We start from the raw sequence: 72,089 nt of genomic DNA on the forward strand, positions 1-72,089 counted from the left end.
TCGTTTTTTCTCCAAACAAGACGGTACACCTAGATACAAGTATGTAGTTCATTGTAGAGATATTCCTCATACTTTATAAAAAAATAATTCCAAATCATCTTCCAAATGTACCGAAGACGTTTTCAAAATGCTGGATTTTTTATCAACAATATATTTGTCCAGTGTGGTAAATCCGTTTTTTCATCAAACGGTCGACATTCCAATGAAAACAATTTGTGCTCCGCAGACTTTTTGTATCGCGCTAGACTTCTTACAATTAGGCTTCTGGAATAGGGTTATGTTGCTACAAGATTGAATTCAAAACTACAGAAGTTTTATGGTCGTCATCATGTACTCGTGGATCGTTACCATGAACTCATCCACACCATGAAAACAGATTTGTTCGACGTGTCATAGTTTTCCTTTCCTGCTTTGTCTGCCCCGGATTTGACTTTTTATGAGCAACTCAGCAGATGTTTCTGGAAAACCAGAGCACGTTTATCCTACCGATGCACCTGATCAGGTTAAATCTTTTATACAAAAATATGTTTCTCTTTTTTATAGTAGTGCGGTCCTATACTTGGGTTTTGTATTAGTGCATTGACAAAAAACACAGGTTTTCCGATACATCGTCTGGTTGTTCCTGGTCTGCAGCGAAACATAATTATTTTTAAACTATTACAAGATGTCACTTTCATAGGTATATTATGTTGCTTGTTTTTTTTTTAGTATTGAAATGTATTTTATTGCGTTTTATACCAAAAAAAAAAAAATCAGTTGCTCATAACATATGTGGTACATTAGTTTGTAAAAAAAAGTTGCAAAAGCTAATTAAACACAAAAGGGAGGGAAAATTATCGCAATATTATTTTTGCGTTGAATTGCTTTGTTTCGATTCGTTTTTTGTTTCTGTTTTTTGTTTTTTTGTTCGTTGTTTTGATTTGATTACCGGTATGAAAGGTTAAGATTCCACAGGGAAGACGAAACTATTCTTATTTGTTAAATCATGGAGAGCGGGTTATCATTAATGTGTGTTAAAATGTCAAGAATGAATTATATAATGACATTAACATTTCAGTTGTCCATGTGAAGAGCATCATCGAAAATTCATTTCCAAGTTGAATTGAAATTGCCTCCAGCATTGAAATGCCCTAGTCGTTGACTCGAATCATTAACAGTATTATAACTGTTCTTGGCCCAGTCAATTGACCATGATATTGTCCTCTATTTAAGGAACACTTGCACTTTTATTGTCTACCCTGTCATTAGATTTGATCAAGAACCAAGCCCGGCAAGACACTCTGGTTACGCTTTTATCAAAATGACTTTTGGATAGGTACGTTCTACGGTAAGTGGAATACATTTTAATTGTAGATAGAAGAAATAAAACACACATAAAAAAACACACAAAAATACTACTTGTATTTATATTACACATTTCATTATGCTGTACGTGTGATAAATATCTTAAGCTTCAAAACCAAATGCATAAGACCTGGATTAAAACAAGTTCTGTATAAAAAGTACTCTAAACCAAAATATATAAGTAGGAAACAAAACCCAGCACCAAACATTTTTACCAAGTGAAGCCTTACTGTTTTTAGAATGTCATGGGAGTCGTTTCATTCAAATGAAGGTATTACATGTAGAGGAATCTAAACTTAGTAATCAGCAATTACAAAACTTTAAAAGAATGAGGCAGTGGGTAATTTATGGTATTTAAATAACAACCATTTTGAAAGTTTAATCAGATTATTTGTATCATAAGGATCAAGAAAAAAAGACAAGATTTTTCATATCATATTGGTAATTTGTTATAATTTCATTGAAATACACTGACATTTTAATGGCAGATTACTCTGCTAAAGACATCATTGTTATTATTTCTGAACAAATCCAGCGATGCAGAAATCAAAGAAGAAAATAACGTGTTAATGCATCCTACATTACTTTATATGATGGTTGATTTTTTGACAGTTACAGTGTTAATCAGTGGCAGTTTCAGAAGGGGTGCCAAATTACCTCTAAAGTGGGAGGCAGTTCATTAAATACCATTCTTTATATATAATCAACCATTTTTCGTACAAGTAGAAGTATCCTTCCGATCCGAATTGAATCTGCTTATTTTCATATTTAACATTCAATATAAGACATACTCTATTGAAAAAAATATTGTTATCGAAGCCGTATCTGATATTACCGTTATAGTCATTGTTCATACTTTTACCACAAAGTGTTGTTTTTTTATACGTGACTACTGGTTTTAACCTTTTTAAACTTTGGTAATAGTAATGTGCATGTTTAGAATCAAGTATTATTGCTTTCATATAAGTATCTTTTGTATTCAAATTTGCATGATCTCTTTGTGGATAGTTTAGGTTATGCAAATAGTGTATATTATACCCTGCAACTACAAAAACGTGTTTAACGATGAAAATAATAACATGATAAAATGATAGTAAAGACTATCATCATAATCGTTATCAGAAAAAAATATAATAAAATAAATACAGGTATTTGTCATTTAACGAACCATACGGGATGATAAACACAAACGCGCATTGTCAAAACACTGGACATCGTGTTTGTTTCCTGTTTTGGCGTTCTGGCCAAGTTTGTCTGGAATTGGACGTTTCTGAATTATACTACTGCAGACGCTTTTGGTATTTTTTTTGTTTTAATTTTTGCCGATATATGGCTACAAAAGCATTAAACGATGAGAACGCAACACAAATACTGAATGATGAATGGTTTCAATTTTTAAAGGACTTTCAATACCATAAAGAGAGAACATTGCTGCAGGAAATACCTTAATAAAATCCTTGATGTTTGATGGATATAACGTATAAGCACTCTTAACTTTTAAAGATTGATTTGTATTGGTTTCATTTTGTTTCTTTGTTTTCTTAATGTACTGTTTTATTTTTTTATTATTATTTTCTGTGTGGCCCGATCCATTTGCAATATTAAAAGCCTTATCGTAAGATTTCTTGGGATATTGCTAAAGTCAGTGGTAGGCATCTGTACTTTTGTATTTTGAGTTTGTGAGAGGTTAGCCATAATTACATGTTCGTAATGAAAGTTTTCCCACCAATAACATACCTTTCCGATGTTACCTTCATCAAAACTTTCACATTGATTGACAATTTCTATTTTTATGAATATACTACTTTTATAAAATGTCAAAACTAGAGCTTGATGTCATGACTATTTATATTAATAAGTATAGCGGAAAAAATACTTCAATCAATTTATAGTTTGGAGTGTTACAATATCATTAGGGCTTCGTTTTTAATACCAGTTCATTAACTGAAAGGGCGTCAGCGGAAATTTCTGTTGATCACCCAGTTATGCTTAATTTGAATTTGCAATCAATAAATTTTATACTTTATCAAGACGGGCTACGTGTTTTTGATTTGTTGATATTACATCATTATCAGTAGAAAACGTAGTCATGTATGATGTGTGTCCAGTATATTTATCGTGACCGACATTAGCTGCCTACCAATGTAAACGGTAAGCGAGTTAAGGAGAGGTAGACCTGGGATAAGGGACATAATTCTGAAGATTAATGATATGTTTACATCATATTCAATTTCAACAAAGCCTATCACGCTTTCATTTCAAATAGAATGAAGTCAATCCAATCAATCCTTGATGCTTGGGTGAGATTTCTGTAAGATGTTTACAGAAGCGTTGCAATTATTTAAAAGTTATGTCCCTTACCATAGGTCTACCTGCTTAAACACTTATAGTCAAGGCAAACAAACGTTAGGTTTGAAGATCAGAATAGAAATACTCATCAGTTAGTTAAAGATTTCGGCCGGTCGATATATAATAATGGTATGACGTCACAGTCAAAATGACGTTTTCTTATCGTTTAAAATTTCTGATAGATGCAATATAAACAAAAGTAATGGTCACAAGCACAAACAAAGCCTGACTTGCTGGATTTATCAGTTTGAAACTTAATTTGATTCAGAATCTGAACGAAAAGACAAAGACATTTTCTGCAGGTCGTATTTTGTTGTTTTATTTCATGTATAAAAATGCAACGAGACGATATTCTATCATGTTATTACTGGTTGAAATAAAGGTGCTACAACTATGTAATGTCCTTCGTTGGTAAAATAATCTGAAAAAAAAACAAAAATCAAAATGCACTGTGGAAGATTTTATCAAGGAAACTGAGATTCTAGTGAAAATGAAAAGAATGTAACCCAGGGAAAAAGCCCATACAAGGAAAACAGATACACACAACAAAGAAAATAATATAGCCAAAATAATACGTACAAAACAAAAAAGCAAATGAGTCCACTGGAAGCACGAACCAGGTGCATCAGTAGAGCTATCGTCCTCTGCTTTTCTAGAAACACCAGCTGAGTTGCTCATAAAAAGTCAAATCCGGCGTGGAACATTTTTAATTTTGAATTGATAATAACATTACTTTTGCCAGTAAAGCATCAGTTCGTTAAATCATTTTTTACATGTTTTCTTTTAGTTTTATATCATTGTTCTATATTGAATCGTAGAAGAACTGTATGGTGCTGGAAAGTTTTTATTTCGGTTATGATTTTTTTCTTTTGCAGTAAATTAAGTATGGTTCTGCCTAAAAAAACAGGCATATCGTATACATCATATCTGAAGATAATCAATGAAGTCCTAAAAACAATTCTTTGTACGTTCATTTCCTCGGATCTGCTATATATCGTGAAATTTTATTTTTGTTTTATAGTGTAACAATTCTGGCGCAAAACTTCTCGACGGATTTCCAATATTTTTTTAGGTTAAACATATGTGCGATTCAATAACCATAAGCTTCTGTCTGGTGTTAAGGCAGAGGTGTACTTAACAGTCGTCTGCATTTGTCTGTAGACTCGACATTATATCAGCGCTAGTGAGGAAAATTGTTTTGGCGCACATAATTTCTCTTTGTACTCTTCTTTTGATTTTTTATACCCAACTTAATGCAAATCATGTTTGATTTCTACATGAGGACACAGCTAATATCACCAATACGCACAGATGACGGGATGATTACCCTACACCAATGTACTTTTGGGTTTTATCTCACTTTCTACTTTTTTTTCTGAAAGTGACGTCACAAAGGTCATCTTGAACGTCTAGTTCAAAATCATCACTCAAGTTTGCCCAGTATGATAATTAATGATTAAAGTTGTATGTGTATTATATTTATTACTGAAATTAACGGCATAGTCCACATATAATTGAATGTATATGGTCATACATTTGTCTACTTTACCGTTTTTTTAAACATACAACTAGACATTAGATGTTATTATGTGTATGTTGTTTTCTATAAGCGGTGTTTGTCATATCATTGTTACTATGGTATAGGTATAACGCATACTTTAAAATATAAATCTCACAATCGACCCGTGCAGGTCCGGATGTCAAAAATAGGCCTGCAGCAGCGCTAAGTTTGTCGTAAAAGGCGACTAAATAGTGCTCAGAACTTTAGCTGCCCACAGAGCAACTGGGTTGTGTGATCCATGTGGTGGAATGGGATACCCCTGGTGTGTTACATGCTAGGGCTGTCAGGCTATAATACGGAAAACCGGACAGCAAACCATAGTATTGTACCGTGTTGGGAAAGATGCCACGTACCTCGCACGTTAACGAAAAACCCTATTGTGGTATTCTCCAGGAGTAGGAACCATAGGGCTCCGCCACAAGAGGCTAAATTGCCAGACCCTACCCACCTCTCCCCATTTCCAGTGGCAATCAAAATTTGTCGACCCCATTATTTTAATGTCCCATCCCATTTTTCATTGCATCATCATTTCCTGTTCATTTTATCATCCACTTCATGTTCACCGCCTGAATATAGCTGAAATATTGCTGCTCAGGCGTTAAACCCCAACAAACAAACAAACAGACAAATAATCTCACAACCGCAAACAGCTCCAGCAATTTCCTTTTTTTTTCACGTTTCATAGTATGAAAAATTTAAGAAGCATGTCAGTTCTCCAAGGGAGGATGTATACATAACCTTTGACGTAAAGAAATGCCAGTCAAACGTTTTAGACGCAAATGACTGTCTATTTCGAAAAGATAATGAATATATTTCCGATTTTAGAAAAGCTATGTTACGATTTGAATAATACGATCACAACCATTTTTTACAAGATTTATGTTATTGAACAGCCAGAGGAGCTATGCAGCGGAGAAAGATGCGACTGTACCTTTTCCGCACTTTTACAAACATATTTTCATTTCTTTTTATTATTTAAATAAAGAAATTGAAAAGACATTGGCTATAAATAAAGATAAATTTACTGTTACTGGGACGTGACCATTAACTGAACATTTGTATTTGTTTGGCTATAGAAAATGTTTCTCTATAATTATGTTTTTTTTATTCTTCCGGGACATGATTTTATTTTGCTGGTTCACTGGGAAACCTTCATGGGAAATTAAGATACATATTATACTATGTGAATGTATTAAAGAGGAACTTTTGTAGAATTGAAAAAAAAACATGCTGAAATAAAGGTGTTTACGCCTTTTATCGTTTAAAAACAGTACAGCGTGACGATTGTAGACTTACTTCCAAGTAAGTGTTGTACAGGAAAAAGAACGGAGTTTACACGTTGTTTAAATTTATTCAAACAATGATTATTTAAAAATTCCTCAGAAATACAACAAACAAATATTTTGTTTACAAACGCATTTCAGTAAGATAAAAATGGTGGTCTTTTTTAATCAGACAGATAACCCTGAAGAAACTGCAATTAGTTGTGTACTATAAAGTAGATAAACAATCCATTTTACTTTTATATTGTAGTGTAGTGTATTCATTTACATATGTATTCCACTGTTACGTATTTATGCACAAGCGGGTATGAGTCAACAAAACAATTGTTGTAAGCCGATATATTTCATGAAAGTTTGCCATGACAATGGTTTCTTATAAAGCCTAAAGACACAGTTAACTGGCAATCAGTGTTAAACAAGTAAACGCTATAATGAGGACATTTATCAGATCTGAATCTACCGTATATAGCATTAAATGCGTGGATTATCTCATCATATCCACCGTTGATGTCGTTGCTCTAATCCTCACAGACATAAATAGTATGGTTTTCACCGGATTTTGAAAGATCTAATTAAAGATAAACAACATATATATTGCAATGATATAAGTACTGCATAGGCATGCATATGACAAAACCTGTTAGAATAAAGGATAAACATATTGTCAAAAGGATATTCGAGAAATGAAGATCCAGGAACCGCGGTCATTCAATAGTTATTTTTTTCCTTCTTTTCTTCTTCATTTTTTGTTCAATATGGGTCACATTTTAGGGTTTCGAGAGCATTGGGTGTTACTATTTATTTGTTTGCGAGTCAGCTGAACGTCCATTCGTAAAATTTGTTTCAAATATCAATGAAATAAAAGTTTTAAATTACAAACAATGTGTATGCAGTCCATGTTATGAGTTTTGTCATTGTAGATTTTTGATGACAAGACACAGACACGAACCTTTACACAGTAAAGTTTAGAAACCTAACAATTACCAAATTAAATTTTTTGAGGTCACATATCTTTATAAAAGAACACAGCACATTCTCTTGCGTAGTGAAGACTCCTTTCTCGTCACATTTTGAACGGACATAATATAATAAAGCCCGGTAAAGTTTGTTACTTATACCAGCAACCCCTCAAAAAGCACTACTTTTTTATAATGTCACAAAATAAATATAGTTGTATATACCGACCAAGAGCTGCCATCACAGATCACTAACCTTTTCGAGTAATGTTTCCACCCTTGTACTTACTTCCCCATTGTTGAGGTTTCATTGTACAGGATACAAAAGCAATCAGTAGACCTATATTCTACTGGCACACATGATTTATCATTATAACATCTTCTAATACATACAATATCATTAACTGTTTTTGTCTTTTTTTATTTCATTAGCTAAAACAAGAGTGTTACGGACACGGATGTTTTCTTTGAATATTATCAAAAAAAGCAAGCGTCTGGTCTACAATTAGAATTCATGGTATGGTAATAATTCCAAATCCCCGCCTCATAATTCTGATAAAACGTCTGAAGAAAATGCTTTTTTTTAATGGTAACACTGTTTTTGGTAATGTGATGTTTTATTTTGATAATTTCTTACTTATTTTATGTCAGAAGTAACACGCCTTTTGATTGGATAAAACATCATCTGATAGATCAGATTTTATGATAATACTGTGATGTCATCAATTTTTTCATAATTTACTCGTTAAATTTCGATACTAAAATTAAATTGTAAAGAATGACTGTTATATGTGTTCGGCCTATTTGAAATAACCTTAATTCCCGTGGTGCAAACTTGCAACTTGTTTCGTAAATGAGAGAAACCTCTTTTACTTGGAATTAGTTTATGACACATAATAAGTATGAACACAAAATTATGTAAACAGAATAACTTAAGTATACTTTTTGTCTGGTTAGGTCTTTATATCAAGAGTAATCAAGGGAACCAAGGCTATAGCGGTAATCAAAAGAATGTAATCCAAGGACAAAGACCAGACATAAAAACAGACATACACAGCAAAGAACATACAGTAACTAAAATCATACATACAAAGTAACAAAAGCAAATGAGCAACTCGGACTCCACTAAAAACTGGGAGCATGGATCAGATGCACCGGTAGGGTAAGCGGACTCTGCTTTTCTAGAAACACCCGCCGAGTTGCTCGTCAACAATTGAAAAGCACTTATTTTCAAAAACTTATATAAAGTATTAATAGATGCTGATTAGCTTAAATGTGTCAATAATTATCAGCTTTAAATATAAATAGTTTTTATGATAATTTGATTGCATCATTAAGTACCAAAATTTCTGACGTTAATTCGTCGAGTGTTCTACTATATATCTGTACATGTAACAATAAATAAACCGAAATGACCATTCAATTAAGTCAATGATATACCTGAATACGTCCTTATAGCATGTTTACTAAACGTTGTTCTCAAGTATTTGAAAAGAAATGTTACACATATTTTCAAATGATCTCCCCGCCTTTAAACTTATAGCATTGTCTTCTTCCTGACATAGAATATCAACTGTATTGTGTAAATTTGTATTTCCATGAACCGATTCATCATAAGTACTTATTTTATAGTACATAATAAACATTAAAAGTAAATGTGTGCCTCCATAGAAATACAATGCGTGATTAAGTATTACTTTAAGGCAAACATCCAAGTACTCTGAGATTATTTTTCCATATTATGTAAACATACGTATGTTTAAACGAAATTTATGTTTGACAAAAAAATAATTAAAAAAAAACATAATAATAATGATGTGTTTTTAGTTCAGATTGCTCACATTTTGTACTTAAGGTCATTTTCAAGCTTTGATATTCTCTTCCAGTGATAATATATACACCCAGAAGGGGTACAAATTTTATTGCCCACAAGCATTCCTAGGATGCAATTGAACCCTGAAATAAATTGTATGATAAACACAAGGACTTTGATTTCCCAATTGTCTACTTCTATTTCTTTCTGTAAGTTGTCATCCCAAAGGTTCTATCGGTGTCACCTTAATATGTTTGACAGAAACGTGGTTTGTCCGTTTCAACTTTGACAACCCTTCTCAGTCGGTAATGAATATGATATTTTTTCTTCAACTGAACTTCACCCAAAACGACCAGCATTACGGCTGTTTTGCAAGAAGCAGAAATTAACTAAATGCCATATGTCCTGAGTGAGCACAATATTTTAAATTATGGAAGCCATTTTTTTTTTTTTTTTTGGGGGGGGGGGTGCAAAATTTTAGTGTTATGTGTTTCGTTCTGTTCTTGTACATATGTTTAATACTCCCTGTTTTGAGCTGTAACATTTTACGTGTAAAAAGCGCTGGTTAGTGGTGTGAAAGGTAATAAGAAAATTACCAAACTGATAAAAACTAGGCATTACTCAGAAGGAAAGTTCGTATAACAAACGGCGATATCACCGTAACAACCCTGAATTTGGAAACCCCCGCGTTGGTCCTGACTTCGTACAGGCATTTCCGATACCAACGGTGGGTTATACAAAATTTTATAGCGCACCACGCTGTATCAAATTATTGTACATTTAAGATTTTGAGCACGGATTCTGTATGGAAAATATTCCGATGTTTCGATATTCACTAGTCTTGTCTTTCAAAAGAATATTCGTTTCTGTGTTTTACAGCAGGACTGCAGGTCTATACTAAAATGTCAGCCTTCCCTTCCATGTCAAGTGGTCAAAGTAAAACAAAAACTAATAATGAGAGAACAAACAATGAAAATCAATGAGAACATTTTAATTTTCCTCTCCACATTATTACATAAAAGAATAACTTATTGATGACATTTTTATGATCTTTAAGAGAATTTTCTACTTTGGATTAATGGTTACATTCTTGAGCATTAGTCATCGTTCACCATACCCGTTCTTTTTTATTGCAAACAAATTAAAGAAATATACCAAATTTGCTTGTTTAATTTAACTTTATGATTGTTTCCGCTAGAATCTTGGTTCCTTTGATTACTCTCTCAGGCTTTGCTTATTGGGGACGGAGCTTTTTGTGCTAAAAAAAACATTTGCCATTTTTGAAAATGCATCACTACGTTGTTATGTGGCTGCAGTTTGGACTCTTATAGCATATACTGTACCTCTACATTTAAAGCTAAAAAGAAAACGTCCAAACTGCATACACAATTTTCAAGATACGTCTCGACATTCATATTTCAAAGCATTTACATATAAATGACGCCACTAACGCAATTGAGAAAGATCAAACATAAGAACTGTGTTCATGTACATATATAATCGATTGTCAGGTATTTATAAATTTTTTTGCACGGGTCACCGTAGAAATCGTTAGAAACCAATACATTGCATGAGTTCATGCCATGGCAAATATTTTTTATGATCGGAAATGGGGAAATCGACAGGCACTCTGTCGAAAACAAGTCTACACTTGGATGAGGACAAATGTCAGTTCTGGTCCTACCGTACGTTGCATTAACCACGCTGATTCTCCCGCCATATCTACATATGATATCTTTGTTATTGTCCTCGCAGATGTGAACCGTGTTGTTTTTGTTTAATTCTAAAATTATAAAGTAATATGAGTTAGTCACAGCCTACAACCGATCATTGCACTTCTACGTTTTCTTACGTTTGTATACTCATTGAAAAAAAAGACAACGGCTGAAAAGGATGGAAAAAGAATATATAATTTCATTTCATTTTTTGTCCCTGTTTTTGAATGGCACATTTTAATTTTATGTCAACTAAAAGGCCCTTTTCATTCTGAATTCGATTCCCTGACACATTCCTGCGGGCATGTTTGATACCTATTCCGGTTTGACTGAAAGTCTATCGTAAGCCTTGCATCCGATACTCGGCATAAATTGCGGGGATATATTTAGAATGAAAAGACAATAACTAATGTTGAACTGTATGTTTAATTTATATTTCGATAACTAAAACGATCTTTTGTAAACTCCTTGAGATAAAAGATGTCACTTATTTGCCTAAATAACTTAAATATGGTCTCAAGATTAAAAAAAAAAGTGTTTTAAAATTTGTATCAATAAAGAGCTTTAATATGTTTGCGATGTCGAGATTGTCGCTGAGCTTAATTTCGGAGTTCATTACGTATCGTTTTCCTTCTGCAGTTTTCCGAGGTGTATTTGTTATTCTATTCGCTACCTTAAGGAGGTAGACCTAGGGTAAGGGACAGAACTCTTACAAATCATTGGACTGTTTGTGTAAAACATTTTACATCAATCTCTTCTAAGCATTAAAAGAACTTGGATTGAGTTTATTTTATTTCAAATGAAAGCTTGATAGGCTTTGTCTTTGAATATGATGCAAACATATCACTGATTTCAAGAGTTATGTCCTCTACCCTATGTCTACCTCTTTAAGATAGTCTACATTTCTTGTTTTCACGATTTACCTTTCAGATATCAAGTAGGAATTATACGTCTCTAGTTGTCCTTAGATTTTAATGCTTTGGTGCATTTTTGTTGATATATATAACGGTATATACGAAGGTAAACCAATCTTACCATTCCAATTGTATTCAAGAAAGATAAACCCCTCTGTTGATATTCCAGCGTCAAGGTACCATGTTGCTGTCAGAATGCAAGCCTTTCTTTTCTCGTCAAAATGCGCTGAATGACATTCAATGAGTTCATTACATAACGCGACACAGTGAATCGTAGAAACTGCTGTAACAGACAAAAGACGTAAATTTGTAGTTATTTCATTTTTTCCACGTTTCCACATCCGTTTTGAATATGTAGTCGCTCTCATACCTTTAATGCAAATACAGTAAAAAATGAAAATGAAAATTGCAATAATCCTTCTGAGTTGCATTATATATTAGCTGTACTATTGCCAAACGTGTTGTATAAGAGTCCGATTCTACTCTGAGAGAAACCCTCTAGCAACAATAACCCTTCACGGATCGAATGCTACATGTAGACGTTTTCATCACAGTAAGAACTGTCTTAACTTAAACATTGAAAGTCCGAAACGTTACAAAAGCTGACATTCGTTAAATTATTTTTGTATCTCTAATAATGTTTGGAGAAGTTTCACTGTATGAACCTAGATTAACCGAAAACCTGTTAAAACCGAAAAAAATATTTAATTTCAAGACTGTTCGGTTTAACTAGGTTTCACAATAATCCCTTTGAATTCATAATAGATGATGTAACAGAACAGGGTGTTTGTGTCAGTAGAAATGCATTGTGATTATAATAAAATATATATAGGCTTCATGGTAGAAAATTAAAATAACCTATCTTGGGACGATTTTTAATTAATATTTTACTCCTTGAAATTTACAATATATAAAACTGTTCCTTTTTAACTTTAAGAACTACTGGGTCAATACCGCTGCGGGTGGACCTGAGGTTCCAGAGGGTATTCACAAACCAAGTAGTCTGACTTGTCTGACCCCGAATTGTATCATATTTTATCTACCCTATTTATGAACTCTTGCAGTTTCCAAATTTACAATTACATAAAACATTCCTTCCATTGCATATGGTAAAGCATCTCGGTTATTGATTTGGCTTCCTCTTTCGATAGTTTTGGTTTTGAGTACTTCTTGTATACAACTAATATTTTGATTATGATCTTCTTACATATTTGATTTTAATGCTGCTGATGAGATGTTACTCCTTGAAACACGTGTACAACATGTCGAAATTTACAATTTATAAAACTGGTATTTTTTTGTATTTAACACAACCTTTTGATATTTATTAAATTTTCCATTTTAATGGCCATGGCACGTTATATAGTTGCTTTTAAATTGCTTCAATAGTTTCTAATTAACAATTAATATTCGCAATAAAAAATATTATGAGGATATTTTCTTTTAGAAATGATATTAAAAAACTGTTGTGAGCCTTTGTAAAACGTCTAATTTATTCTTCCGAAACACATTGCTTCCGTTAATTCGAAGCTAACAAGCTTTCATTTGAAACAAAATAAACTCAGTCCAAGTTACTTTGATGCTTGCATGAGATTGATGTTAAATGCTGAATACAAACATTCCAATCATTTGTAAGAGTTGTGTCCCTTACCTCAGGTCTACCTCCTTAAACAAGACATCGCTAAAGGACTCTTACTCTTATTTGCAAACAAACAGTATATATATATCATCTGTCCGATGAAGAGTTGATGTCTTAAACGAGTTTAAAACAAATACGCAAAGTAAAAAGCGCATTCAGAACCTTTGTACGAACGGAGAACGAAAACGAAAGCGAATACATAACGTACCCCAACATTCTGGAAACTTTCGCTAACGATCTAAAAGCATTGAAAACAGGTAGTTAACGAATGGAACACACGCTTGTCGGAGCAAAACAAATTTTATTAAAATACAATGTATATTGGAAATAAATGCATAAAAAATGTACGTTATTTTGAAAAGTGAGTTACAGAAAGACCTGATTTTCTAATGGAAATATAAATAAGGTAAGGGAAGTTGTAGAATCTTCAATGTATGTAAATCGAAATTTATGTGATTATCTACTATATGGGATAGTCTTACTGGTTGGCTGTCGTTCAGTTTTGATATTTAATAGTCATATGACCTTGTCTGATAACAAGAGTCCTACTAAATGTTGAATGATAGACAGGGCCTCATGGTACATATTTGTTTTTAATTGAAAGCTTGTTCCGTTAAATTATCAACTTGCACAAAAATTCAGAACAGTTTGTAACCTACTCAACCGCAATTCAACGAATAAAATGAATACTAGACGAAAGTCGAAATAAATAAGTGGAGTGTCATCCTTTGATGTTCCCTCTGCGTTTAACAAAATTGCAGTTCTTTGTCAAATAAGTTATATTGTGAGAGCACCCTTATAACCGTAAATACTATTTACTTTTTTCCATACATTGCGGCTTTGGTACAGACAGCCAATATCTACTTGTGCAAATTATGACGACCATTTTCGTAGTTTTTTTCCAGTCTATTAGATAACAACCTGATTTACAGAATGTGAACTTATCCTTAATATAAACCTTAATACTGCCTTAATATAAACCTTAATACTGCCTTAATATAAACCTTAATACTGCCCTTTTTCTGTAAGTAACTGTTCCATCTTGTTAAAACATGTGCAAAGCATTTTATAGAAGTGAATTTCAACATTTAAAAAAATCAAAAATTTTCAATAATGGGAATGTTAATGTGCAACCTATTCCACTTGGTGGTAAATATTCTAAGCCATCACTACAAGATGAGCAAAACCACTAAAGAGAATAAGTACACCATGCAAATGCAATTTAAAAGTTTTTATACTGCATTTGTTCTATACGAGCAACCAAAAGGCATAGACCGAATATATCTCGTTGATATACGATCACTGATATTAAATAGCACATTGGCTCCGCCTACTTTCACACGGTTCTCTTGATTTCTCCTTCACAGCCACCCTTACATAAACTTTACATAAATTACCTGCATTGTAGTGTTACTATCGGATGCCAACAGAGGGGATGAAATGTAATAAACACGCCGAATAAAAATTAAACTTGATTTAAACAATGATAAGCATTACATTTTAAGGGAAATGATGGATATTGACTAGAAACTTCAAAGAATGTACGGGTTTTACCTCGATCCTTAGCCTCGTCCGTTTACTGTTTTATTTCAAACTAATACACTGCATTGCCAATATATTTCGTATTATACTTTGAGTATGTTTTTAAATAGAGAATTGCCGACTAAAACTGGGTCGGACGTCGCCCAGTATAAAAAGATCCAAACCTGACAGCAGATCGGACACTGTTGTCTTGTAAGAATGTGGTGTCCCAAGATGGGAATCTTATTACACTCACATCTGGTATGGAAAGTGCCCGGCCAATACAACTAAAAGTACCCAATTACACGTTCAGTCTGCAAAACATATATTCCAGTACAAAAATTCTGACTATTTCAAAATTATCAAACCATGTTCCATCACTTTAAATGATATATTTGACTACAACGATGACTAACCGCATTGTACCATATCAAAATGTGGAATTAAAAATTGCAAAACATGCAACATTCTTATAACCGACTATTACTTCTCCAGTTCCCTTACAAACAAAACCTTCCATACAAGAACTTACTATGACTTAAGTAGCAAATCAACAAACTTAATATATGGATTAGAATGCAACTTACGTGGTTTAGTATATGTCGGAGAAACGCAGAAACGATTAACCAAAAGAATGTACGGTCATAGTTGGGGAATTAACACCACCAAATTCCCGACAGTTTATCAACATTTTAATCAACAAGATTATTCAATCCTCTCTATGAAAGTTCGTATTTTAGGAAAAAAATTACCATCCCACGAACAGTTCCGTTCTAAGTAAAAACTATCGTAGCGACAGAGAGGAGTACTCGTTGCCATCATTTTGGATATTGGTTTCCACAGACTCTTTAAACCAGTTTGTGCGAAAAGTCAAGATGATCATTTCTTCCACTACCGTTTGTCAACAAAGGTATAGATGCAATTAATTTGGCTAACATCCTCCATCACAAAAACGTCACCAACAAACTTCCCCAATATTTCAAAGACAAATCCATACCAATTATTTCATATTCCTATACTTCACACATTGCATCCAAAATTTTCAATTATAAAAGGCTATTGCAGAAACTCGAGATTGGAGACTTCAAGGCTACACCACCTGACTGTTCTCGCAAAAGCTCTCCATTCAAATTTGGTCCTTCTGGTCACGTGGTTACGGGAGATTTAACCATAATCGAAAACGAATCTCTGCCTAATATCCTTTCTAAAGGTCCCAAGTGCCGTGAACCATGCTCCATAAATTGGAATGATTACTTTAAAGTTCTTGAGGATGCCGTCCAGGACTATGCCAAAAAAATGGATAAAACGAGAACAAAAAGACATTGATTCTCTGTTAGAGTGGTTAAAGGCCGTGAGTTCTTTAATTTTGAAACGAATGAAAGTTTTAAGTAGGTCAATGAGTGCCAAAGCTACATCAGTTTTCAAAGACCCCGATGTAGCAAAAACATTGTCTTCTATACATGACAAAAGTTTCAAGATGGCGGAGTAGCCTCACACGATAAACCGAGAGAGAGAGAGAGAGAGGTGAAAATGATATAGTAACGTTCATACTCCACAATATGTGAGTATAATGACACCATCATATTTCAATCTAACATTCATTCGTGATTCGCAAAACACTAAAAGCCTCTTGCAAAATTGATAGTTTACTATTTGAATCGACATGTGATCAGTGGTTATATATAGATACAAAATTATAGACATTTAAACATTGCGTACTATATTTTGAACTCTCACCAAGTACAATGGGAAAATCTGGCAACAACAAAAATCGGAACGATCGAAACGGAAGCGGGCAATCTTCTAGAGGCCAAGGTCCATCCGGGCAGGGTTCGATCCCTAGTTTTCATCGTTCCCGTTTCATGTCCCTCAAACGACAAAGAATTGACGACTCTTCATCTGATATCAGTGATTTCATTAATAATGTATCGAAAGATGAAAATTGACTTAAAACGTTCAATTCAGAACTATTAAAACATCAAGCAATCGAAGATGCATTCATCACTACATTTAAATCCGAAATCAAGCAGCAGTTCGAACAAATGGAACAATATTCCAGACGCACCGGTCTGAAATTTAGCGGGATCCCCGAACCGTCAAACGTCAATGAATTGGAAAATACCGACAAAAAAGTACTTAACATTATAAACACTGACAATCTAAAACACTCAGAAGAGAAGTTATCTATCGAACAAATTGGTCGTTCGCATCGTCTTGGTCAGCGTAAACCCGGAGTTCCGGGAAACATCATTGTCAGGTTTTCCACTTTTCGATATCGAGCGTTAACATATGGTAATAAGCGTTTCATGAAAGAGAGAAATGATCTACCAGAAACGACCTCAAAGATCTATGTTAATGAAGCGAGTTAACCTGTTCAAAAACTCGCAAGCTTTATAACGACAAGTTGATCAAGAACTGTTGGATTTCGGACGGCAGGATTTTTGTGCGCAATAAGGATGATACACAAACTGTGTTAATCAGCACAGAATCTGACCTTCTGCAGTTCATCAACATACAAATTCAATACTTCAATGGGAACCTGTCCACCATAAATCCCAGATCCCTATCATTAGACCTTGCAGGGGCCCTAACTGCTGGTGCTCCAATCTTCACACCAGGCAGCTTTACATAAACACCAGCTGCAACCAGAGACGAAGACCAAGACCACAAAGCCCGCTCATAGGCTAGGACTAACTTGATGACTAACTTCTCATCCTACTACACAAGTTAATGAATAACAATAAAAATCAGTGAGAATCTATTTTCTTCCTACGTAAAAGTCATTGTACATATGTTGTTCCGCTTTCCCCTAAGTTGTTTTCTATATGTCCATTCTAGTCAGCATGATATGATTTATCTACAACCAAAATCAAAATTACCCCATTTTCACTCACCTCTTTTATTATATGACCATTTTTTATATAAGAGTGATGGTTGTCATTTTTCTACCAGTCAGTTTTTTAACCCTTATTTCACCTTTGTAAATATACATTTCTCTGAAGGAGCAAGCAGATTGTGTTTATTGTTGATCAAATGTGCCATGTACTACTTTCTAATTTTTTTTTATATGTCTGTACTGTACTTGGGACAATAATGAGAAACTATATATATGATAATGGATATTAATAATATTTTGAGTTATTTACTCCATAGAACATACACAGAAAAATATTAGAATTGCTATATATACTTACTTTATGTGGCATCTGTTATTTTACTTCTTGGTAATGACATCCATGAACACCCTGGACCTGAGAATTCTAGAATCCAGGCTTGTAATCTATATATTGTTAATTTAAATGTTAACACTGTCAGATATAAAACCGACCTCATTCATGCTGAACTAGGTGATCATGATATTATATGCATTGCTGATTCTAAGCTAGATAACCCTATTAAAAGTGAGGATATATGTATATAGAATTATCTCAATCCTGAACCTTTTCGAAGGGATAGAAATTATGATAGGGGTGGAGGTATTATATTTTATGTGAAGAACGCTCTGCTAGTTAATCGTCGTTCTGACTTAGAAATACAAGAAATTGAAATTGAACCTGTATGTGTTGAATGTTATTCTGGTAATAGAAAATTTTTACTTATGTGTTTTTACAGACTTCCAAACGCAAGGTCCTTATTTTGGGATCATCTTGAAAACATTTTTTTTTCAAATTGTATCGATTCTTAGTTTGATAAAGTAATTATTGTTGGAGATGTTAATGTGGATCTAATCACCATTTGTAATCATAATCATAAATCATCAAGAGTTTGTTAACGACTTATTGATAAATGATATCAATTTTATTAACGATGATATTATTGGGGAGATAAATCATACTTTGAATACTTTCATCCCACAAAAGACGATTCGTATCCGACCAAAAATAACGTTTGACAAACGTTATTTCAGAACCCACGAGAACTACTCCCACTTCTTCTAATCTCATCGATCCTATATTCTTTAATAACTTAGCCATAGTCAAAGATAGTTATGTCTTGACAAACTTTTGTAGTGACCATTGTCCAGCTCTTATATAATTAAATTTCACTACTCCACGTGAAAAATCTTACACTAAAATTGTATAGGCTTATGACAGTGGTGATTATGAATCCATTAATCAGCATTTGCAAGATATTGATTGGGAGGGTAGATTTGAAGGGATAAATGATATCAATTTTATTAACGATGATATTATTGGGGAGATAAATCATACTTTGAATACTTTCATCCCACAAAAGACGATTCGTATCCGACCAAAAATAAGCCCTGGATCAATAATGATATCAAATGTAAAATGAGAAAAAGGAATCGTCTTCATAAAAAAAGGCTAAAAGTAGAAGTCTTGCAAGTGACTGGAAAAACTTCAGGAAACTGAGAAATGAAGTTATAGATATGGTAAGAGATGCCAAAAAGATGTATATCATTAATTTACAAAATTCTCTTGTTAACAAATCAGTTCCTCCCGGTAAATGGTGGCGCATTGCCAAGAGTGTTACAAAATTTAAGAATGTAAATAGTGTCAAGACTCCTATTAATTCAAATGGCGATATTTTCTATCATTCGGTAGATAAAGCATGTGCTATTAATGATTATTTTGCATCTGTATCTACCCTGGAGACAAAACCCGATTTACCAAATGTTCCACCACTTTCGCTCTGTGAACTCTCGCATATAGTAGTGACCGAACGGAAAGTGATAGACCAGTTCGATATACTTAATGTAACTTAGCCAGGTGGCCAGGTGGCCCAGATAACCTACCACCTAAACTATTAAAAACCATTTTCCGGCTATTGGTAAAACCCCTTACTATACTATTTAACAAGAGTCTATATTACGGCGTTCTGCCTAGTGGTTGGAATGTTACTGCAATTTACAAAGGTAAAGGTGGTGGTGGGAGTGCTAGTAACTACAGACCCATATCTGTTACCAACTGTTTTGGTAAGATGTTGGAGAAAAAAGTTTTTAAGCACCTTCATCTTCAACACGTTCGATCGAATCTGGCATTTTGGTTTTCAATATAAACTGCAAAAATATGGCATAAAAATGACTTGTTGGGTTGGTTCCGAAGTTATTTACCCCATAGAAAGCAACGCGTATGCATGGATGGATACCATTCAACTTGGAAATCTATCAATGCTGGTGTACCGCAGGGATCCATTTTAGGACCTTACCTATTTTTATTGTTTGTCAATGATATTATAGATGTTGTCTCTAATAAAATAAATCCATTTGCAGATGACTCTTCGTTATACTGTATCGTTGATAATCAAGAAATAGCTGCCGAATCACTTCACTCTGACCTTCATAGTTTATATACATGGTCTACGGATTGGGGAGTTACGTTTAATTCGAATAAGACAAAGTCCATGTTATTTACTAGGAGACTATACGATGATATTCCGACATTATACCTGAATGGTGACGCCTTAGAAAATACACAGGTTCATAAACACCTTGGTTAGAATCATAATTCGAAGGATATATGGAGAGACAATATTAACGATATCTACTCGAAAGCCTGTGCTCGGTTGAACGTCATGAGGATGCTCAAACACAGCGTTGATCGCTATTCTCTAGAGAAGCTTTATATCGGGTTCGTGAGACCCATTTTGGAATATGGTAATCTCGTATGGGATAATTGCATTAACCAAGAATCGGATCTAATTGAATCTGTGCAGTGCGAGGCTGCTAGGATAGTGACTGGCTTGCAAAGAGGCACATCTAGATTAAAACTTTATAATGAACTGGGATGGGATTCACTCAAGGAAAGGCGCAGAAAACAAAAACTTATATTTGTGTATAAAGCCTTGAGTGGACTTCTTCCCAGTTACATATCTGAAAATGTTATATCATGCATACATATTGAGGAAAACTACCCTATCAGAAACCCACGATTCTTCAATATTCCTAGATCCAATACTCAGTCATACAAGAACAAATCTTTCCCGAGTGCTCTGGCTCTATGGAATGATTTGGACCATGAGTTTCAAAACGTGCAGTCACTTTAATCATTTAAGAAAAAACTTAATACAAATATAAAGAAACCTCCCAGTCACTATTCGGTGGACCCTCGTAAACTGAACACTATTTTATGTCAACTTCGCAATGAGGTTAGCAATCTAAACCATCATCTTTTTAGTTCACACTTGTCTGAGAGCTCGGAGTGTGCATGCGGTGAAAATATTGAGAATGCTTATCACTATTTTTATGTATGTCCCCTTTATACCAGAGAGCGCGCGATATTACTAGATGATCTCAGGAACTATCCTGATCGATTCCCCATTCTTGATTTCCTTTTATGTGGATCGGATTGTCTCCGGAGGAGAACACACACATCGCATCTACTGTTTAACAATATACATCAGACACAAAACAATTTGATTAATAGACTTCAGTCTTATAATCAAATGTCCAATAATGTATAACCTATAATAATGCTAAAGGTTCGCTTTTTTGTATTTATAATATGCATGGTATAATTGTTCCACATTCTACTGGCTGCTGCTCCTCCAACATTTACGTTCTGCTTTAATGTAACTTAGAATAATCATATATTTCTTCAAAACTTTTTTATTTTTTTATTTTTATTCATTTGTCCAGAAAAAATAAAATCCTGTTCAATTTTAGCAATAATATCTAAAACTAAGTATACGCCTGGTGGAATACATAATATATGCTGTTTTATACAATTACGCTTATATTCGTTTATACTGTAATTGAACATGACGGTCGACCAATGGTTCATTGAATGTATAATACATTGTAACATTATTAATTTTACATATTCCATTATGAAATATGTGTGACTTGAAATTATGTTAGAAAATGTCCTTTTAGTGCATTGTTGGTCGATCGTGCTGTTTAAACAATTATTATTAATATTTGATATTATACACTTTATGGTCCATCTTATTTCGGGAGAGGATGTATTTAGGCATAGCCTGATATCCAATCCCTTTGATGTAGTTTAAGTCAATAAAATATTTGAAATTGAAATTGAAAAATTGTTGTACCAGCAGACAAAGCTCAAAACAACGTTGTTTTTGTCTGCAAAATGTTTTACATCAAATGCTTACTATCAGAGGTAGACATAGAAAATAATAGCAGTGATAAGACCTATACTGCTACCACACTCTCCAAAGAAGAGATTGTGGAAAACCATAAATCTGTGCTATCCTCTATTGGTCTCTCTACCAAGGACGATGATTGTGATTTACCGTCTATGTACTGGATTCCGAAACTCCACAAGAATCCATACAAACAACGTTTCATAGCTGGATCTGCAAAATGTACCACCGAACCTCTTTCAAAACTTTTAACTTCTATACTCACAAAAAAAAGATGGTACATCTAGATACAAATATATTGTTCTTGGTAGAGATTCCTCATACTTTGTAAGAAATAATTCCAAATCATCTTCCAAATATACAGAGGAAGATGTTTACAAAATGATGGAATTTTTAATCGACAACATATTTGTCCAGTGTTATGGAATTGTTTCTCAACAAACGGTCGAGATTCCAATGGGAACAAATTGTGCTCCTTTACTTGCTGACCTTTTCCTTCATTTTTATGAGGCTAACTTAATAGCTGATTTGATCCGAAAGAAAGATTATAGTTTGCCTAGATCCTTCAATCTGTTTCCGCTATATCGATGATGTATTATCTTTAAACAATCCTAATTTCGGGGATTTGATACATTCCATCTTCCCCAAAGAACTTGAGAAAATGGATACTACAGATACTGTAAGGTGAGCCTTATATCTTGAACTACACTTAGAAATCGATGGTAAAGGAACCCTTTACAACAAACGTGATGATTTTTCATTCAGAATTGTCAACTTTCCTTTCATCTGTGGCAGCATCCCTTCAGCACCTGCGTATGGAGTGTTCATATCACAACTCATACGTTATGCCAGAGCTAGCCGAAACTACGCAGACTTTTTGTATCGCGCTAGAACTCTAAAAAATAGGCTTCTGGAACAGGGTTATGTTGCTACAATATTAAAGTCATCACTACAGAAGTTTTATGGTCGTCATCATGAACTCGTGGATCGTTAAGGTGTATCCATCAGCACCATGAAAACTGATTTATTCAACGGTTCATAGTTTTCCTTTCCTCGTTTGTTTACCCCGGACTTGACATTTATGAGCAACTCGGCGGGTGGGTGTTTCTAGAAAAGCAGAGGACGCTTACACTACCGGTGCACCTGCTCCATGCTTCCAGTTTTTAGTGGAGTCCGAGTTGCTCATTTACTTTTGTTACTTTGTATGTATGATTTTATTTACTTTATGTTCTTTATTGTGTATGTCTGTTTTCCATGTCTCGTCTTTGTCCCTGGATTGCATTCTTTTGATTCTTGTCGATAATGCTTGAAACAAAACTGACCTGGTATAAGAAATTTCCGGGTCAGTTTGCCATTAACATGTTCCAATTACCCACATAGGGATTCGAATTTTGGGGAGGCCAATGAAATCACGTTTTATTATGACGTTGCAACAACCAGCAAATGTGTACTTGCAACCGTAATTGTAAACAATATTTTGTATACAAATACGAAAGAAGTACATAACATGTGTAACAATAACATAAATCTCTTTAACATCTATACTGAAATGGTGTAATGAATTGATAGGGTATACTTCTCTAAAGCCACTATTAAGATTTGCTGAAATCATGTAACATGCTGTACATGTAAAGCCTCTGTTCTCGCGCTGAGGAAAAATAATGTGGAAAAACCATGATGCCATTGCGATTCGTGTAGCTGTTTTTTATCTTGTCTTGTAAACTAATGACTGTGAAGTACTATTTTAAAATGAAACAAAGCACATGAACGGTAACCAGATAACTGACAATGTTTATCGGTCTTTGAACTCCAAGCAATCCAGAAAAGTGATCTTATTTGCAGGAGAACTGGCAAAATCGTAACTCACCATTGTAGAATTTATATAATCCTTAAAATTCATGATAATAATGAACAACAGGTGTAACCAAATTGATTTTGTGGTATGACAAACCTCCCCCAGTTACATCGTTTCATAAACTGACGCACGTGCTAAAATTTGATTGGACCGTATCACAATTCATGACGATCAATAGTCGTCTGATAAAATAGTCCTCATTTAAATAATGCTTTTAGATGATATCTTTAACATATTTCAAATAACAAGCTTCATTTTCTTTTATAGCAAATTACTGATAAAAGAAATGTAAAGCATTTTGTTTTAGATATTGACGTCATCACAGGTAATATCAGGGTGATCCCGCTCGCTATATGAACCGTGATAAAGTCACTATCAAAAACAAAATGTCGTTTATTTCTATATGACCCTTTTTGGGGTCATACACAGTAATTTTAGTTTTCTTCATATCAAGTATGATGTCTCTAAGATTGCTGAATTCCTCTCATGTGTCTCTCTATTCAAATGATTGTTTGCATATGCATGCAGCCTTAATAGTTTGTAGTGCATCATGCCAAAGCCCTCTATCTACTGTATTCATCACCAGAACATCCTGATTGTAGCTTCGGGCTGACCATCATTCCATGGGATGTAGGAAATAAGGTTGCCGTTATCAAATCTCCATTCATCTAAGTTTATAATTGACCTGAATCCCTGTATGTACAACTTCCCCATGAAACCTTTAGTATCTACAATTACAAATAGTTGGTTTGTTCAAAAAATATTTTTAGAGAAAAACTGCAAAAATGTCCAATAACTGAATAAAATATCAACTTCCACAAAGTACAGCTTAGCCTAGGTCAAAATGAAGATTGAAACCAAACATTGATCAAAGAAAGAAAGGTATAATACGACAAAATCTGGATTAAAATAATTCTTGTATTTCAGTAAAAAAATGATTACTTTAAAACATGCTTTTGTCATGATCAGATAAGTCACAACTAAATCTCAAGTCAAATTTTCTTCATCACAAATTCTAAATTCGGCCGTACAAAATTATAGAAAAAAACTATAGTGTCATGTAGATTGCTACTAAGACATGAATAAGCACCAAATCGGAAGTATACATATCATTAGGTTAGAAAGAGTAATCAAGGGAACCAAGATTTTAGCAGAAATCATAAGAATGTAGTCCAGGGACAAATATTAGACATAGAACACAGACACACACAACGAAGAACATGAAATAACCAAAATAATACATATAAAGTAACAAAAGTAAATGAACATTATGACTCCACAGATTGTATATCATGTTATTTACTTACGATATGTATAGTTGTAAACTACGGTTTGTCTCTGTGGACTATCTATTTTTACCAAAGATAATCCTTTTTCTCTACATGATTCAACGGCTGTTTAGTAATTCACATACTCTTGATACAGTTTTATTCACAACAATGTGCTAGTGTCAAAATGGAACCCATCAGCGATAGAACAATCATCTTGAACTGAAAATCGAACCAAAGAAAAATTATAATGTTACCCATCTACGACGAGACATTCATATTATACGGAAAATCCAACCGACCATAAAGGAATGACTGTTATATTGTTTCGGTCTCTGAAGAAATAACCTCAATCAAGTGGTGCACGCTAAATTACTTGCGTAGCAAATTTTTCCGAGTGTGCACATTGCCGTTGGCCATTGAGGTTGTTCAAAGAGACCAAAAAAAGTATAATATTCATTCCTCATAATCAAATTTTAGTATCAAATTTCGACGAGTAAATCATTTAAACAGTTTGATGACTGTTACATCACATTACAAAAAATGTCTATGAGATGATGGACATGTTTTTATCCAATTAGAAAGTGTGTTACTTCTGAAATGAAAGAGTTATAATATTTTGCAACATACAAGATCTTCATATCCAATTAATAAAAACTATCATGTTGACTCAAAATCAAGATGACAAAAGTTTTCAGTTTTAAGTTTCATCCATCGGCATTAATATAGTCATATTGAACAAAATATCAAAACGACCCAGAATAAAAACAAATATACATGAGCAAATGGACAGTCACATGCAAATAAAAATAAAATGGTTAGAAGTGATAGTTTTCGTCTTCGGTGTCACTTCGGTCAATCGGTCAACTGAAAGGAAATGCGAAAATAAACTAACAACGGGAAATGTTATACAGACATATGCAAATGAAAATTTAAAACAAACAAAAAACCTAAAACAAACAAAAAACAAAAAAAAAAACAAAAAAACAAAAACAAACAAAAAACAAACAAGAATTCAAGTTTTATTCATCTTCCGCATCAATGCCATATCAGTCTGGAAGTCAACATGACCAAGAGTAACAGTTATATACATCGTCAACATGACCGTTATATGCAACTGAAAATTAAGATGACCAAGATTAAGAGTTAAATAGTACGTATACATAACGGTCATACAAAACTGAAATAGTTATAATCAACTAACAAAACCTGCTCATTCTGTTAGACATCTACATATGATCCGCTGTAATGTATCTCTAAAATACTCTAAAATAGTATTTCCAATCTTCTTCTTGTGTACCTAATGGGTCAGTGACGTTATACAAAATGCATGAAGCGTCCGTCGACCTGTATCCTGCGGACACACAAAACGTCACATCCAGACATCTCCTTGTACAGTCAATGCTTGTCCTTACCTTTTTGTATAAGCTTGCTAATACAAAATGGTTCCGGAGATCATAGTTTTCCTGAAATCGTTTTAAACCTGAGGATGTTTGCATTTCCTTCAACATGAGCATAATCAAAACCAGAACACATATCCCCATTTTGTCTTTCAATCTTTCCACCCTTTTTGCACTGTTTTTGTCAATCCCTCGACTGATCCCTCAGCGGAATTTTATAACTTATTTCCTTTGTTTTATTTCAGGTTACCTTTCATCTAGCGAAATATAGTCATGCAATCTTTTACATCAGTGTATACTAATTTGTGTTCAAACTAACTTGATCATGCATTACGGATTTGAAGTATGAGTCATTGCAAGAATTATGCAAATTTTGTAATATGTTATACACCAATCAAACGGCTACACATTTTTATTTTTGTTATTAAGATGTCATGTCGGTCTATATAATAATTCATATATATATAACATAGAGCGAAGACGGTGATAGAGCAGTTTGTTGCCCAAAGACTTAGCCAAGGGTGACAATGAATTTCCAAGGGGTAATGAACTCTCTGTCACCCTGTATGATATATGGTATTTATCTTATAATATTGAATTTACGATTGTCATTCCTTTTTTTTATTAAAATCATAACAATCAGTTTTTCTTGTTTGTCTTTCGTCGCTATTTTTTCATTGATTTTGTTTTCTTTCAAATTTGCATTTATTACCACACCCCTTTTTTGACCTCCATTTAGTGTCTCAGTGATGATTATTTTCCTGCTCACAAACAGAAACTGTCAATAAGAGAGCTTTCGTGTAGATTGTTCCGACCGTTACTGTAGGTCTTTAAAAGGCAGTATTGCACAAAAAACAAAAACCAAAACAAACAAACAAACAAAAGCAAAATAAAACATTTTCTTAAATCACTTTCGTTCTCAATCAATTTTCATCTTACAATACAGTTAGAGATTCTTAGTACATTTAGCATTATACAATGTAATTACGAAAACATACGTCTTCTGAATTCCATTGTATCAGTTATTGATATGGATGTTGTGCATATAAAATTTAACTGACACCAACTATCCATCGAAACCAGTTACGCTCTTCACGAAAGTTTATCCTTTATACCATTCCTCCTTCTGTTTAAAAGTATAATCGATTACAAAAACTTTTTTTCCTGCCAAGGAACGAATGAGTGACAAAAAACTCTCATTTCTCCCTTTATATTTGAACCCGTTGTGTATACTTTATTTTGGGTTATGAACGATAAAAATACTTGTAATACTGGCAATTAGAAGTTACTCGTTGAAACAGGTGTACAGCATACCGAAATCTGTAAATTATATACCATTGGTAATTTTGTACTTTATCAGAAACACATATTGTGAATAGTCTCTGTCGGACTGATGTGGAATATCTTACAAACTTAATATGCATGTATCTTCTTTGAAAACATCGTGACGATCTCTTTGTAAACAGCACAGTTTGCATTGTGTTTTTTTTTAACTTCTTCAATATGACATTATCTTACGTCATATAAGATCATTATGTATGTTACTCCCAAAGGTATTGACCCATCGTCTTTTCTACTGTATTCAATAAATAACTGTATTTTATTATTTTTTTTGGTTACAGAATTCTCCAAACATGGTTATATGCAAGACGTGAACAGACTAAGTATCCTGTTTAACCTTATTCAAATAAGCATTCAAGGCTTTTTTTATATGCAACGCTGGAGATCCTGATACATTCTATGTATTCTGTGTAAACGACAAACGTGATAATAGTATAAACGATGTATTGACTGACTGTAAAAAACTATTGAATCAGTAAAATTTGTTCAATATTGATTTCAAAAGAAATATTACGGCTATAAAATTCTGTCGGGTATAGGTAATAGCTCTGTGTCAATTTGTATCGTGTTTTTTTTTTTTTTTTTTTTTTTGCATTACTGCTGAAAATTGTTTTTTTGTCAAGATGTTATCTCCACTTAGAAAGTAAATATTCACATAAAAGACGTTAGCAGTAACCATCTAATCGCTTACTTTAACAATATATAATCTGGAATTCCTTTTTCGAATGTGGATTTTCTCAGGGGCAGAAACCGTATGGTAACAATATTAACTGTTTGTAAAAAAGGGTTTTCAAACTGCATTATACATTCTATTAGTCTTTAACTACCCTGACAACTCGCATAGTTCTTGCGGGATATAGCGCACAGTTGGACTTTTAATTATTTTTTTTACAGGCAGTGTTTCTTTTAATTTATATCATTTCAAACTGCCTTGGTTGGATTTGCTTCCCCTTTTCCATCCCCCTTTTTTGAGTATATTTAATCCTTCTTAAAATTAAAATAAAATCGTTCAATTCTAAAGACAATTGTGTAATTAAAAAGGAAGCAAATGAACAAATTTATGTATAAGTAATTAGATTGCAACGTTCTATAAACCGGTAAACAAATTTTGACAGTTTTAGGTTCACTATTTTCACAGTAACAACTATAACGCGAAAAGCAAACTGTCGTGAATTATCTCGTCGAAGAACATTGAATAACCCGATTAATGAACGATGCAAACTAAAAGAATCTCGAAAGTTGATGATAACAGATGTCCTGAAAAAGACAATTATTTCCAAGTTGACAGAATAATAGTCAATTTTGTTCAATTTGTAAACCCTAGCAATCATTTTTTGTTGAAAATGTTATTAAATATTCGAGAATTGCATAACACCAATCGAATTGATAAAGTATTTTATAAACTGCTATTATAGCTACATACATTTTTTTTTCTCTTTTTTTTTTTTTTTGAAAAACAAAAATTACTTCGAAGGGATTCATTTTGAAAAAAAAATCTCGTATGACAATTCAATCTCTTTAAATGCATGGATAATTTAATAAAGATTAATTTACTGCTACAAACCAACGTTTTTTTTTGTAGTAATATTAATTAATTTAAATGAATGTTACCCTTGAGTAAGGAAGACCACCTCAAATGATGATACATGTACGTATACATAAGTATAAAGTATACACTTTGTCGCAACTGTGAAAGCAGTGTTTGTCCATTTGTAATGCATTATTACAAAATTTATAAACATTGTAGCGTCTTTCGAATTCAGATAAGAGTTTTATGGCACCACAGATATAATATACGTATAAAAATACTGACGTTCAGTAGGTTACAATAGACCAATTATTTGTTTACATTCTACCGGCAACTTTTTTACCCTAATATAGTAGTGAGTATTGAATACAAGGTGGTACCTGATTGGTTCGATATGGCTTGAAATTCATTTTCAGCTCCACGCTTACCCATTTATGATTGATTTTATTTTATTAAAAATTAATTAAATGTTATAGGGTTGAAATGATTTCTCATAAATGAAATGTGGGTGCTTCATTTTTTTTTCATGTGTATTTTGTTTGTACTGAATTTTGAAGCGACGATAACAACCTAAATTTAGGTCATTTTCTTCCGCATGATCATATACCTTTTCTTAGTGCAAATAAAAGTCATAGTTTTCTAGTTCCAGGAACCGCAAACCATTTTCACCTAATTTTTGTGGTTTCCGTGAAATCAATTTTCAAACTACATAGATACCCTTTAAAAAATGCATTACAAATAATTGCACTCATGTATCCTAAAGAAATTGTGTACTTCCACTTTCATTTAATTGGTACATGAATATTTGCGCATTTGTAACTTAAAGTTTAATCTTGGGACTTTCCATCTAATTTTACCAGTCGATACATTGTCACGTGGTGTGTTTAGTATAGTCTGAAACGAAAGTAGATGTAATATTATATTGAACTTCCGGAAATTCGTTTAAAGGTTAAGAGTAAATAGAAGATAAGGTACGTATTTGTTCTTCCCTACATAACAGAAAAGCTAGAAATTGGCATATCTATGTTCAATCATTAGGGTAATCGATCCTTTAAACATTTGTTCGTAAGTGATATTAATGGACTAGTTTTCGGACAGGTAAGATCTAAATATGGTATATTAAATTTCTGGATCAGATAGGGATTATTCTAACAATGATGTCAATTCGGACAATTTTCGCTTTCCTGACGTTTTGTTTGGTTTGCACCCTGGAGAACCACTACACTAAATCAAATAAAATAAAGTAACACTAACAGAAATAGTAATTTAAACTTGTAAATATAACAAAAATACGAAAATTCATCATGATAATGATGTCGGTGAAGATGATGATGATGATGATGATGATGATGATGATTGTTTCTATGAATTTGATATGTTTTCATCTATTTCTCGTTGTATTTAGACAAAGCAAACTGTTCGACGTTTTGACGACCAAACTATATTAAAAGATGCCATTTGCTTAACATAATAATAATTTTCTAGTGTATGTTCTGAGGCAGCAACTATTTGATTCTAGGCAAAGTATGGTGAATATGTCAAGGCTCGCGTCTTTTAAACATTATACATACAAAGTCGGAATAATTACAAGCACGGAACGATGTTATGAATCACTGTAGCTCTATATTCCACAGAGAACTTCAGTACCTCTCAATCAAATGCTTCCTACTACTAGGCCTAACTTTCAATTTCAGTTTCCAACCTCAAACTTTAGATATGACATAGACTATCGAAATACGGGAATCCTTGCAACATCATTTGGAATTAAGATTCACCACAGCTTGATTAAAAATGTAATAAAATCACAAAAATATAGGTTTTCGATGAATTATTATATAATGATAATTACATGTTCTGTGTACATCATTATAAAAAAAATGTCTCATAAATGGATTTCTACCTATCCATAATTATCGACTGCTTTTTATTGCTGCATATCGCATAAGATAACCAATGCAGTGTTTGTCCTCATGGACACTTTGATGCAGGTGTTAAAAACTAAGAAAAGTAAATTAAATGTATATTTCATTTTTGATACTTATCGTCGTGTAAACTCTAACCGGTTGCATATTTTGGAAATGAAGTGGGCTACATTGACAAAGTGATCAGCGCTTAATTGAGTCTTAGTATCAGGCGACCATTTGGACATCACTATACTTATCTATCGAATTGAAAAGTATTGACCGTATATATATTTAAATGAAAAAATCGGAAAATGAGCTGCCCAATAAACTACTTTCCTTCCTGAGATGTACATATTAAAGACTGTATATTTTAGCCTGTCTTAGTTTTCCCTATAATGCTATTGTTTGCTTCACTGTAATACAGTATAATTTCACTTCCAGATGCATGAATAATCAAGGTAACCAAGATAGTAGCAGAAATCAAAATAATTTAATTCAGGGGCAAAGAACAGACATGGAATACAGTAACACAAAAAACATAAAACAAAATAATGCATACAAAGTAATCGGTAGGATAAGAGTCCTTTGCTTTGCCAGAAACATTAGCCGAGTTTTTCATAGAAAGTCAAGTCCAGGATAAACGTAAGTAAAGGAAAGAAAAAAGGAAAACAATACAATGACACGTTGAAACAGGTGCACAAAGCAGATATAAACTTTAATTTGGATGACCATTTAGAATACCTTGACGTTGAAATAAAAGGAATAAAAAAAAAACACACACACACAATAAACAATGATAAGAATAAAAGAAAAAAAAGGAAGAGTAAACATTTGTATACTTCAATACTATATTAGATTGTCAGAAAAATATTGCGATTTTGTATTTTAGGCAGAGATACAATTAGAGTATTTTTTGCAATGCTGAAAGATTTGCCGCATCAATAATGTTAATAATTTCATAATGCGAGTTCTAATTATTGCAACTTTACAGTAGTCACATTTTTTCACAATTATTTCTGAATTCATATTGTAACTTCAGCTGTATTGGAATACAATTTTCTCTAAAATTTTAAAATACCTTTCATGAAGAAACATGACGTTACCCCACTTTATGTTTGAAAATATCATAATTTATACTTTCAGATCACTCTTGCGTCTTCTAAGTGCTATGTCATCCTATGAAGTAAGCACCAGCAGAACTATAACGGTGTCAGGGGTAAAACCTAGTACCAGTGAGGACACTGTTACGTTATATTTTGAGTCAAAACGAGCCGCTAATGTTGACGTTGACCATATTAAATATGACGAAGAAAGAAAAGTATATACTATTACATTTAAGGAAACTGTAGGTAAGACTGATATTTTTTTATGTTCTAATGAATTTTTAATAAATATAAGTCTTTATGAAAATCGCACATGAGATGATTTATCCATGTAAAAAAACCCGCTACTTTATCTATTATTCAAATCAGTTACAGATAACAAGACTTAGTTTTTCATTTTGGTATTGCAATTCTAAGATAAAATGAATATAGCTTGTACATCAAATTAGCACTTTGAAATAGTTTTTGTTCTCGGTTTACCTTTATTCGCTCGATTTTAGTGTGATATGTATGGTATTCTCCGTTGTATGGATAAAATACAGAAAAGGTTATTACAACATAAAAATATGGCTAATGAAGACCAAAAACGCATTAATTTTTTGGTGGTTTTTTCTATACCTTGAATTACCTGTAACATAGTCAGTACCCAACTTTTATAAGGATTGGTAGTTAAAGCTATAAATGTATGCATACAAATTTATCATTTTATTTCTCGTTGTTATATTTGTGTTATAAATTTTCTTTTTATTATTTTTTTTTTCTGTACCTGTGTTTGTTTCCGTTTTTTTTTTTTTAAATCTAAATTCACAAGAAATATAATATAAATGTTTATATATCTAACAATTGTAAATCTTACGAAGTTTACTGCATAAGTTTTTTTTGTGTAGATATTTCAGAACTTCTTAGAAAGAGTCACAAAATCGAGGGAGCAACATTATCTGTACAGATTTATACACCCCCAAAATGCTATCCAAATAAGGTGTTAATAAAAGGAATCAATCCACAGACTTCAGATGACAACTTGTCAAATTTTCTTGAGGCTAGAACAAAAGAAGATGTCAAAAATATTGAATTTTCTAATCGGGAAAGTGGAAAGGCAATCGTTACATTCGGTAATACTGCAAGTAAGTAAATTGTTTCTCAAAAACAGTGAATTGATAAATTATCACATCTGATCGCATCAAAATACTTTACATTGATGATATATTAACTGTTGATAATTTGTTATGGCAAAGGTTATATTTTGTACCAACTCACTGCCTGTTGAGTACAATGACTGTGTAACCATTGATTGAATAATGAAAGCAATGGGTAGATGATCAAAAAATATTTTCTTATTCTTTCAACTCAAATAAGGAATATTTCTGCTATATTCCAAGGAAACATAACGATATTTAAGCAGCTGTCTTTGTAAGAATCATGCAAAATCTGACAAATGTGATACACCCCAAAAAAGGCAACATATTTTTGTTATTAAGTTGTTTTATTAGTCTATTCTATGAAATTTGTAATTATTCATTCAAATCTGTCTGCTCTTAGGAGATAATCGACATTGAAAATTCAATAGATTTTATTGTATTTTAGTATCATTTACAGAGTTATCTCCCTTAGTTTTGAAATCTACAGTGCAGTCTACATAATTTTTATCTCCTAAGAGCAGGGGTTATATGAAAAACTGAATGTAAATTTCTGTTTACTATGGCAATTCAAACAAAATATCAAAATAAAAATATTTAGGGTTTTTACCCATGAATTACATTTTGCACGATTCTTAGCTGGAGTGCTACTTAATTCAGATATGAAAGAGAGCATCACTGTTATTTTGATTGTTGTTGTTTTCGTTTAAAAAGAAACAAAAAACAAAAAACAAAAAAACTTTTTTTAACGTATTCTTTTTGTTCAATTAATGAAATGAATTTTGTGTTATATAAAACGATTTCCAAGCTTTAAAATCATATTCCTTTGTAGATGTAACTGTAATAGACAAAAAGATAAAGGAAAGAATGTTAGAATCATGTCGTCTCTCCGCTCATTTTGTGCCAGAGAGTCAGTGCATCGTGGTTCGTGGTTTTTCGCAAAACTGTTCTCGTTATACACTAGAATACTACTTTGAAAATAAAAAACGATCTGGTGTCGAAGGTGTTGAAGACGTTAAGATGGACAAACAGGGGCGGTATTGTTTAGTTTTCTTCACTGATGCAGAAAGTAAGATATACATTTTTTATTTAATTATTTAAGGCTTCGTTGTATATATGATCAATAAGTAGAAAATGTTAGAATCATTGTCAGTCCAAAGCACAACCGTTGTCTTGTTTTAAGTTTTGTTTCACATTTTGTCTGTCTGTCTGTTCCTTTTGTGTGTCTACCGATCTTGTCGTCACCAACCCTAAACAGGTAAAAGTATTTTGATGACGTTTTAAAAGAGATACGGAACATCATACCAGATGTACATAAACAGTCCAGGTTATTACTTAACAGTGTATTATTAAATTATCAAGTAGTGTAGTTTTGAAGATCACCCACAGTTTTTGAAATTTTCGGAAAACTCTAAAGGTAAATTATCCAACCTAAGGGTCCACATGCAGAAGCATCATTGGCTAAAGCAATTTACTTTTATGCGGAGTTCGAGATAATTGAACAAACTATGGTAGACGGAATTAATAGGGAGATAATCCAACATTTAGTTTCTATATATTAAGATCTAGTTCAACTAGTGCAACTGCAACAAAATTCTGTCGTATACAAGTATCACCCTGTCAACATCGGAATCAGAGTCGTCGTTGGCTTCCAATTTCCCTGTTTATTTTCGATAACTTCACTTAAACTTGTCCGATCTTCTTTCTTCAATTCTAATACACTTTTACTAAGTTAATTGCTGGTCCGCTTTTCATGATTCAGATGTCGATGTGTTTCTTTTGATATTATGTTTAAAACATATTTACATAGTAGACCTTTGTTGAACTGTTTTGGAGTTTAAAGGATGTGAAATTTGCCCATGCCTAAATCAATCAACTTGTTTTTTTCTATTTTGGTCCGATCTTCAATTATATTGATTGAATTCCTTATAAAATCCTCCCATGCATAGTTCAATTAGAATTATGATATATCTTATGGTATTCGAGTAATAAGGAGCCGAAGGGGCCACCCACAGTAATTGGGTTCCATCAAGAAACAAAATGTTTTATATAATTTCTTATGTTAATCCTTTCCTGCATTTTTCTATCAGATTTACATTGCTTTTGTTTGTCTTTTTTTAATTACAAGGATCGAAGGCAGTGGTCTTTGATTAGCACACGTAAAGCAGAACTTGTTCATATTTAATTGAATTTTAAATATTTGTGTATATTATGTCTAAATCAGTTTTTGCATTCATAACGAACAGTACCTCCCTATGCTTAAGTGTGTCAGTAAGTAATATTGTGACCATACCTGTTTAAATTGAACAGATCTTAAATGCTTGTTACGGTCTGCGAAGCTATTTATTACATTTATGAAATTTCCTTTGAGATAAAAAGTATTACCTTAAAAATTTTAGTGTAGTTTTGAAGATGACCCACTATTAACAGTTTTTGATATTTTCGGAAAACTCTAAAGGTAAATTATCCAACCTAAGGGTTCACATGCAGAAGCAACATTGGCGAAAGCAATTTACTTTTATTAGGAGTTCGAGATAATTGAACAAAATATGGTAGAAAGAATTCAAAGGGAGATAATCCAACTTTTAGTTTGTATATACATGTATTAAGGTCTAGATCGTGCAACTTCAAAAAAACATTCAGTAGTATAACGGTGCCACCCTGTCGTCACCGGAATCGGAGTCGTCGTTGGCATCCAATTACTCTACTTTTAATAAACTCTTATTAGGAAAAGGTAATTGTTGATCCGATTTTTATGATTCAGATGTCGATGTGTTCCTTTTGACATTATGTTTAAAACATGTTTATAAAGTAGACCTTTATTGAACCGTTTTGGAGTTATGAAATTTACCCATGCCTAAATCAATTAACTTTTTAATTTTGGTCCGATTTTGAATTATATTGATTGAATTCCTTTAAAAAAGTCCTCCCTGCATAGTTCCATTAGAGTCATGATATAGCTTAGGTTTTCGAGTGATAAGGAGCCAATGGGCCACTCACCTAAAATTTTGGTCCCATGAAGAAAAAAAAACGTTTCATATAATTTCTAATGTTAATACTTTCCTGCATTTTTCTATCACATTACCATCGCTAATGTTTGTCTTTTTTTAGTAACAGGCATCGAAGGAAATTGTCTTTGATTATTACAATAATAGCAGAACTTGTTCATATTTAATTAAATTTCAAACTTGATGTATGTATAGTCTAAATCAGTTGTTGCATCCATAATGAACTGAAGGTCCTTATGCTTAAATATGCCAAAAACTTATATTGTGTCCACATTTTTAAACTGAACAGATTTCAGATGCTGTGGTCCTATCATATTGTGCTCTGTGAAGCTATATATTACATTTATGAAAGAAGTTTTTTTTAAAAAAATAAGTATTACCTTAACAAAAACTAAAATCTTGTTACAATTTGTTTATCAAATTCACATTTTTTGTCTGGGAAGGATTAACATAATGACACACTATTATGCAAAATGAGGACGAAATTTTTTTTTTAATTCAATTTAATAATTTTCTTGTTTATTTTTTATTACAATATCAAGTAAAGGTTTAAAAACGTTGTTTCTGAAATGTTTCGTGCCTTTCGTCATTATTTATCTCTATTTTTAGCTGCTTTAAAAGCCTGTGAGGAGCAACACACAGTGGATGATCACGTACTCGATGTCCGGATTTATCATGATTGTCTTGGGTTATTGGACAGCAGGGTAACAGCTTCAGTGACAAATGAAGACCTATCAGATAATAGCAGAGATGGTGTTATTTCTGAACCAGAACCGTTGATTGTTGAGGGAATCGATAAAAGAAAATTAGAATTCGTCAATTCTTCGGAAGGATATAAACAAACGTTAGAAAGGCAGCTCAGGAAATTTGACGGCAAGGTAGATTGGGACTCTAGAAAATTACCAGAATCACTTGTCATTAACTGTTCACGCATTAAGGATTACAATAGAGATTGGACATGCCGTATCAAAGACGAGGTGAAGAAGGTGTTTGACTCCTTACTTGTGATGGAGATATCATTGGATATAAATGTCTTTTCTGACGTAATGAACAAAGTCCGGAGCGTAAACGTTCCAGATCCTAAAAATGTATCACTGGTCCCGGAAAAAGAACCCAATTACAAATTGATAGTAGTGGGGGAGTGTACTGCAGTCCAACAGTTATCTGAAATCGTCCATAGAATAGTAACTGATGTGAACAATGAATTAAATAAAAAGTCAAGTGATTCCACTTATACAAGACAGCTAAAGTATTTCCAGATAAAGATTTTAGGTGTAGTAGAATTCCAGTCACAAGCAAGCAAGCGATTTAATACTATAAGTGTAGTAATAGACGACAAGAACCAGGAGATAGCATTTTTTGGACCAGAAGAACAAATAAATGAAGTTAAGCTGTTCCTGTTCGAGACCTTGGATAAGATCGAGTCAAAACTACTTCAAGGAATATCACAATTATTTATTGAATTCATTGAAGATCAGACCATATCTCAGATGATAAGTGAAACACTTGAGCAAAGAAATGTCAAAGGCATTTGGATAGCAGAAAATGATTGTGTTACTGTTTATGCACTATCAGTTTCTGATGTAGATTCCATAGCCTGTATACTTGAGGACTCAGTACAAGAGTATTCACTCGAAGTTAAGAAGTGGCAGGAATCTGTTCTTTATTCTTCCCAGTATTCTTACTTTATCTCTCTACTAGTTGATGAATACAAAGCTCAATCAATTACGGTGAAAATAGGAAATAACAGAGATAGAGTAACGATATTTACAACGAAGAGACATCCTGCAGAGACTATTATTGAAAAGGTCCGCAGATTTCTTGAAGACAATGGGCAACAAGAATTCCACGTAACCCTTAGCCCGGACAAGTCAAAACTCTTCCAAGAACTAATGAAGACACAAATAGCGGATCTATCAGAGGAACTGAAAGACAGAGACGTAACATTTACAATTCAAGAAGACGGAATTTTACTCAAAGGAAAATCAGAAGACTTTGTACTGGCAAAATCTAAACTAGAACCATTACTGACGTGTGTCAATGTTGTAGCTGACAACCCCAAATTTCATAAAATCGTTAAGCGAGTAAACAAAAAGGGTGAGCTTAGACAGGTGTCTGTATATGATGACGACAGTGAAAGTAGCGACGATGATGAGGATGGTTCCGATGACCACTCGTCTAGATTAAGGTTTGATTTTAGAGGAAAGCAGGAACGTTTCAAAGCAGCTGGTGGTCAAGAAGTGGTTGTGGTAAAAGGTGACATTACAGACCTTGAAGTAGATGTTATTGTCAGTGGTGCTAGTAGAAACTTACAACATAAGTTTGGCCTCGGTAAAGTCATAGTAAATAAAGGTAACCGTTTCATATAATATTTGTTGGACTTTTCAATATATTGATTTTAAAGCAGAATTGAAAGTATTAAAGATTGAAGAATTTCAAATGATTTGCATATGAATTAGAGGCTCCATAGAGCCTAAATTGGAGATCATTTAGTCGTACCATTTTAGGGAGGTAGATCTATGGTAAGGGACATAACTCATGGAATCTGTGATATGTTTGCATCATACTCAATTTCACCAAAGCCTCTCAAGCTTTCGGTTGAAGCAGAATAAAGTGAATCCAAATTAATTAGATGCTTACATAAGATTGATGTAAAATGCTGAATACAAACGTTCCAACGGTTTTTAAGAGTTGTGTCCCTTACCCTAGGACTTCCTCCTTAAATAGAAAAAAAATGGATCGTTCGTAAAAAAGATTGAGGCCAACAAGACCTTTGAATTTTAATTTTGGCGTTTGAGATTTCAGAGGAGTTGATATTTAGATACGAAACCATCAAAATATCAACAACAAAAATCAAAAGGGGAATCACTCCTATAAGGGTCAATTGATTTTCACGAAAATCTATCTACGTTTTAGAGAAATTTTGCATAAACCGCTGTTTGACGCCGTCTAATTTTATCAATGACAGAAATTTATTTCAATGGACCATAGTCGTTGCAAAATACTCTCAGGAATATAGGTGTTAAGAATCTGTTTATTGTTTCAAAGGATAAGGTTTTGAAAATAATAACATTAAAATATAATATTAAAAACAAGTGTCAAAAAGGGCAATAATAACAAAAAAAGTTCTTTGCCCACTACAGTCTATTTTAGTAACTACGGCCATGTGTGTCGACGGAGGGAAAATCCACACATTGGTTCTGGGCATTATACCTAGGAAACATTCATGCCAAGTTTTGCTCCAACTAGTCTGTTAGTTTCAAGGGAGAAGATTTTAAGAAATAATATCAAGAAAATGGCAAGACACGTTACAATTACAATTTCAGAGTTCAGAGATTTTTCTAAAAGCTTGTTTGATGAAAGTGTTCTTGTCCGCGTTTTGATGATGCAATCAAACACTCATACCAAGTTCAATTTGGTCCGGTAGTTTCAGAGGCAAGTTTTTTTTTTAAATGTAAACGACGGCAATGGAAGATGTGATGGAAATAGCTCACACAGCCTTTTTGACCAGTTCATCTAAACAAGAAATGGAGAACATAATTTGGGGCACAGTCTCGGTTTGTAATTCCACTTCAAAAATATTTTTTGTTATGTATTCGTCAGTATAAACTATTTGTAAGAGGAGGTAGCCCAAAAAATTACAATCGTCGGACATTAGGCACATAAAAATAGTTTAAGGGGTGGACATGCTAGACATGCATAAGATGAATAGTAACTAACTCCTTAATACATTTTTATTATTGTTTCAACATATATATATATATATATATATATATATATGAAATTGCTTTGATTTTAAGGCGGCAGAATTATTGAAGAAGAATGTCGAGAGAGAGTTAATCAGTCTGGTCAGTTGGATGATGCCGACGTATTCTGTTCTAAACCAGGACACCTTAAGAGTAGAATGATAGTCCATGCAGTCGGTCCTGTATGGAAAGGTGGGAAACAGGGAGAACGTGATAAGCTCATTACATGTGTGGAGTTAGCATTAGCAGCTACGGAAAAGAATAAATTTCTCAGTATTGCAATACCCGCCCTTGGTACAGGAGGTTATCGGTTTCCACCAGACATTTCAGCGAAAACAATTGTGCATGCTATTAGAGATTATTTTAAATGGCACCCATCTAGTTCTGTTAGGACTGTTTGCCTATGTGATGTAGTCGGCGATACTGTTTTGAACTTTACAAAAGCATGCAAAATGTATTTCAATAACCAGTCACTCAGTCCTAGCGGTAAGCAAATATATACTGTAAGGTAGAGGAATTTTAAATTCTAAGTAGTTTTGTTTATATTTAAAATAGAATCGTTGACAATATGATTCTTTTCATATTAAAGTGATGCAAAATCCTTTAAAGAAAGAAAAAGCATCATTGGTATAGTCCAGTAAGAAATTGATCATGTTGGAAGGAAAACCGGCATATACAATTGAAGTAGTAAAGACATAAAACTACAATTACATTATTAGTCATACATAAGATCTTATTTTCATCCCTTACTCGAACTTTGATCTTAACCCCTTAGCTGTAACATTTCTTTGATTCATTGTGAACAACATTCTTAACCCAAGCTCTTTGCCGCAGATTTTACCATAACCTTATTCCCCAACTCTGGGTCTTCCCCTGAGCTTAAACCATAGTCCAGTCTCCAACGTTTACCACGTGAATCATTCAAGCTCTAGAATCTTCCAAACACTTGGTTGGAAAGAAATTACTGTGAAACTAATTTAATTCGTGGATTCCAATTTTCGTGGTTTATCGAAGAAACACTAGTTCGTACATTCATGAATTCGTGGTTTTGAGGTTTCAGTATACACATCAGTTGGATTCTTCATTTCGTTGTGAACCAAATTTCGTGTTTTTTAGCCTACCCACAAAAACTATAAAAATAGGTACCTCTAGAACAATAGTACTTTCATGAACTTGTCTAAGTGGACCAGTTTTGTTTTGTCTTTATACTGTGACTGAACTGAAATGCCAATGACGAAGCAAATCCTGATTATCAAGCATCATATACAGGAGTGATCACAAACATAATACTTAAGTTCTTCAAGGTTTACACACAAATTTGAAAATCAACACGTTACTTCAAACTAATGTGTGCATTTATGATATTCAAATATTTCACAATTTCTTTAAGGTGGGTCAGCAAGAGGGAACAAAAGAGTGCTTTCGGGGAGTGTTGAAATAAAATTGGTCCAAGGGCAGCTCTCAAGCATGAAGGTAACATTTTGATTACTCAAAAATAAATATCATGTAGGACACAAATTAGTAGCAATAACGAAGGAAATATTTGGATCAGACAACACCGGGAATACCCAGATGACAACACATGAAGACAATATTGTACTACATACAAGAACCAAAAGAGTAGGCACAGATAAAAAAACATTAAAAACATGGGCATCAAATAGAACCGAGAGGAAAACCATAGTTTCTCTGGATGGTTATCGGTCCTTACTTTCTACAAGACATCTACTGTAGAGTGAGGTCAAGTCCAGTAAAAGATGAAAGACATCATTGACAGTTGCAAGTATCTGGTCCTATTTGACACGGTTTCTCAATAAACATCAGATCATGTCGATGACTGTAGAAATTATAAAAAAAAATTTAGATTCAATTACAAATTTGTATTCAATTTAATTTAGCTCAAGATTTATTGACTTTAAATGTTTCCCTGTAGTGTTATTGCTCATTGCATTTTGCATATGTGGCAAAGATATTGTCCTTGTCTTGTTACAACTGTCATATATTTTACAGGTTGGGGTTATAGTTAATACAACCTCCAAAGATTTAAATCTAGAACAAGGTATAGTGTCTGCCTCTTTATTGAAAGCTGGAGGACCGTCAATACAGCAAGAATGCAGATCTAAATACCCACAAGGCATTAATTTCGGGGATGTTGCAGTAACGACGGGTGGAAATCTTAAGTGTCAAGTGGTCTGCCATGGTTGTTTACAACAGTGGCGAGGAGGTGGATCACAAGAACAGGTATTGAAGTCTGTATGTAGTTTGCGTCATTACATTCATGGTATACGTTTGAATGTTTAATAAAAAAAATCTATTTTGTCGTTTATAAAGTTTGGGAAACTAGAAATTGGGCGATTAAAAATGGGGCATGGGTGTACTTTAAACAGATTAAGTTTCGCGGTTGCTTCTTTTCGCGGATACTGTGACGTGATCATATTTACGGATATCAGTGTTTGCGGTCTTAAAGAACGAAACGCATTTCAATAAGTTAAAAATAAGTTAGGTTCTCGTGGGTCCTGCTTTTTGCGTGTATTTGTCCACCGCGAAAATAGCGAAAATTAGTACATTGCGAAATTTTAAACGTTAACAGTATTCAATAGGAAATGTCACAATGGGAAATATATACTAGATATTTGCATAATATGGTGTACATTGGAATTATGAAATTCGGATGTTTTAGGTGATAAAAGTCAACATTGTATTAATTATAAACACTAACAATGAAAAAAGAAAAAAGAAAATCCTGTGTATTTATTTCTTAATTAAGTCGTTTAAACGATAAAGTTTAGTGACAAGCCATGTTTTTTATTTGTTTTTTATTTATTTATTTTTGTTTGTTTGTTTGTTTGTTTGTTTTTGTATGCCTCCTTGTTTGTTTTTGTTTGTTTCTTTGTTTGGGTTTTTTTTGTTTTTTTCCAGGATTTGGAAAAGTTTGTGATGTCTTGTCTATACCAAGTGGATAAGAATAGATGCTCCTCTATAGCTTTTCCTGCAATGGGAACAGGAAAACTAGGATATCCCCCAGATGTTGTTGCTAGTGTAATGTACTCGTGTGTTGATGAATATGCTGCTAAAAATAGTAAGACTGCATTAAAAGAAGTCCTCTTTGTTTTGTATGACAAAGATCATAAAACAGTAAAGGTAATTAGTATACTTTTGTCAATACATATCGAAAAGTAAAGTACAATTCCATATAAAATTCAGTCACTGGCTATGGTAAGGTGATTCATTGTGTATAAAAACCCATGGGTTAGATTATGCTTTTGTGGTCTACATATGCTATATTTTCATATGGAATAATCCTTTCAGTATTTAGATCTGTACTTTAGAGAAAATTACACTTAAACCTTTCACTAAAACCAACCAAATCTTACCAAATCAAACCAAAGTACGATAACTCTTGCAAAGTGCTTATTTGTATGTACAATCTATATCAATTTTATCTCAAAAGCGCAACCCCACAATGAAAAACTGGTTATGTCATCTATAAAGGTTTCTTAACATGAAATAAAATTGAATTTGGTAGGTGTTTGACATGCATGAATCACCTCTTGTCTGATTTTTATAAAGGCTGTTATTTAACATGATAATGTTTTAAATTTGAAAATAAAAATCTCTTGAAGCATTCAATGTTTCCTTTACAGTTATAATATATATTATTCTGAACTTACAGCGTTATTGTTAATATTTTTTTCATTATTGGCAAGAAATACCGAAGTATCCGTTGTGGGATGATTTAAATACGTATAAGTCCAAGAACATTTTCTAAACGTGAACATATGGAATATATTATATCAACATACACAATGTTGCGAACCGAATAAAAAAGATTACACATAAAAAATAATGATGGGAATAGAAGACATCACCTAAACAAAACTAAAGAACTAGCAATATTAATTCATTTCATTTTAATAAGGCATTTCAAGAAGAAGAGAGCGGCAGAGTTAGTAAGTAGTATTTCTTCTTTTTATTCTTAAGAGGTCCAAAGACAAAACTAGAAAGCCATATGTCTGTGAATAACATAGACGAATATATTTATATTTTATATCATAGTTGTAGAATGTGTACATCATGTAAAGTACTTAAGCCCTGTCGCATTTTTTTGTTTTCTCGAGTCAGGAATTTCTGGCCTCTGTATGTCTTGTTTCGTTTTCAATCTTAGTTTATTTTATGTTACTTGAGTATATAGGGGCAACTCTTTCGCTGTACCCTTTACCGCCAAAATTTCAAATGTTTATATCTAAACAACGAACACACCGATATTTTTTTTTTATTTACGATTTCACAACCCTTTAATATCATTGATTTTTTTTTTAAACAAAGCAGCAAAGAACCTGAAGTAAAAGTGAAGGTCTTTCTGCAACTGCTGACAATACTATCTAGCACATGTTCAAACCCAAAAGAGCTGTAACGTTTCTTTGTTAATATGAATAATAATTCTAGAATTATTTTTAAAAATGCAGGTTTAAGAAACTTATATTATTTTGTACTAAACATAACCAACATTTCGTTTTATCATCTAGGAACTGCATGACACTTTGTTTTATATACGTTGGTGTATCATGAATCTATTATCATGATCGCAGCATCAACCTTCTTTTTACAGACAACACCGAGACTGTGCCCCAAAGGTCTGTATCAGCAGTTGTTATCAAAAGGATGACAGAAGAGGAAAAAAGAGGGATAATTCAAGAAGTCTTTGAAGCTAAACGAGCATCTGAAACAAAACTTGATGAAACGAAGGAAGAAATGAAGAAAAAAGAACGAAAGTTGTATGACTTACAGACAAAGGTATAAGATACAATGTAGACTGGTGTATAATGGATGAATATGAATGATGTTTGATATGGTTTAAGGAGAAACCCACAGATACTTTATGTAAACAGGTCTTGCCATAAACTTGCTTTGGTCCAACCCTTTTGTAAAGATTTTATATGATTCACTAAAACTAGTTTAAAATTTAGCAACAATTCATTCGTTAAATATCAATATGACAATTTTTATTCTATCTTAATTTTATTACTCCCTATTACATTTCAACAATACACAAATAGACGCAATATCTATGAGTAATTCGTTCCTACTTTCATATAGATTTCAGACAGGAAGTTGTTTATGCGGGGTGAAAAGGAGGCCCTGGACGGGAACACCGTAAAATATTTTGATTTGTTTCCGGTAAGATCATATGAAGAAGGTTCAGCTGCACAAACACACTTCCGATTAGCAGAGAGTCAGTTCTACAGATTAATGGCTGGTAATGTTGGAAGGTAGGTAGAACACCCACTAAAGGAAACATCCTAACCTCTTCGATATAATTTAACACATATACGTTTTAGTGCTTACTTTTAAAGTTTTATTATATCCCAAAACTACATTTGTGATTCAAATCTAATCAATGCACAAAAGCATCGTGATAAAAAGATTGTCAGATGCAGGTTTAATATCTCGGTTGAGACTATCTGGAGGAAACACAATATGAAAAGCCAAGTCCAAGATTAAAAGTAAAAAAAAAAGAAAATTTACACATTATGTAATTCCTTATAATGATATTTTTTTTTGTTAAGCTGGTAGACCTAGGGTAAGGAACACAACTCTTACAAATCATTGGAACGTTTGTTTTTACCATATTACAACCATCTCATGTAAGCGTCAAAGTAACTTGGACTGATTTTATTCTGTTTCAAGGAAATGCTTGAAAGGCTTTGGTGAAATTGTGACAAACATATCACTGATTTAAAGAGTTATGTCCCTTATCCTATGTCTACCTCCTTAAGGAGGGTTTATGGATACAAAATATCTAGTTCCATCCATCTAAGGAAATTTAAAAGTCCATATTATGCTAATAGAAGCCCTTCACCCATTTATAATTGATTGAAAAAAATTAAATAGTTTTTAAGAATAATGATTTTTTTTAAGTAGTTTTATTTACTTTTACTTTGTAACTCTTACGATATGAATTGATACATGAACTGATCAAATTAAGAAAGTGTTACAAGGGATGTTGACATTTCAAAATATAGAAGCATTCATAGTATCCTGATGGCCAAGGTATTGTGATTTATAGTTTTTATCATATTAGTATATTTACAAATGTACTAGGCATAGATTGTGCAATTATTTATTCCCTAGAAGCTGTATTCGTCGTCATCTCAAGAGCAATTACGGAAAAAAATTGTAACACATAATTCATTGGTCCCATTTTTTCAGTTTTGCAGTGACAAAAGTTCAGTACATCGTTAACCCTCCATTAGTTAAACAATTCAAGTAAGTTAGCTTGTGAGTTTGAATATATGGTAGACCATTATTATTACAAAGTGCAACTTAATCGGGCATTTTGAGGATATGTGTGTTTTTATGTTATCTTTATTTAATATTATATATGAAATTATCTACGACCTTTTTAGCATTAATTCATAAAGTTCAAAAATTACAATCATGTGTTCTGAAACTTCTTTTTCGATGAGATGGGAAGGTTACATGACGGTAAAATGTTCTACAGATATGTTGCAGGAATAAATTTTTTGATCAATTAAAAAGATTCGATGATCCAACCTCGTTTGTAACCTCGCACTAAAACAGTTTACGATTTTCTTATGAAACAAAAAAAGACGGTTAGTAGGTTTTCTAAACAAGTATACACAAAATTAATTTTAAAATTGAGACAAAAAATCGGAAAAAAATTCAATGTTCTGTAACTCAGGGAAATACGGCAACTCATTTGAAATGTAGTTTTATTTTGACCTTGTGGTACATTTCAGCCAAACGAGAGAAAAACTAAAAAAAATAAGGGGAGATAAAGAATCTCGACCTATCCTTGTCTTCCACGGTACACAGGATGCAAATATCAAACCGATAGTAGAAACCAATTTTAAAGTCCCAGGTCAGTTTAAGTAATACATTTCCAAAAAAAAAAAAAAAAAAGAAATTGAAACACTCGAATGCGATCATATGGATTCGATGAGTCAGTAAAGAACTAATAATTCATTGTTTTTTTTTAACACAATACAAATATATATAAACTGATGTACCCCCTTAAATTATTAGGATATATATAATTTAACTGTATTGCCCGAGTTATTGTACCATTAGCAAAAATGGTCGGAAACGTCTGGAAATGTATTGTCAAATGTAAACTCGTCGATGAGCAATAACACATGGATTAACATATGAAATAAACTGATGCGCTGAAAATGGGTCTATAGATATAGAAACACTTCAAAAGCCAAATAAAGCATTGCCTACGGTGCAAAAATTTTCTTCTATTTTTTTCTGGTCAACATTAACTTTTGTATCTTTTTTCTTCTTTCCGACCTTATAATAGTAACTCTATATCTATAGGTCAACAAGGTTTTCAACATCGGACAGATACAGGTTATTACGGTAGAGGCGTATATTTTAGCGAGTATCCAAACTACTCTATGGGTTACATTCAAGGAACAACTCAATTACTTCTCTCACAGATACTGCCTGGCAAGGTGTTTAATTGTTCAACTATGATACAAGGAGCGCCACTTCAGAGTGGTTATGATTCACATCTGTCACCGGATGGCAAGGAATGGGTTATCTTTGACAATAAACAAATTCTTCCTTTTTACATAGTGCATTATACAGCTGGGGCATTTGCTTATGGAAAGGTAATATCTCTTATCAAATTCAGCTATGATGACAAAGTGTGTTCAATGGCAGTGTAGTTCTTTTAAGTACATTAATATATATATATATCTCAATTAAAAATTAGTTTTGAAAAAAAAACTTGTTGAAGTACATCAAAATTCGAAACAGTGGCAACGTCTTCTATGTTTAGGCTAAACACGATATGGGGGTTCAAGTTTGCATCGCTGTTTCGAAATTTTAAATGGGGAGACTTGCTTTAGAAGTACTCAGTTCTTCTGAACGTAAAAGTGTTGGTATTGTTTTTCATTGTTGTGTATTATGAAAACCTCAAAACCACAAAGTCAAGAACTCATGAACGTGTGTTTCTTCCATAATCCACGAAAATCAGTATCCACGAATAAAACTTTTATCGTTCTTCTCGGGGGCTAGATAAGTGTGATTAGTCGGCAAGTTTTTTTTATTGTTCTTACGTTTGATACTGTCCATCTTAGGCAATTTTCGATGACAGCGTTACGTCAAATTGACTGTGACATAGCCGATAAACATAACAACGTAGGGTTTAAACGTCTCAACAAAACATCACATGTAGTCTTTTCGGGCTTACTGTATATCTTCTGTTTGACCTCAAAATTTTAGCAACTATATGTCAAACCATTGGCAATGTTAACCAAACATTTTGCTCCGAATGACCCCAGATTTGTCTAAAAAAAAAACCTTTTTACGTCAAAGAAAAAAATGTAATTTCGCATTAATGCGTCATTATTCTTAAAGTGAAGGCGAATTCGTTGTGAAAACAACGGGAAAATACGTTATATTTACTTACGACGTCTATTATTTTACACAAATAATTGCAAATTAATAATGTTTTGCTATGATATGGCGCTAGTTAATGATTGGTGAATCGTACAAAGATCTTGTAACTTTTTGTGTATTTGTATGAAAAGAATAGATTACTTTCACATTCACTTCCGTTCAGAAATAGTTCTTCAATTATATCAAGGTCAACTAGAGTCAGCAGGCGTAAGATCGGGAAACATAATTAAGTGAGACAAGGAAACAAAAACTAAATTTGGTTAATACAAATATTTTTTAAATTTAACATACATAGTTGATGCACTAAAGATCTAATATACTTCCAAATAACTATTAATGTTCTTGTAGCCTTCAAATCCGGGACCCTTTCCTTGTTTAGTATAAAACTGTTTCCACCAGTCGATGAAAAGTTGAAAGAGAAAGTCGTCTATTCATACTATATGCAAATACCAATGAAATTTCTTATCATTATTTTTCAGAAACCATAACAGCTCTAGAACTTCGGGTGAATTTCATTGCGTTAGACTTGGAGTATACTGTATTAAAAAAGATCAATCATAAGGCCATTCTAATTGTTCATGTTTGTGCATATTTATGCTCACGCTTATCCTCATGTATGGCATAGTTTAAATTTGTTTGAATATGTATTTGTACAGGTGAAATTGCTAATTACTATATAGCATTAATTTATATAATTGAAACATTGACCTTGTTTTCTTTATATGAAGTATTTAGTATAAGTATGTGTAAGAATCAGGCAAAATGGGGAAAATCAGAACAATGCATTTCAAGAAGTTCAATAGAGTGTTTGAAAAATGAAATTTTTTACGAAGTTATCTGCCCTTGAAATGTTCATTTTCATTGCTCTTCAATAAAATTATAACTCTATTTTCTAAAATGATATGGAATATCTGGACTTTTCCCCTTGGTTCTGATGGTGCAAATAGTTCAGTTACATTTTCAAAATGGATGGTTTGTTCATACCATGCTTCACCCTTTGCCTAATTCTTATAGAGACAGGCTGAGATTTGATTTGTATTTTATTGAATGACAGTTTCTTACAAGTCACTGTATAAACTTTTATCACAACAAAACCTCATCAAAATATATTGAGCTGTTGAGAAGAATGTTGTATAACGAGGTGTTAAGAAGTAGTGTTTTGGGGTTTTAACATGTACTTTATACTACTTTGTGAATAAAAAGAATCCCGCAACAAAAACTGGGTACAAACTAAATTTTCATTAGTACATTTATAAGTGATAATAGTTTCTGAAGAACACAACTGCATTTACTTCTGAAATAATAATTTTGCAATTACAGTAAGGCCTTGAAAAAGCTAAGTTTATTTTGTGTGACCGAGGAGACACTATTCATACCACCCTAGATTTTTTATTTAACTTCAATTAAATGAAAAAGTGACACCAACTGACCGACTAAGTTTTTAAACACGAATGCAGGACTTCAACTTGAAATTCTCTGTATGTGCCGTTTTTGAAGAGACAATAATTTGTTATTACTTGTTCATAACATGTCAGAAACCGTACCGAACCATGATGAAAGAACTCAATAAAAATATTAAGAAGCTACTACAAAATTATGCTGCAAACACCATTTCAATGGTTCAAAGCTAATTTCGGAATCCGACTAAGAACGCAAATCTATTGGTAAAAGAGCGGTACAGAAATACCTTAGAGTCATCATAAAATTCATGAATTTCGCGTTGATGACCGGTAGAACGTCTGCGATCTCTCAGACAACTTAGACCAACTCCCTAAACGCTAGGGTAAGTCTTCGCGTTTAGTTTTTAAAATATTAAACTACTTCTAGAATTTGTAGTACTGATATCATGTTTTTCTCAATTTCAAAACTAATGGAATTAAGAAGTATCTTAAATTGCCTAATTTCCTTTATTGTCAGAAACCAATAGATTTTTTGTACCATTAACAATCTTTCCATTTGATATCCGTAAATATAGATTTATCTATATCATAAAAATTGGTTTTTATTTATAAATGTACTTCATTGCAACAACAACCATACCTAATTCAATATTATTCAAATTTACAAATATTCAATAATTTACATACCTTTCAACAAATTGTCAAGGTTGCAGAATCACTTCAGAAAAATGATGAATGAATTTAAAAAAAAAAATTTACCTATTTGACAAGTATGTCAATATTTTAATCAAGGCAATGTTACACTATAACCTTACATCCGTTATATATAAGCAAACATCTAATATTAATATTATAGCTCTGAAAAAATTATAAAAATGTACAGGAAGCCGAGCCTCTTGGGCTTTTGCTTGTGTAACTGTGATGTTTATCAAAGATATGTTAGTTAAAAAAAAAACTTTGTTTTATTTATAAGGACATGAAACTGCTCTTTTTTCTTTTTAATGCGAACACTATTTATTGAGATGGAATAACATGTATTGATGTACTCGTGCGTACTTTAATTTAATTTTCTAACTGAGACCATAAGTTTAACAAATATTAAAAAAATACATGTTGTTCCAATTTCTTCAAAACTTCCCAATGGAAATGCATCGAAAGAGTAATCAAGGGAACCAAGGTTATAGCGGAAATCGAAAGAATGTAATCCAAGGACAAAAAAACAGACATGGAAAACAGACATACACAACAAAGAACATAAAATAACTAAAATAATACATACAAAGTAACAAAAGCAAATGAGCAACTCGAACTCCACTAAAAACTGGGAGCATGGACCAGGTGCACCGGTAGGGTATATATATAAATTATATAAAGCTTCTCATTTAGATTGGCGCAATCAGGTTTATTGTTGTCATTTAATTTCACTTCATTAGAAATCAGTATTGATAGAAGTTAATTAATAGTCGTCAAAAAAAAAAAAACTGTCGAATAGGAAGCCAAATACAGCCCAAACTATTTTGGTGTAACAGATGCATATTTTACAATTTCAATGATCTAATTACTCTCTCTCTCTCAAAATGGTGGTTTACAATTACAAATTAATGACGTCATCAGTAATAAGAGACGTCTACAATGAAATTCAGTGCGAAAAAAATAAGTCACATCAAAGTTCGGTATAAAGGAATTACTGAACTAAAGCATAACTTATTTGCATGCAAATAGATTTAAGGTCCATAAGTGTAGACTGGTTCCCGATCACGATATTCAGTATGTTACACATATACAAATAGACAGACAGTGTATGGCTTGTAATTAATACCTGGGACGTAGTCCCGGGAACAAGGATACATAAGTAAACCCAAATAATGTAGTCAAAAATCAAAACTGACTTCATTCACATGTATATTCAACTGTCAGGTATTTATATATTCCTGGACATGGGTCAACATTGTAGATATCATTGTGCGCCGTTAGAGTGCACGACGTCATGCCCTGACATAGATCACTTATGGTGGAAAACGGCGCGTTCGACCAGCACTCCGTCGAAAACGAGACTACACTTGCATGAGGACAAATGTCAGTCCTGGTCCTACCGTACATTGCATTAACCAAGTTGATTCTTTTTTCATAATTACATGAGAAGTCTTTGCTTTCGTCCTCGCAAATGTAGATAATGTTGCTTAGATTTAAATCTGAAATGTAGAATATTTGGTAAGCAACATTTTGTATGAAATTGTAAAATACTGTTCAAATCGCAAACAAATCGTTAAAAATAGCAATGTTATGTATTATTTTGTTTTGGAGCCAGCTGCAGCCTGGCCTGTGGTATGAGGGTTACCTTGTCGTTCATTGAAAACCAATAGGTGGGCTTGAGCTCACATTTTTCATCCCGTCTTTTTGAAATATTTACTATATCGATTTTCGTTATACACTATAATCTAGTATAATTGTATGTGTGTTAATAACATTTAAATGAACTGTCCCGTACTACCATACATCGTGTACTAAGTTACAGCCCTAGATTAATCCTACGAGGAGGAAGGACCCGGCCAGCGAAAACTATATTTGTATATGGCCGAGTGGTCTAGGGAGCTGGTCTTTGTGCAGACGGTGTTGCCACAGGTGTCACAGCGGTACGGGTTCGAGTCCCGCAGAGGGAACGACCAAAAATTCGCATCGCAAATTTGACAGTTCTGACATCGTTGGGAATTTTTCCGACCTTTATATATATATATATATATATAATTTTATTTCAAAAATAATGATTTCTAAATATACCCCTATCTTGTGAAAGCAGTGGGATTTGCCATGCTTTTTATAGAACCTACACTTCCGGTGACCAATGCTGCACTGCAAGTCTGCTTACCCAACATGCCATTCTGAGAATTGTTATCGGACATATGTAGAATCATGCCGATATATAGTACTTCGCAGGTTAAAGTTAAGATAAAGTCCAGAGAGGTCATTGAATGTTGTGAAATTAGCAACGAAGGTTATAGAAAGTGGAATTAGTGGTTTCTAGACTATAACACAAAGAGCCACCGGTCAGAATCAGTGAAATCAGTAGTAAAACAGCACAGAAGAAATAATTCTAAAATATGAGCACTTTATATTAAACGCACTTACCATTCGGGCTATGTTCAAGAAAAAACAATCCATATATTGACACATCAGTATTCGGGTAAGATGAAGATGTTAGAATACACTTCTTACTTGTTCCAACAAAACTACCTGAATGACATTCATCGTGTAAACTACACAGAGCGACACAGTGAACAGCAGAAATTGCATCAAGGAACAAAAGACGCAGTTCAGAAATGGCAATTGTTTTATTCTTTCCGAGAAAATATCTCCTCGCGTTCATACTTTGAATATAAATATTGGAAAAACAGAACATACAAAATACAGGTATCCATTCAAAATGCATTACGAGCAAATTGCTCTATTGTCGGAAGGGTTGACAGATTATTTAGAAGAAAATACGCCCTATCCTGTCAATAAAAGCGTACACAGAAGCCGGCGGGTGAATGATTTATCCAATAGCAGGCGTCATATTTATTTATTCTGAATCTGATATTAAAATTACATGAGACAGACAGCATTCCAACATTTGGAAGGCAAGTTTAGTTGTCGCGTGGAGGCGGGGCACCTTCACATGCTTAATAAGATTGATCACAGACAGCTCACACATTTATTTAGTTCAAACAAATGAATTCACCTTGAATTTTTTTTTTAAAGCATCAAAATAATATCTCATCAGTCGGCCTATACTATGTGACAATATAATTGATTTGACACTTTGGAGATGGTGCCGCAATGCGAATTTTTACTCCAACAAATCTACAGTTTGATACGTTATTTAACCTGCAATTCACATATATACCCAGTGATAATGAATGGGTATAAGTGAATAATGGTCACTCCCTAGCAAGAAAATAAAAGAGAATTATCTTTTAATGAGTGTCATATTTGTTTGTAAAACAGGATAGTATAAGGATATTCTTTTATGAATTTATTCCATTTGGCAAGCCCCATGCACAATTTAAAATACTCTTATATTTAAATTAATCTAGAAATAATAGAATTTTAAATATTTGTTTACAGATTTCAAATACCAGTATATCAATGATAGGAGTTTCATGCCAGAATAAATAGATAATGCAAGCCAATCCAATAGTGTTCAGAACCTACAAGATCAGAACAAACCTGAGTGTCTTTGACAATATTCAAAAGAAAACTTATTGCTGCACCGCTCCTGTAGAAGGTATACCGAAAGTTATTGAGTCTTGGTCACTGTCTTTTTGGGCATGCAAGGAAAGGCATTATATCATTGGTAGGATTCCGAAGAGATGACATGCTTAATTTTCTTACATATCGATGTCATTAATTATGTTGTAGTAAACAGAATACAACAGGTGGAGGCTTCTGACATCTGAATACGAATGTCGTTATTTTGTTATTTTATTACTGATGACGTCGAAATTTTCAGGGAAAAAAAGTGAATTAAATACAAAATTTACGGATTTGAATAAATTCATTTCGACATGTGTTTATGTTGGGTCTTATCAACGTGTTACCTAACAGGTGTAATTAATTAAATTTGCGGTAGTGTGCGAGTTCGATAATTTCTTCGAAATCCAGCAAGACATCGAAAAATGATGAGTTTTATAGGATTTTAAGTAGGCAGCGAAATGATTTTCGAATTCCTTTTGTTCGATACTTACATGTATTTGAATATTTTTGTAAAAGAAATCGTCAAAATCATTTCCGGACAGTAAGATTGATTTTAACATAGGACAGACGTGGGTTATACACTACTCAATGGTTTACTTCCAAAGAACAGCTCAACTGCTTCTACTGCGGATACTGCCTAGGATTGATTGATTGATTATGGTTTAACGTCCTATGACTGATATGTCATGCATGTCTGGACAAGAATGATTGTCCAATCACACAGACCCTGCTTTGTACTTGCCTGACACGCTGATCTTTATAGTGCTAGCTCATAGGAGAAACAGCCCGCATGGAGGCACGTCATCCCACCCAGAAACATTATTCAAGGTATTAACATATTCATCCATTTTTATCTTTGTACATCATATAAATCATGGTACATAGCCGATGGAAAGGCAAAATCTATTATCAAATACAATCCAATGACAAAATTTGAGACTGCATTTTCATATGCATGTTCCAATTGTGAAATATCGCCTCCATATTATTTTTAAGAAAATTGCTTAAATACATAAATACCACAGGCATATTCCATATATTTTTGCATTTTAAATGATAGGTTTAACTTCTATTCGTTATCAAATTCTAAAAAGAATGTTTTAAATTGCATGCTAGAAAAGGATTGACCTTACTATAATTAGAGGTTTCATAATGAGTAAAAATGAATATCGCAAAATATAATGTTCATTAATTCTAACATCATAACAAACAAGCCTCTTGAAGTTAGTTAACCTATAAAAAAACAGTGAGCAATGCTAACTTGATACCCCACTCCTTGATGCTCACTAACGTGATACCCCACTCCCCTATTTGAAACATGCACGTTTTGATCTCCATATCGATTTGGATCAAAATCTGAAATTCGAGGTCCGTGACTGGAATTTTAAATAAAGATTCTGTGAAAGTTTCATTCAATTCCATTCAGTAGTGTAGGAGAATCAATGGATAAGAGATGGGTCCCCATATTCACATTTGACCATGTCCACGTTTTACTATGTGAAATCCCTAATTGATTCGGATCAAAAACTAAAATAGGAGGTGCACAATGGGAACAAGTAATAAAGGTTCTGTAAAAGTTTCATTTAGTTCTGTTCAGCGGTATAGGAGAAGTAATAGGTAAGAGATGGATTCCCCTGTATAATGGAAGGAAGGAAGGGTAGATGGATGGACAGACACCCCCATCACTATATGTATTATAAATAACTTTCATGAGTTATAAAACCATTTATTCTATGATTCCTTTGAAACATTTTGGTCGACTGACATTCAGCATTTGTCGCGGGCAGAAATTCTAGTGATTGTTCATTTGACACCTCCATTGGTGTCGGTCGAATGCTTATAACATCACAAAATTGCTTTCGATGAATTAGATTTTACAGAAAATAATACACAAACACATAAGAACCAGTCCCAAAAACTAATTTTTCATGTCACTAGTTTATATGATATTGTCCATAATATCTAGCCTTCCAAGAAATAGGTCAATAAAGTGACCAAATCATAGAGAATAAAATGATTTGCAGAATACGAACAAGTATGGAAGCACCATTCAAGCTTGCATGTGTATATAGTTCTGAATTTTGATTTCGATTAAATTTATGACATAATGATAAGAATTTGACTAGAATCGAAGTGGCTCCTTTTGGCCCAACTTTCCCGATGGTTACAGTCACAACTCCTAGAATCAATCACAATGTTCCTTGCATATTGCTCAATCAAATTGTGATGATGAAAGTAAAACTTCTGTAGAGATGACATCAACAAAAGATAAGCACTTTCCTGACTTGAGGAGTAAGATGTTGGTATATTGTCACTAAGATGTGTGAAATTTACAATTGGAAAGACCAAATCATCATGTTTGTCATAAAGTCTTGAATATAAATCTAACAACTTTGTCATTTTTTCCTTGTTCTCAATTTTTGAGATTTTTCAAACATACTATTAAATTGACCATAATGTCATGGATTGTCTCCCTTTCACCACAAAATGTAACCATTCAGCTTAAGTTTGTAGCTAATGTCAATTAACAGTTATTCTCAATTTTAACATGCAATTTTAGGCAAATCACACTGCTTTGTATATTTTAAAAATAAATCAAGCTTATCAAGAATTCACATTTTTATCATAATAAATTCATGTAGCACTTAAAAATAAAACATGACCAATAAACAAGTCCAATAAATAATTCAGTATCAGTTTATATTTTGATCACATTTGAATGAACAAGTTTGTTTGGTGGGATGATTATTTCTGCCTCCATTTTTGTTTCTTTCCCTCACTATATGCGCTCTGCTGACCCAGATGCCTGGAAACAAAAACAAAGTCAATCTAAATACCAATTTATTTATAAGGGCAAGACTATAACATATTCAATCGAGCATTATATTTTGAGTAGAACTAAAAAAAAAAGTCTCTTGTTAAATTTAATGCGGTCATTCAGGAAAAATTAGGCTTTCTTAAGACTTATTGACATTTTTATACAATAAGGATCACTAAAAAAAAAACTAGAAACTTTGCTCACTTGGTGATACCCTTGTATACTTTCCGAGGTAAATTATAGGATGCCCCAGAAGTGATTTAAGCATTCAGATGAAAAAACAAAATAGAAAGTTAAGGTTACTTATGGAACAGAGATTGATGGTTTAACCAAGATTATCCGGTCCATTTACTGGTATAGTGGGTCAGTATTCTGCCATATGGAAAATTTGTTAAAAGTGTTTTTTTTTATTATTGTATCATTTAATCTGGTACTTGCTTCTGTTACTCCGTCTGTTTCCTCAAAGAAAAGGTTAGCGTTCAACACATATGACTAATTAAATTTAAACCGTGCATAGGAAAAATAGTACTCAGTCAACTGATTGATTGAATGGTTGTGGTTTTACATCTTATAGCATTACTTGAATGTTTGATCAATAGAACCAGACATGATTTTACAAGCAGAATCTGCCAAAATCAGCAGTAAACATATAGTAAAAAAGAACTGTTACAGTAAAATCAGGATTTGAAATAGCTTTGATGTGGAAGAAAATCGTGTCTGTAGAGAACAACTAGAGAAGCTGAGCAGATTTTTTTCTAGCTCACAGAAGCAACAACCCATAAGGAAGCATGTCATTTTACACACATACATTATTCCACTCAAAGCCAATCAGATGACAATCAATATTCTGTATACTTGGGGGAGGAGCAGTGACTACTAATTTAAAGTCTTTGGCATGACATGACCTCCAGCACTCTGTAAGGAAGTTTGCTACCATGGTAACAGAAATTAATCTTTGAAGTTTTAAATTCAATATTACATTGTCTACCGGTAATTGTTCTTGGAAGTTAAAAAATTCAGAGACAATTATAATAGCTCCACTTAAAAGTAGGGCTACATTTATTTATTCATTCAATTACATTTATATTGCACTTCGATAGAAGTCTGAAATTGACACCCTAGGACGGAAAAGTCCAAATATCTAGTGTATTTTCATAATCATAAAAAAATATTAATATTATATAATCACCTTAAAATACATGTAAATACAAAATGAACAAATAACCTAAACCATACAACAACTACTATGTCCTAATACATGTACTTCACACCATGCAAAGCATAAAACCCTTTCCAAATAAAATAAAAAAAGCAGTGCACCAAAAAGAGCATGTAAGATATTTATATTGAAAATAATGTATTCTAAATTTATCCATGAAGTTATTCCAATAAAAGCCACAGTGCTTGACTGTTTCCAAAGAGAAGAGTGCATTTTGCAGGCATTATAACACACAGCTAATCACAAAAACATCCAATGGTATTTTTTTCTGGTTTAAATTTAAAAAAAGATACACTAAGTATATCAAAATTGATCAGAAGACAGAAATTTGCTGTCAGTATATCAATTTTCACAACATTCAGTGTTCTCCCTAAGATTTACAGATAGCATCCAGGCTAATTTCAATATAGCATCAGACTTGGATTGGACCCTATGGAAGTTCTTTTCGAATAGTATCCTGTTCAAAAATGTAGCATAAGGGCAGTGTAATGTTTAAACAGCCCCTGGGAGTTAACTGCAAATTCACAATAAGAAAATATTTACAAAAAACATGCACTCCTGAATATGCATTAAAACTGTTTTACATACATGTATAGTAACTTTCAACAGAACAAGAACTTAAATACATGTACTCAAGAATATACATGTATTTGAAAACTAATAATCATGAGAATAAGTACTATTACAGAAGTCCTTTGCACCATGTCTGGAACCCAATGTTGGGTTCATAAAAGAATTTCTTAAAATCCAAGACTTCAAGCATTCTGACTGGCCATATTTAAAGTTCAATATGTGGAAACCCGGTTAATCTTTTTTAATGGACCAATATAAATTTGCTCAAATGATGCTGTCAATCTTAGTTTTTTTTTTGTTATTTTTTATATCAAAGCCCAAATTATGGCCAAACCACATAAATTGATATATTTGAATGAGTTCTTTTAAAGAATCAAGATAACTATTTGATTACAAATCAAAATTTGAATGTGAAGATGTATTAGCTGTATGTTTGTTAACACTGACTATGAAGAAAGACATTTACTTTTACTTCTTTGGAGCGGGTGTCTGGTAAAAACATACAATAGTTAGAAGACTGTTGAAAATCAGGAAAATCTAGGTTAAGGGTCATAACTCTTACAGTCATTAGTACATTTGGGTAGACCATTTTATATAAATCCCACAAAAGCATCTAAGTAACCTAGATTGATTTCTTTCTATTTCAATTAAATGCTTGACAGGCTTTGATGAAATTTAATATGAAACAAACATATCAATGATTTCAAGAGTTATGCCCCTCAATCTAGATCTTCCTGGTTGTTCAAAAATAACATTTTTACAAAGCAGTAAAAGAATATATTTCCACTAATTCTTATAGTACAATTCAATTATTACCATAGCCTTTTATTATTAATATATATATTTTTTAATGTCTGCTTACAAAAATCAAAAGATTTTAATTTTTTTATAATATACATGTGTAACAAGAACAAATAATCTAGAGTAGATTCTAAAATGGCTTTGAACATGTTAAATATAACACATCATTTTATAACGATCCGTAACAATTATACGGGACAACTAGAAATAATAATAGGATAATTAATTGGAAAGAGTGAATACCAAAATATTATCACAAGTGCCAAAGAATGCCTAGATTTAACGAGTGTGTGGAACTTGTTACACACACAAAGCGTTCTCAGCACGAGTGATATTATTTCGGTTATTCACTATAACCAATTGATTATCCTATTTATTATATAGCTTTTCTTCATAATTTATGGATATTTTCAATATCAACTTTAAATTCTGTGATTGGTGGATTGATATCAAAGTTGTGACATTTTGAGAGAAAGCGTGAGATTGAAATTACAGAATTTATTTCATAGTGTGAATTACCGAAATTTATTACACTGGGAACATTCTATAAAACACTGCTATCTATATAATAAAAATGAATATCTAACTCTGGTCACTTTTCAAACCTCACCACCAAATAATTTTAAAGATTTTATTCTTATTTGGTGTTAAAACCCATTGAAGTACAGATACACTCAACCTGTTATGGGGCTCTATTATGTAAATTCCTTTTTTCATATTTTCAATGTTTACAAGTCGCATGTACTTGATTTGACCCGTTATGGGGTTCTATTGGGTAAACCATTGATTTGCGGATTTTTTTCTCTCCATATTTTCATTCGTAGTTTGTTTCCTATGCTCTTTTTTGTTTAAGTTTGACACTTGTACGACCGTTTAATGTTTGTCTTTGTTTTTTTTTAAGAATTTGGATTTTTTTACTGCTGCTCAAATGTAGAGTAATAACAGAATAACTAATTGGAAAGGGTGAATAACCAAAATATGATAACGAATGCTGAAGAACCTCAAAATTTAACAAGTCTTTAAGTGTTCCTGGCATTTGTCATTATATTTATGTTATCATAACAATTTATTATTATATTGTTTCATGATCTATTGCTTTTTTCAATATAAATTTTAAAGTTCTGTAATTGGTAAATTGATATTCTTGTGACTATTTGGGACGAAAGTCCCAGAGTGAAATTATGAAATTTATTTCAGCACTATTTTTTTTTACACAGAGAACAATCACTGCTATCTATATAATAAACAATAATTTAATTTGGTTGTTTATTTCTCATCTGGGCAAGATATGTTATTTTCCATAACTTGGTACAGTGACGTTATTAATGTCAATCGGCCTGCAGCCTATAATTCAAATAGTTCCAAACTTATAAAGGGACAAACCTCAAACTTGATTTTAATCAAAATTAAATTATATGAATTATTTTTAACTCATGATCAAGTTATGCTCCACATAACCAACTTCAGGGTAGTTTACGCTAAGAATTGTTTTTAACTTATGATCAAGTTATGCTCCACATAACCAACTTCAGGGTAGTTAACGCTAAGAATTGTTTTTAACTTATGATCAAGTTATGCCCCACATAACCAACTTCGGGGTAGTTTACACTTGATCAGAATCACTTCACAATTCATAAAGTGTAAACTGCCTCAAAGTTGGTCATTTATCGGTAATTTGTGACATTTTCCTTTGATATACTCAGCTCAATAATGCTTGTCACAGCGTAATGGTGCTGATACAAAAAATAACAGGTCAGTTTCAAACCAAATTATTATTTTTCAAGGTCAAAATTTTGAATTTTGTATTTTCATAAAATACAATAAGCAAAATTAAACGGTATGTATAAATTACTGATATACAGAATATTAGGCAATTGGTTTCTGATACTGGCTTTTTGACAGGGAATCTCAAGGTCGTCTTAACAAGTTTGACCAGAGAGACCCATGATAAAGCCAGTATCAAAAACCAATTGGGTAATATTCTGTAGATCCTGGTCAAAAATGAAAAAAAAAACCAAAAAACAAAAAACAAAAAAACAAAACAATTCTTAAATAAACAATTCTCACCTGTTGTGTTCCCCATGCTAAATAATCCGGCTTTGTTGCAGCATGATATTCATCAACTAACTGTTGGATTACTTCCCTTGAATTATCAAATTCATCTAAATTGTCCTTAAATATTGATTCCTTTTTAAACTGATCCATGAATGCTTCTCTTTTTCTTAATTTGTCAAATTGTCGTAATGTTCTCTCAAACAGCTGAAAAACAACAATGATATAGAATCAATTATTATACAACTGGATTTTTTTATTGAATATATCTACACTCAAAATAGTTTTTTTTCTCCTTACCAGACCTTACCTCCTGGCCTTGGTTAGGTAGGAAATATCTGTCAAAACCATGATCAAAATCTTCTCCGAGAATTGCAATAAAATTATTTGGATAGGACCAATTTTATGGTATGGTAAGGGTTAACAAACTTAATTTCAATTTTGGACTAATTGTGGAAAATGTCAGAGTTGTAGAGCTATATCAACCTATATGGAAAAAAAAAAAACAAACAAAATTTCTGTACTGTAAAAATATGTAAATAAAAGTTTCTTCATGCTTGTTTTATTAAAAGTTAAGATTCTGTTAATACAGTCGACTCCACTTAATCGCATATCGCTTTATTGCATATTTGGGTTATTAGCATAATTTTGTCCTGCACAAAACCATTTCCTATTATTCTATTAGGGAAAAAATCGCTTATTTGCATAGGCCTTGCAGGTGCATTTCGGTTTATTGCATAGAGAATTTTGCCTCATCGAGGTAAAGACAGGGTTTTCCAAATTCGATTTTAAGCCTTCGGGGCATAAATATGTCAATCATATTTATTGTTGTAAAAACTAGGTTATCATCAATCAGGAGGTGTTAATAATGGATTAAAAACATAATGGACATAAAAGACAATTTAAATGATTTCTAATTGCATTAAAATAAACAAGCACCTAGGTCAACAATGACTTCTGACGACATGCCAAACATCACCTTATGATGCGGCTTGGGGTTCGGCTTGGGATATTTTTTGTCCCTATTTAAATTCTTCCGACTACAAATGATTATCAATGTAAATTTAATTTTCTTTAATGAGCTGAACAGTTTTTAGTGAGCTTGGGTTACTAGGCATAAATATCAACAGAAAATTAAAAGTCCTCATTCATTCAGTACAATGTCTAATGAAATTCAACTACCCTAAGGTGCCCCATACTATCCACACTTCATAGGAATATATTGAGGTCAATGTACAATGGTGATTGAACAGAGGAATAAAAACGCACAGACCATTTCAAAAGCCCAGAAACTGCAAACATTGATGAATATTATACTGAATCCTGTCTGAAATATGAAATATGGGATTTTCTTTCATAGAAAGGTCAGGAAATTACTTGACTATTTATAGATGAGAAACACGTGGTTTTACTTATAAATACACACGACATAGAGAAGGTCAACAAACAAGATAAACACAATATATATTATTATTTATTGATAAAAGAACAATACAATGTGAAGGTCTATAACAATTAAATACCAGATCAGAAATGTTGAACAGTGATATCCCTGGTTGATCCACAGTATCGTCGTCTTACCTGAACTCACACTTCCGGTAAAATCGTAATTTCGGTTATAAGAATAGCCCGGTTATTTGCATAATTTTTACTGGCAAATAGGCTATGCAATTAAGCGGAATCTACTGTATATACAAAATTTGGCATCTGAAACATTTGTAGTGCCTATTTTTACTTTACAAATACAATTCTATCGGCATGAATTTGATTTTCCCCATACTAAAAATACTTCAGTTATTATGTCGTGTCCTGTTTTCCTTATCTTTAATTTTCATACTCAAATTTTACGGTATTTTATTCTGTTATAGCTACATGTGCACAGAGTAAGTAGACAGTCTCTGTTTCCTATTTTCATATTTTGGCCAGGGTCAGGAGGCATTTTATATACTTTACTTTTTAAAATTTAAGACATTGTGAGATAAATCAAATTATGTCATCATGATGATATCCAAAATCTGTTACAAAGAATTTCAACAATTTCCACAAACTGAAACATGACCAGTCAAGTTTGTTGGTTTTATTTTTCTTCTTTCTATATATAACTTGAAGGAGACACTAGTAAAAAATGCAAAATAAAACCCCCAAAAAACAATAAACAGGGTCATCTTGTGCTATAAGTATAATAATAGATTGACTCACAGATGAAATACTTGTATGGTTGGCCAACATCAATCCGCTGACTCTGTTAGCTGTCTGTACATATGGAGACTTTCTGGATAGAGCTACCTGTATACTGGCAGGTCCCCATGGGATAAAACAGGCAAGCTTTCTCTCTCGAATTCTCTGTAAACTTTTATGTACCTTATTTAGAAACAAAATGGAATAAAACAAAACTGTTACACAAAAATTCAAGTTTCTATTTAAATTACAACAAAATATGTAGCGACTTCCTTTTTTTTGAGTTTTCCTTCACTTCATAGTTTTCAACTTTCTACTTCTTCAGCCAATTCTCAACTAAAAAGTCAGATTGATATGACAAGCTGGGAAAGTTTACAATTTGAAAATTCAAATATGATTTTCTCAAAAAAAATATTGAAACCACTCCTACAGTAATATATACATAAAAATCAGGAATTTCAATTGAATAGCTGACTGTGATTTTATACTCATACTGATACCCTAGTAGAAATTTCATGGCATTAAGGATGAGAACATCTGGTCAATGAAACAGACCAAGTTTTGTACATATTGAATCAACTTTTTTAGCTCGTAGATACAACAGTCTTCATGTTGCCTGACTCTGATCCAACTAGTTATAACTCTCTTGTTTTTAAGATAAGGATATTCATATTTTTAGCCGTGTGAGATTTTCTTATCTCACCCATGGTTGAGATAAAACACGCAATGTTGGTGAAGTTACCATGAAACAACAAATACAAAATACAAAAGATTTTCTGCAAATTGACATACTAATCACTAATAAACGAGAAAAATAATCAATCAAAGCTAAAATGCAAGGCTAAGGAATCTCAGACACTCCTGAGTAAGATTTCGATGTTTCTAACTTGGTGGTGAAGCCTTGTCATCTTGAATTTTCACCGTTGAGTGTCTGAGATTTTTCTGTTTTGCACTATTATAAATTTCTTTTATAAGCCACAAGCTAGGCTGAGAGATAAATCAAGGGAACAAAGGTTATAGCGGTAATCAAAAAAATGCAATCCAGAGACAAAGACCAGACATGGAAAACAGACACACAGCAAAGAACACGAAGCAACTAAAATCATACACACAAAGAAACAGGGATTACACAGTGTTCTATTATTTACTTGTGTTGGGTCAACTTCTCCCTGTATGATGTTAAGTATAGAGATATAACAATGGTTGGCTTGTCTATGGACGGGTGTTGACACCATCATATTCTTTGGTTGTAGTAACCTCCTCATTACATCTAAAACTGTTGTCTTCCGTACACTGGCCACCTTAAATGGAGAAGTAACCAGGCATCAATTTCACAAAAAGTCGGAAGTGTAGAATTGGTCTTAAGTAATAACCAGGGATGATTTTACGAGGTCTACAAACAAAGTGGAAATTGGCAAAATCGAAAGTAAATTTACAGTAAAAAAAGAACTGTTTAAAAGCGAAAAAAATCATCCCTGAATAACGTCACAACAGAAAATAGTAATGTGATGTCAGATGACTTTCTGTGAAAATGACCCCTGTCTAGTAATTATGAAGCAACCAATGAAATGTCTCATTTATAGCTTATAATCTACAGTAAAACATGTATTTACATAATCCCTTTTGACTTATAAAATTGGTTTGGTTCAGACAGGTGGTTCAATATATACTTAAATTGATGTGAAGAAACTTTTAAATATGTCTGTTATACATGAGAATCATATGGTTTGAATCATGTGCTTATCATATCAATTGAGCACCACATGATAATCATATGTTTCAATTCATATATGATTATCACATGACTATCATATGATAATCACATGTTTTACAAGCCAAAATTAACATATCTAAGAATCAGGTGAAATACATTTTTAAAATATTGCACAACTTTTCAGTTCTAAAATGCATTCAACACACCTAAAAATAATGAACAGTGCTGAGATGATGTGGTGAAAAGATATTTTTTCATTGTATATATAAGACTTAACAATGCTGAAATATTTTTATGTGCATAAACCAGGTTGGAATTATATAATTCTTTCTTCTTCATTCCTTACATGTTTTATAAAGCATATTGGGGTTGTTTTTAAGGTTCATCATATGCATTTCAGCAATAAAAAATTTACACTAAATTTTTTAATATCATTGTCATTACAGACCTTGCATGATTTTTACATAGATCTTTATTTTAGCTAACTCCCAACAGAACAAACCTGTGCATCAGTAGTTAGTGGAGTATAGCCTGTCATCAAGTAATGCAGTCTTGGTGTGGGTATCAATGACGCTATCAGACCAATCAGATCATTGTTCATATATCCTGGGTATCGTAACGTTGTTGTACTGGTAGACATCACAGTGGAAACCTGAAGTTAATAAGATAGAAAATTATATATGATAAAGCTTGTATCTGTGATGTTGAAAACAGTATACATGGCTTGTTTTCTGTAAACCAATACAAACCAGATTCACTAATTCTACTTCCAATTCATCTGAAAAACTCACCAACACCAATCAACGAGCACAAACCAATAATGGAACATGATTCTGTGGTTTAAGTGAAATGACCCCTATTTCGGAAAGCACCCATAGTTTTTCTGATACATTTTTATAGTGTCTCAGCCTCAGTGATGCCAGTAAACAAATAAGATTTTAAAAAGTCATAGTGTTAATTCTGAAATGATAATTTCTTCAAATTTTTCATGCAGTCAATGTTTTAACACTTTGGTAATAAAGCCTTTCAAGTACAGAAATACTTTGTCATTTACAAACATGCTGGTTCTTTACTGATACATTTTTTCCTATTTCTACTTTATGAACAACTCTGCAGGATTTTCCAGAAAAGCTTACTATACCTGTGCACCTTGTCCATACTTCCAGTTTTTAGTGGAGTCAGAGTTGCAAATGGGGGTACATGTACCCCCTGACCTTTGAATTGGGGGGTACAGAAGTCTTTTTTGGGGGTACAAATGATCTGTACATTATTTTAAACAACTTCTGTGATTGATCGAGATACATAAAGCAGCCAATCAAAGTACCCAATACACTGAGACTTTGTAATTTAAAACAACTTCCACGACTGCACATGGATATCGAAGGTAGCCAATCAAATCGCCTTTAAGGTGTACACAAAAAATATTTTCAGATAGTGATGCATTAGAACTGCACGAAATACCTTAAATTCAATCATTGGAAACCCATTAAAATAAAAACAGGGCATTGTTATTGTATGTGAATGAACGTTTTAACTTCTGAAATTGCATGATTTTTATTGTATGTGAAATACATACTGCAACACTTGTATGGGCGTGCTGCTTTTGTTACTTTGTGTGTATTATTTTGGTCATTTCATGTTTTTTGTTGCATGTGTCTGTTTTCCACTAAAATCTTGGTTCCCTTGATTACCTCTTATAGCACACCTTTTAATGTAAACAGTATTTAAAACACAAAACATTACAAATCAAGAATACATAAAGTAATTCATAATTCTGTAAATAAGTCTTTTTGTTTCATCTTGTCTTTTGTGCATAGTTTTATAATTTAACTTCAGATGTAACATGCTTTCAGTCTGGATACACAATTTTGTCCTTCAGCTCATAGACTAAATTTTGTAATGTGACTGTGAAGCCAACAACCTTTTTTGCTGATTACCCCTTAATTTTTTATACTAGAATTAAATTATAAGGAATGAATGTTTTATTTTTTGGTCTCAATGCTTGTGGTGCACACTTGAAAATAACTCTGCTACGCAGGTTATTTAGTATGCACTCAAGGGTCCAGAAACTGTCAAAATGTCGGTCAATGACCAACAAATTTTGCAAATGACTGACTACCATTTTCCAATATCAGACATAAAAAAATGTCAACCCTGATAAATTACAGTCTGTGAGGTTTTATTAGTGTATAAACATTCTGTCTACCAGTCTCTTAATTGTTTATTGGAAATTAATTGACAGGTGTGTGTCAATTTTAGCTGATCTGCAGCCACCTGTGACTGTGATTTACCTGTAACTGATTAGATGATTGCATCATTGAATTAATGGTGCACATGCAGCCCTATTGCGTATACGAATTAATTGAAGTAACTCAGAGAATTTTCATACATTTATTAATTGATTAATTAAGAAAAAGACTGAAAAAACCATTTCCCTACCCATCTTTCAGAGGTAACAAAAGCACATGGAACTGAAACTACAAATCAGTCGTAGTTTGTAATTATTAATTCATCGATTGATAGTTTTTAACACAGAAGTCAAAAGACCATTTAAATCAATATACAAAAGGAGTTTCCAATTTTAATTGAACTTCATCAACATTTTATCATCACTCTGAGGTTTTCGGCTTTTTGTCTATGTGATGAAAAAGTCCAAGAGACAAAAGGTTTTGTTAACAAGTTAGAACATCCACGTGTGGTCGAAACCACACTTGTTCAGTCGCACTGATATTTTGTAAAAGACAGTAAATTCTGGACCCTTGTGTGCACTACATGATTGAGATTATTTCCTCATGGACCAAAAAATACAACAGTCATTCCATTATAAATAACATAATGTCTATCATGAATTATTCTGTATTTTTGTTTTTGATAAGTTTTCTCAATGTGTAGGTATCAAACCGTCAACTTTTCATGTATGCCGTAACCCACATTAAATAGGTTTACTTTTTCGAATTATTTTATTCATCCTTGTATTGAGAGAGCATGCTTTTTGAAGAGTTAGCCAGCATACATGTACATGTATTAAATACCTTTATGGATTCCATATTGGACTGTGCCCCTAATTAAGAAATTCAACATAATTTTCAGTGTTCAAGAATTCCACTTTCTCATTACTTGGGGCCAGTGCAATTTAGATGTGGGAAAGTTTATTATGTTCTTCCTCTTAAGCAAGTACAAAACTTGAATTTTTAAAAGTAAACAAGTTCGAAAAACAGACTTTAATTGAAGGAAAGTTAATCTTGATTTTAAGTTTTTCCTTTGGAGACCTTCATTTTTTTTAATCCTAGAACACTGTTGCAAAATTTGTCATGGAAAGTGTAATTATTGCTGAGACATAACATACCAGTTGGTTTATCTGTGCAAATGATGGAGTATCTATGTGAAGTCTATCAGCTGCTATTCTATGTAATGCTGTGTTGTCTAAAACAACCTACAATGGGTTATAAATAGAAATTTAGAAAATGATACTACTCTTTTTAAAATGGTAAAAACTATAAATATAAAATAATACAAAAAAAAGATAATCTGATACTTAAAAAAAAAGTATGTGGAAGCCTTAGGGCTGTTCCAGTAAAACATATGAGGGACAGGGAAAGGCACTTTTACTCTTTGTATAGGTGATCAGGTCTCTTGACAAAATACGTAGTTTAAAACAAAACATCAATAGAACTTCTATTTGTGACTTCCCTGGTAAAAAATGCCTTTCCTAGGTACCTCATATCTTTTAATGGAATAGCCCTGAACAAATTTTACTCACAACGGTACAATGCATAATGCTTAAGCTCCATACTAAATTTTGATCTATTCTTTTTCAATGAATAATGTTAGCTTAAGAAAATTAAACATAATAAAAATCTGGCATATAAATAAACATCAAACAAGAAATTAAAGTTAAATGTGACCCTTTTAGAATATACATTTAGAAAACTTTAGTCAAAATATCAAAAAGGTAGACAACACCCACTTACACAAGGGTGAATGGAATACTTTAACAATGTGCAAAAAAGTACAAGATTGGCTTAGACACACTTGACGAAATTGAACATGAATTATAGAGAATTGGCTGTATCCTAAACATACCACACAGTCAGCATTTTGTGTGAGACGTTTCAAAGTCAGGAGAGAGTTATATGGCTGTACTACAACATCTGATATCTCATCAAGATTAGGGAACACTGAATAGGTCTGAATTAATTTCTTTGGAAATCTGAAATTAACAAACAAATCATTATACTTCTTTTTGCACAAAAATGAATACTTTTACAAGACTTTGCTTAAAATTCACAATATCCAGTATGGAAAGCAGCCAAATGGATGCTGAGACATAATTTTAAATTTGAAAATTTCTAGTACTATCCTACAAAATATAGTTTTTAGTGCATTGTCCACATTAATATACATATGTTTGTTCTCATTTGTGCCACACTGAAGAGGATTTAGTTTAATATTTAAATTCTAATGGTAATAGCAAACCTGTCATTAAGTCTTTCTAATATATAAGATCCCATGCCTGATCCTGTTCCACCAGCTATAGAGTGACACAGAACAAATCCCTGCAAACAGAAATACACATACACTTCAGTCAGGATAAATTTTAATTTCTCAATAGTGGAGATGATAGGGCTTTAATGATACACCTACCTCATGTTATGATACTCATTGTTATACAACGGTGACAATATGAACATGTTGTCTTATATATTTTCTTCATTTTGGAATAGAAAATTCAACAAATTTAAAAAGGATGAATTTTTAGAAGCCAGGTTTCATAATTTTATAGTCAATAACTTTGAATTTCAACAAAGATCAATGGATTTTTCCTCACAAGACATGCCCTACTTTACTATTTGCATAGTAATTTCATAAATTGTTTGAAAAAAAAGTTGTATTTTGACCTGTATTGTATTGTATCAAAACCAGTGTTCTAGGATTTTTCAGAAATTGAGGTTTCTCAGGAAAAATCCATATAAAATCAACTTTCCCACAGTCAATGACTGCTTTCCTAACAAAACAAATCCTTACAGCATATGAAGTCTTGCCATGGGAAGTGTAACTAACCTAATTTTCCCTGACCCACATTTCACTTGCCCCAGGTAACATGAAATAGGAATCCTAGAACACTGAAAACCCCAGATATATGTATCGTATTGTGACACACCAATATCACAATTCATCATAACTTCTCCACCCAACACAGTGGAATCACCAATTCAAAATATGTCTATAGATTATTTCTTCTGCCTTCAAACCATAATGTATTAAAGTTAAAAAAACAGTGACTCCACTCGGGAAAATTTAGGTTGATGGTAGTGTCACACATTAATTTATTCCACAGGAATAAGACTTGCCAATCAAAACTATTCAACCTATCTCATTTCAAATATTTATTAACTTAAGATAATCTTGGAATACATCTACCTAGTTTGTAAAAACTGCTTGCTTCAGAATTTTTTAATCATGAATGTTGCTTAATTTTTTTTATTTTGGTATCTGCATGTTCTTTTTATCAGGAATTTTAATTAATGGTTTACAAGCTACGAACATTCAAGCCCCAAAACAGACAAAAAATTGTAAATTTTACATTATTGATCAATGCAAACAGTTGTGGTGCATCAATTATCAAAGTCATTTGCTGTAAATACATACAAATTTTTGAATTAGCAATATTTGTGGATTCCATCAATTGACCATATTTGCCGGTATCAGTTTTGAAATTTTTCACACTTTTCTATGCACCACAAAAATTACTAAAATAAGTACACTGTGAAAATTAATATTTTTACAGTATTCTTCAATTTTCACATGGACTTTGACCTGTGCTACAGAAGACAATATTCAAGCCATTACTAGTGATTTAAGCTGAAAAATTGCTAAGTAAACATCATCCAGATATTTTTAACACACAAGTTTCAGTTGATTTTTTGCAAAGTATTATCAATATTTTCCTGATATAAAACATGACCTGGATATGTTTTTTCTCAATGTCAAGCAATCTCAAATGCAAATCTCTACACATTATACATGTTCATTATCAATGATTGTAAAGAATTTGATAATTGATTCAAAATATTTGACCAATTCCCACCACTAACAAACACCAGTAAAATATGTTTATGTACAGGTATGCATTGGTCAAGTCAGTCTATATCTTACTTCTAAACTGTCACTGCCATCAGCTTCTCTGTCAATAATATCGAATATCTCCTCGTACAACCTTTC

At 32.7% G+C, this 72,089-nt stretch overlaps 2 protein-coding genes and 1 pseudogene across 8 annotated transcripts in view; 1 reads left to right on the plus strand and 2 right to left on the minus strand.

Moving 5' to 3' along the window:
- Positions 1-24,506: 24,506 nt before the first annotated feature.
- LOC148602835 (uncharacterized) lies at positions 24,507-26,940 on the minus strand (annotated as a pseudogene). The gene is made up of 3 exons (XR_015916779.1): positions 26,934-26,940; positions 25,323-25,409; positions 24,507-24,743 (listed from the first exon to the last, which is right to left on the minus strand). The product of XR_015916779.1 is annotated as an uncharacterized LOC148602835 (transcript).
- Positions 26,941-30,399: 3,459 nt separating this feature from the next.
- On the plus strand, positions 30,400-51,008 carry LOC148602836 (protein mono-ADP-ribosyltransferase PARP14-like). 5 transcript variants are annotated; one of them, XM_088553536.1, is made up of 16 exons: positions 30,400-30,523; positions 32,600-32,805; positions 33,447-33,683; positions 34,528-34,764; positions 37,313-39,055; positions 40,504-40,935; positions 41,840-41,922; positions 42,460-42,690; positions 43,369-43,590; positions 44,369-44,399; positions 45,059-45,243; positions 45,547-45,719; positions 46,660-46,716; positions 47,211-47,332; positions 47,791-48,086; positions 49,359-51,008. In XM_088553536.1, exons 2-16 carry the CDS (start codon positions 32,625-32,627, stop codon positions 49,365-49,367), a joined length of 4,239 nt encoding a protein of 1,412 aa, XP_088409662.1. In that variant the 5' UTR covers positions 30,400-30,523; positions 32,600-32,624; the 3' UTR covers positions 49,368-51,008. The 5 variants fall into 5 exon arrangements, with proteins under 5 accessions (XP_088409662.1, XP_088409666.1, XP_088409664.1 ...); XM_088553538.1 differs by lacking the exon at positions 30,400-30,523 and adding an exon at positions 30,536-30,650; XM_088553537.1 differs by lacking the exon at positions 30,400-30,523 and adding an exon at positions 31,898-31,914.
- A 6,105-nt stretch (positions 51,009-57,113) lies between these two features.
- LOC148602837 (tubulin gamma-1 chain) overlaps positions 57,114-72,089 on the minus strand; it is a 20,667-nt gene continuing 5,691 nt past the window's right edge. The window contains exons 5-14 of one of the 2 annotated variants that reach the window (XM_088553543.1): positions 72,024-72,089; positions 70,344-70,423; positions 69,951-70,077; positions 69,214-69,300; positions 66,370-66,519; positions 65,302-65,454; positions 64,175-64,336; positions 61,991-62,182; positions 59,589-59,611; positions 57,114-57,318 (exon numbers count right to left, since the gene is read on the minus strand). The exon at positions 72,024-72,089 is cut by the window's right edge and continues 3 nt beyond it. In XM_088553543.1, coding sequence (XP_088409669.1) covers positions 59,591-59,611; positions 61,991-62,182; positions 64,175-64,336; positions 65,302-65,454; positions 66,370-66,519; positions 69,214-69,300; positions 69,951-70,077; positions 70,344-70,423; positions 72,024-72,089 — 1,038 coding nt within the window. In that variant the 3' untranslated portion in view covers positions 57,114-57,318; positions 59,589-59,590. The remainder of the gene's footprint in view (positions 57,319-59,588; positions 59,612-61,990; positions 62,183-64,174; positions 64,337-65,301; positions 65,455-66,369; positions 66,520-69,213; positions 69,301-69,950; positions 70,078-70,343; positions 70,424-72,023) is intronic. The other variant, XM_088553541.1, reaches the window with a different exon arrangement.

This window comes from Perna viridis, chromosome 11 (genome assembly GCF_037379345.1).
Source record: "Perna viridis isolate PV_CMFRI_1.1 ecotype Kerala chromosome 11, ASM3737934v1, whole genome shotgun sequence".
Classification (NCBI taxonomy): Eukaryota; Metazoa; Mollusca; class Bivalvia; order Mytilida; family Mytilidae; genus Perna; species Perna viridis.

What these genes read in the sequence shown, in the direction of transcription:
- LOC148602836 (XM_088553536.1), top strand. Translation starts at nt 32,625, where the DNA reads ATGTCATCCTATGAAGTAAGCACCAGCAGAACTATAACGGTGTCAGGG. An exon ending in TACATTTAAGGAAACTGTAG is followed by an intron (nt 32,806 to 33,446) that starts GTAAGACTGATA and finishes TTTTTTGTGTAG; the next exon opens with ATATTTCAGAACTTCTTAGA. An exon ending in ATGGCTGGTAATGTTGGAAG is followed by an intron (nt 45,720 to 46,659) that starts GTAGGTAGAACA and finishes CCATTTTTTCAG; the next exon opens with TTTTGCAGTGACAAAAGTTC.